At 28.2% G+C, this 72,089-nt stretch overlaps 1 protein-coding gene across 1 annotated transcript; it reads right to left on the bottom strand.

Moving 5' to 3' along the window:
- Positions 1 to 37,747: 37,747 nt before the first annotated feature.
- LOC107437639 (NK1 transcription factor-related protein 1) lies at positions 37,748 to 62,875 on the bottom strand. Its single transcript, XM_016049717.4, has 2 exons — positions 62,396 to 62,875; positions 37,748 to 40,741 (listed from the first exon to the last, which is right to left on the bottom strand). Exons 1-2 carry the CDS (start codon positions 62,661 to 62,663, stop codon positions 40,119 to 40,121), a joined length of 891 nt encoding a protein of 296 aa, XP_015905203.1. The 5' UTR covers positions 62,664 to 62,875; the 3' UTR covers positions 37,748 to 40,118.
- Positions 62,876 to 72,089: the final 9,214 nt, after the last annotated feature.

Genomic DNA, 72,089 nt, shown 5'->3' with positions numbered 1-72,089 from the left:
CAAGCAGTTTCAGGAGTGTCAGTATTTGTTTTTATATTGCCTGAGCACAAATTATTACCTGCAAAAGTTTGAACTTAGGAGAAAACTGTATAAAAAAGCAATATTTATTTATTTTTAATTTCGTTGATATGTGCGGAAAAGTAGGAATGATAAGTTCCATGCATTTTCCTGCAATATGGCATAAATACTGCCAAAAGTTTCTCAGGAGCTATTTGACCGATTTCACTCAAATTTTATATTTTGCCATTTAAAATTGCGTTAGATAAAATGATAAGAAAAAAACTGTATATCTCACAATTTATAACTTTTCGACTATTATTAAATAAATAAAACTAAAAAAAATAGTATATATTGACAAAAAGTTATATTATGCTTGTTATTATTATTGAACAAATGAATTTTATAATTAAGCGCAAAAATTTTTCAATTTTCATTAGTAATTCTACAAGACAAATTAGCATTAAGGGGCCAAACTTTGGATTGCTATCCTGACCAAACTATGGGGACCTTATTTCCCAGATCGTGGTTATCCCCCTTATTTCAGTGGTAAGAAATCCATCATAAAAAGGTATGTTTATTCAACGAAGGTATGTTGCTGTGTCTGATTTCGTTATTCAAAATATCGTCATCACAAATAAATATTTGTGATGACAAAAGTATATTTGAGATTGCCCCTTTGAACCATTGAGATTGAGTCCTAGAACGTGAAATTCTAATTAATAGGAAAAAAATTTATTCAGAGTGGTCCGTTTCTTATAATATTTTTTTTTTTTTTGCATTGTACATACAATTTTGCAGACGAAATCTCTGAATTATTTAATAGGATATTCTTTTTCACATTGGAAATAGATTAGCTTATTATATTTCTGTTTTTTGGTGGTGGTACCAGTTTTTAGTTTCGCTGTTCTGGAAGAGCTCCAATGTCCATTTAATTTCTATACGCATCTAATCCTTGCAAGTAGTTAATCTATATGCAAATTAACCCTTTGGTGCAAGTAGGACACCACTATCCTCTTTGTATATTTTTTCTGACACTCTAACTACAAGTAAAAATATATTTTGTTATTTTTAATTATAAAAAATAATCTCATATATAAGTTATAATAAGTTACTAGAAAACCAGAATAATTCTCTGAATTATGTTTGATTTAAAATAAAGAATCCAAAAAATAGTAGATGATGAATTAGTATTTCTTTTGGATCAAAATAGCTGCAAATGAGTGAAAATTTTGAAAAATTATTGTTTGGAAGTGAGCCATGTATGAGAATTTCATCTTTAACACAAAAAGGAACACCGGTGTTCGATGCTGTTTTTCGTAACCAAAAATTATAGAAAGTTGAATGTATTTCTCTTACTTTAACCGAAATTAATTCAAAATAATAAAGAAAGAATCAGAAATATGTTTCATGAAAATTTTGTGTCAAAAGGTGTGTACATATGTAAGAAGCATTAATTTATTTCGTTAATGAAAAAATTTTATTTTCAAATGTTAAAAAAATATAACATAGTAATGCATCTACAGTATTTATTAAATCTAAGTTTCATGATTCAAAAATATGTCAATAAATTTATTCCCCCTATAAAATTAAAATTTTATTAACCATAGTAATTTGATTATAATATTAAAATACAAATGTATTTGCAAAGACAAAAAACATATTTGAATTTTTAATTCTAAATTAATTTTATTTTCCATTAGAAAATGAATGACTTAATATTTATTTTGTATATTCAATTATATATTGAATAGGAAATTTCATTTTTCAAAATTGCAAATGTAAATTATTCCAAATCGATGACACGCGTAATGGCTTTACTACTGAATAGCATTGTATTAAATACATTTAACCGTTTGATATTACAATATTGATAAAAACTTACTTTATTTTCAAATAATGAGTGGGATTCGAAAAATATCAATGACCTTTAATGGATAATGAATGCAGAGCGTAAAGATTCATTATAACTAGTTTTGACAAAATTTTGCAAGGTTGATTTCAGTCTGTTGAGCTTGAGTTTTATCCGCATTTTGTCAGTAAGTCAGAATTTAAAATACGAAATTGGAGCTTGCTAATATACTTGAACAATCGTGCTGGTAACGACTGAGTAATATGGAGCTGCTTTCCGGAAGACAATTTAATTGGAAATATTATTCCGTACGTCGTTTTGGTTGTGCTGCTACAGTGATAATACTAGAATATTTTTTCTGTGTTAAACTTCTTAAAAAATTTTGATTGTCATGTCTAAATGGGTAAGAAAGAACGATGTTGAAAAGGTAAGTAATATTTCTTCTATATTTATTATTTCTTTTTAAATATTATTATTTCTTACATTTAGAGTTTTGTTATTATCTAGCATTTCTATTAATTAATTTGTTTATTTTGTTGCAATAAAGAAAAAACAATTTTAAATAATTTTTTTTATTGAATTATTGATGAATACGAATTTAATTTTGCTGAACCAGGATTTTATTTTAAGGAATCAAACGATAACGTATCCCTATTTTTACTTAAACTTTTTATTTATTAGTTTAATTATGTTTTAAAAATTTATTCAAACCATATATATATACACACACACAAAATGGTTTGAAATATTGCTTAAAAAACAATATTAGAGTATTGACGGCCGAATCACGTTAAATAATTTGATTACATTTACTTTTAAAAATATTTAAGTACACATTCTTTAGAATAATGTTTGGAAAAATTAAAGCACAACATTTACAATAATTCAATAGTTTCTATATTCTAGTATAAAAGTACCACAGTGGGCTGATCGTAAGGACACGGTTACCAGTGGAGAACCCAAGTCAAGCGTCACTGGCTGCAGTCAGAAAGCGAGTGGATGACCACTTTGATCAGCCTGCGTTGGGACTGAGGGTGCGCGGTATCGGTCCTTGTTAAACTGTTCTACCGTAAAGTGCTTGACTTCACGCGCAAGTCATCGGGCTACCAAAGCAGGGGAGCTATTCTCTCTCCAAAGGATTGAAAATTGTGTTGGCATGTCTTCGGATCATTCTCAAGGATGTTTCCCCGACAGTCGAAAATAGCGCATTGTGCAGCCATATAGTGCGACGTAAATATACCTACCTATATTTTATAAAAACTAAAGCTCTCTGCTAGTAGAGAGGACGCACCAGGATATATCCTGGTGGACAGTCAATCTCTGATTAGTATTTGAAACCACTATCATTTTATCAGTTCTCGAACTTACTCTCTTTTGTTTAATACTCGAACCCACTATCCTTATATCGGTTATCAAACCCACGATGGTTTGATTACACCTCGATTCCCTCCTCTCTTAACTAATACTCGAACCAACTAAAAATTGATCAATTTTCGAATCTACTCTCTTATGTTCAAAACTTGAACAGTCCCGCAGTGGACTGATCGTTAAGACACGGTTCCCAGCAGATCACCGAAGTCAAGCATCACTGGCTACGGTCAGTGTGCGGGTGGGTGACCACTTGGATCAGCCTGCGTAGGGACCGAGGGTGTGCGGTATTGGTCCTCGTTAAACTGTTCTACCGTAAAGTGCTCGACTTCGCGTGCAGGTCGTCGGGCTACCGACGCGGGGGTGCCATCCCCTCTGCAGAGGATCAAAATTGTGATGGCATGTCTTCGGATCATCTTCAGGGATGTTTCCCAAACCGTCGCCAATAGCCCATTGTGCAGCTCCAGTGCAACGTTAATGAACAACAACAACAACATCAAAACTTGAACAAACGATCTTTTTATTGGGGATCGAACCCACTAACATTTGATTATTTTTTCGAACAGACTCTGCTTCATGCGCAATTGTTTTTAAAAATAAGGTAATTAGTAGTACAAATCTATGACAAAACATAAAAAATCCTGCAATGGACTGATAGTTGAGATTCGGTTCCCAGTAGATCACCGAACTCAAGCATCACTGGCTGTGAGCAGTATGTGGGTGGGTATACTTTGATAGGCCTGTGAAGGGACTGAGTGTTGTGCGGTATGGGTCCACGCTAAACTGTTCTACCGTAAAATACATGACTTCGTGCGCAGGTCGTTGGGCTACCAAAGTGGGGGAGTTGTCCTCTCCGCAGAGGATCAAAATTGGGATGGCAGGTCGTCTGATCATCCTCAGGGATGTTTCTATGACCGTAACCAGTAGCCAATAGCCACCCTAATTTTATTCAAAACTTGATCCCACTATCTTTTTTTATCGGAAATCGCAAATAATGATTTAAAAGAATGAAATTTGACAAACTGACATTTTCTAAATTTTTCTCGGCCATTAAGGGTTTACTACACAAAACGTTTGTTTTACACAATTTATTTAATTAGTTTCAGTTTCTTTACAACAAAGCTCTTTTTATATAAAGAAAAAAATTATGCTCTCTGTTAAAGAATATTGCATTTATTTCTGATATTAAACACAACTTTCAAAATTTTATATTAATATATTTCTTAAATTTTCTCGTGCATCTCTAGAACGACGCAAAGCAAAATAGCTACCTACCAACTTAAATTTTCTCAAATGTTTACACTTATTCAATGAAAAATAAAAAGTTCAATTTTCCTTTCCCTCTCGCTTTATTTTATTTATTTATTTATGCATTTTTTTTTTCAATTTCCTTATTGTTCCGAATTTAATATTCTAGTGTTGTATGTTTTTTTTAGTTATTTCAACATATGTTGTTGTTGTTGTTAATTTACGTCGCACTAGAGCTGCACAATGGGCTATTGGCGACGGTCTGGGAAACATCTCGGAGGATGATCCGAAGACATGCCATCACAATTTTGATCCTCTACGGAGGGGATGGCACCCCCGCTTCGGTAGCCCGACAACCTGCGCGCGAAGTCAAGCACTTTACGGTAGCACAGTTTAACGAGGACCAATACCGCACACCCTCCGTCCCTACGCAGGTTGATCTAAGTGGTCACCCACCCGCACACTGACCGTAGCCAGTGATGCTTGACTTCGGTGATCTGCTGGGAACCGTGTCTTAACGATCAGTCCACTATTTCAGCATATGGTTTCAACATATGGATTCAATAAATAGAACGCCATTATTTTGAATATAGCGTCGAAATAATGAGAAGAACGGGTTATATATATATATACATAATTATTTCATATAAAAGCTCCCTCATCCCCTTTTGCCCCCTCCCTCTTAAGGCACCCTGCACGGGACTGGTGGGTACAGTCTGCTCCTACAACAACTTCGGCCGGTGTTCGAATCTTCGTGTTTATTTGATTTACATTTTCTTAGATCGCATGTTATGCCAACTGTGTTTTTAGACTTAACCCTTTGCGGTTGTATTAAGTTTATACATGGGTGTCATGATGGTCGGAATTAATTTACTTAAACACAATTTATGAAATATTACTTCGAATTCTATGAAACTTGTCACCTTAATGTAAAGTAAGAGCAGTATGGTTCTTTGCTGTTGTGACTTAGAGTAGATATACGACCGCAAAGGGTTAAAGAGTCAGGAAGTAATTTACAGAGTTAGTTACCTTGTTTTTGCAAAATAACTGAGTCTTCCGCGCGTATTTTCCTGTATTTACTGGAGTTTCCCATTTTTTGTTCTCTGTCTTACAGTGTATCTAAAATGACAGAAATACAAGGTGTCCTAAAATTCATAAGAATTAAATTTGATTGAAAACATAGATTTTCATATAAAAACTGTGAACTTTTTATAGGTTTTTAAAATACGCAATATAGGGATATGTATAGATTTATGAGTAAATGAGCTGACATATGAGCAATTCTACAAATAAACGCCAATTAGGCGGCCAAAAAAAATTTTTTTGGCGGGGGGGGGAGCACACTATTTCTACATGAATTTTCCTCTTTTTTACACCCTAAAAAGGCAATAAAAAATCGTGAACAGGAAATTTTTTATTTGTGACGTACTTTAAATGTGACATACTCTTTCTGACGTACTCAGATAAATTTGAGCCATTTATTCAGATAAAACGATTTTTTCCTACATATAATATTATTATAAGGTGTCTCTAAAATGTATTTATAGAGATTTCATACTATAAGATTACATTTTAGTATAAAAATTGGCGTTTATTTGTAGAATTGCTCATATCAGCAATTCTACAAATAAACGCAAATTAGGCGGCCTCACAAAAAAAAAATTTTTTTTTTGGGGGGGGGCACGCTATTTCTACATGAATTTTCTTCTTTTTGCACCCTAAAAAGACAAGAAAAAATATTGAACATGAAATTTTTTCTTTGTGACATACTTCAAATGACAAAATACCAATTTTAAATTTTTCCCAATTTTTTTAATTTAGAAACTTTGATTAAATTTTTTTATTTTTGTTTTTAGTACTAAAATATAATCTTATAGTATGAAATCTCTGCAAATACATTTTAGAGAGACATTATAATAATGTTATATTTATGTAAAAATCGTTTTATCTGAATAAATGGCTCAGATTTATCTGAGTATGTCACATTTTAAAGTATGTCACAAGGAAAAAATTATATGTTCACGATTTTTTCTTGCCTTTTTAGGTGCAAAAAAGAAGAAAATTCATGCAGAAATAATGTGCCCCCCCCCCCAAATTTTTTTTTTTTGGCCGCCTAATTGGCGTTTATTTGTAGAATTGCTCATATACGTCCTCTTTTGCAGAAATTTTCAAAGACAATTTTGTATAAATGTGGTTGGTTTTTTTTCAATATAGCACCTAATTTCCTTCTCTAATGATTATGGGCTTACTAGCATAAACAATTTTAAAAAGAAATATGAGATAATGGTCCTAATGTGTGAAATCATGTGATCTGGATGGCTAGTTTTGATCACTAATTGAGAAGTTATACAACCAGGGAATGAACCAACAATTCTTAAAATGTTTTTCAACAATAAAAACACGTTGTGCTTTCTCGTACAGGGCTCTATTTTTAATAGCCCAGATCTATCAACTGATCTACCACATCTATTTTATTCCACAAATGGAACAATATTCAAATCTTGCTCGAATTTTCGAACATTCTTTGCATTATAAAGAGAGAGGCATTACAGGGGGATTAAAACCTGCTCATTGGCTCCAAGATGTTTCATTTGTATCGAATGCTTAAAAGACTCCGTTTTCCCGGCTCAACTTAATCATCAAAAGAGAGTTGAGGGAGAAATCTAAATATGCTTTTAATTATCTTTATTTAATTTTCGCAATTAAACTGATGTTGGATATTTACTTTATCTACAGTATCTTTTCGAAAAATTCAAAAGGAAAGGTCGTTGCTAAATTAGAATGAAAGAAATATACTTGGCATCCTTTTGGAATTTTATATATTTTCTAATTACCTTTTAATAAAACATTTCTTTAACCAGCAGTTTTTAAAAGCTAGTTTAGTATTTTAAATGTCTTTTCTTTAGATATTCAATGACAATCGGCTATGCTTGCTTAGAAAAGGCTCTGCAATATTGCTAAAAGGGGGATGCGAGTTGCAATTGCCCTAACCAGAGCATTTTGGGCATCCTTTTTAGGGTCGAGATCTAGATGGCTGGCTTTTGTTTGATTTTGTTTTGTGTCATACTTTTTGATTTCAATGAGTATTACGCAAGATTAAGTATGTGTAGTTTAACTATTAATTAGTAATTATTATTATCTTTATTTGTAATATCAATATAAGCTCAAAGTAAATTTCAGTAACATTTGCTTAGTATTAGGTGAGCCAGAAAGTAATGTTTCTTCGCATTAAATATTCGTTAGTCTTAAAAACCAATTAAATTTTTTCGATCCATTTTAATTCATTTTCTATCCGGCATTGAAAGGTTGGTGCTAGTGAAGTTGAATACATTATTGATTAAAAATAAAATCTTGATAACAAATATCAAATGCACCGAAACGACATTACTTTCCGGTCCATCTAATATTTCTAACGATAGAAGAGAAAATCTGTAATATGCTATTTTAATAACTGCTGTGAGTTTGTAACTGTTATTCATGACTAGTTTCATGACTAGTTTTCCTCACCTTGTTTTTTTTCAGCTCCTTCGATGCAAATTTTGAAAAAGACATAAAACGCTTTAATGAAGATAAGCCATAGATTTGTGGAAATAAAAATGTTTATTAATATTTAAAAGGTTCCTCTAACTCTGCATTATCTGTGCTGATAAATGAGAAATATTCATTGATTTTGATAATTTTCATTTAGGTGGGAAAGAATTCTCACAAAATTGGGGATTTTTTAAAAAGTTTAATAATTTTTAAAATATTTAAGTTTTTATTCCGTCCTCAAAACGAGATGGCAATATAGTATACATTGCACTTGAAAATTTCAATTTTCAGTTAGTGGCCAGTAGACTCTACTAACTTCTTTCTTCCTCAAGAGTCTGGGACTGATATCGATTTTAAAAGCTACTTTTTTAAAAATTCCAGAGTCTTTCTGCATTGATGTACCTTTATTGTTAAACGAATTTTAGAAAAAACGATGGGAAAGCGTGTCCAACTGTTTACTTAATTTAAGTCACTCCCTTTTTAATTGATTAGCCACGTGGCGAGTGGTTATTTTCAGGTCTAGTATACAAAGGTTAAAATTATAGCTTCGCTTCGAGTTTAAGTCAGGGCTTTTTATTATTTTCCCGGGTGAAAGAGTTTCGAAAAAACTTTATTGTCAAGGCATATTTATAATATAAAATTAGAAGCTTTTTCTTCCATTTAAAAAAATGAAAAATAGTAATTTAGGAGGAAAATTTTATTTCGATTATTCATTATTGATTACTTGAATGTTTTATTTCAAGGAATGTTTAAAAATAAGATTAAAAAAAAGCGACAATTTAGTTTATTAACTAATAATATATTTCTTCAGAAACTCTTATATATTACTATTTTATTAAAAGTTGATGTCTGAAATCAAACTTTTCCTAGTGTTTCATTTGTGTGGATTGCTTAAGGTGATTTTCTCTAGAGTAGATCATCACTAATTACCTTTCAGGAATGTTTTATTCAGTTTTGAGTTCATTTAGAAGGGAAGTTTGAGTAAGTGACTTCTTCTTAAAAGATCCCAGAAGAGGGAAAAGATCCTTTGATCCTAGGGAATATTGAGTCGCTTTCGAGGCTTCGCTAATCTATATATAATAAGTGTGGAGTGGAGGGAAATCTCTTCGAATTAGGGAATTAACTTGTTATGCAGAAAGGCAAACGAAGAAACGGATCCACGCCAATCATTCGCCGCCCCTGGTTGCTATGGTTACGGGAAGTGGTTCCGTGCGCAGTGATGCGGATCTTGAGTGTATAAAGGGAGGACGGTATAAGCAGTATCATGAGAGAGAACTCGAATAATCTTGGTGATGAATAGACATTTGGAACAAATTGGCTATTGTATCGAGCGCCGGTGCTTTACGCGTGCAACCTGACGCAAAAGGTTTGGGGTGGGTGGGGGCTAAATGATTGGCTTTCCCGCATGGCAGAGCGGACGCTAGCGGTGAGTGGAAGCCTTTTATTCTGGCCGACGCAATGCCTCTATAACCCTAGTAATTTAACGCAATTTGTCACCAAAGCCTTGGCGCAGTCCGTCGGACCCTTTAATTGGCTCCCAGAGCGCGGTAATTTGAAAATAAAATGGCCTAGTGAAACGAGCCTTGTAATGGGCTTAAAACTGAGCATTAGCAGTCGCTCAAAGAGCGCAAAAGGAGTTTGAATCGGGAGGGGGGGGGGGGCACTCTCTCTATCGCAAGTGCCCGAAGGAGAAATGAAGGGTTGGGAGGGGGGGGCCTAGACAAAATCACGAGGAAAACCTCTTTCTAAGCCACTCGATCCTGAGTTCCGCTGAACTGAAAATTTTAATTTCCCTCAAGTAAAAGTAGGGAACTTAAAGATGATGCCTAGATCTTCGTCCTCTTTGGGGAAGAAGATGGGTTTTTAGGGGTGTGTGGGGGCGGTGGTAAATGAGCGAAAAATGTCTGAGTGGGTGTGGAAGAGGCTGGGACGAGAAAGAAGTTTCCGTAGCTTCCAAAACCTTCTATTATGGCTTAAAATTTCTGACATCATTTGCTACATATTGAGAATATTATGAACGACAAATATCTCTTTCCTCCGTTTAGAAGCTCTGTTAAAGACTGAGGGTTAATTAGTTAACCTAACGCAAACATTCATCAACAACCGTTTTGTTCGCCTTCTCGCTCTTAAGTTTATAATGGATATTTTAATTGGTTGAAACTCATTCTTTCCAATGACTAAATGGACTAATGTCTTATGATGATTATCTATTTAGAAAGCTTTTGAAACACAACACTCCTTCTTTGCTAAATTATTGAAGACAATCGTGATTTTAATCTTAATTTTTTAAAATGATAATTAATTTTTTTCAAAAAAAAAAAAGAACATTGTTTGTACAACCATGCACTCGTAAAATATGTTTGACTTTCAGAATTTAACCAAGAATTAATTAGTTAACCTAACAGAAACATTCTTCTAGAATATTTCTTTTTTTGTTCGCTTCCTAGCTCTAAAGTTAAGAATATATGTTATAATTGGTTGATACTCATAGGCTTTTATTCTTACCAATCTCTAAATAGACTAATATGTAATGATTGTGATCAATTTGGAAAGCGTTTAAAATAAAAAGCTTTTTTTTATTAAATTTTCGTCATGATTTTAGTTTTAATTTTTTAAACTAACTTTTTTTAAAACAGACATTGTCGTCGTAACTTCATGCTTTTACTTTATGTTTGATCTTCGAACTATGAATTGATTAATTAATAAAAAGTAAACATTCATCAACAACCTTTTTATTCTCCTCCTAACACCGAAGTTTAGAATACATGCTTTAGTTGGTTTAAGTGGCTGAAAATTATTGGCTTAGTTGGCTAAAAGGGTTAATGATGATTATTCATTTAGAAAGCTATTAAGAAACCAAAATTTTTTCTCTGTTAAATTTTTGTTAATAATTATGATTTTAGTCATAATTTTTAAAAACAAGTTTTTTTAAGGTCATTGTTTGCGCAACATTATGTTTTTACGATGCATTTAATCTTCAAAATTTTAACTGAAAGTGAATTATTTGTCTGTTACAAACATTTATCAACCTCCGTTTTACTAGCTTTGTAGCTTCGTAAATAGTTAAACCTCATTCTTTCCAATATGTACCTAAATTGACTAATGTCATATCAGAATTATCTGTTCTGCAATCTTTTAAAGCGCCTCACTCTTTGTTAAATTTACGATGACAATCAAAATTTTAGTTCTAATTTTTAAAAGTATTTTTTCAAAATAATTATATTGTTTCGCAGCATTTTACTTTACATTTTTGTTTCCAAAGTCTGAGAAATAAAAACTTTCTTATTTTTCAGAAAGGTCATACATTAAGAATTTTCTATGCTTTAGTACGAGGGTTTCCAAACTTCGGTGGCAAGCATTGATTATCTTTCATGCGTGACATCCTGAGAATCATCATTTAATTTTGATTTTATTTAAAATTTTTATAAAGAGTGAATAAATAATAATTAAAGGACATGGTGGCTCAGGGGATAGAGCTCTCACCTCCTAATGAGGTGACCCGGTTTCGAATCCCAGCGATGACCTGGTCGATACGAATTCCGCACCCTGCTGTAAAATATTCTCAGTGTTTGAAGGATCATAGGTTAGAGTCCCCTTGCCATCAGGCTAACCATGAGAGGTTTTCGTGATTTTCCTCTCCATGTAATGCAAAAGGTCCTTCACGAAGGTAAACTTCTCCCAATACGTGATCCAGGAGTCCCCTTGTCTTCTGGATTGGTTTCAAAGTTGCAAGGCTATGGAGTTGAACACTGGTAGACGTAAACTCAAAATTTGGTCAGTTGTTCAACTACTGTAATAATAATAAAATAGAATTAATTATAGTAAACACAATAACTGATGTATATGCTGGAAATGTAGTACATTTTAATCTTAATTAAGGACTTTTGCGCAAATAAATTAAATTACTATGAGTTAAGTTCTCACGCGCAACGCACCACACTCTCTCTTGCAACATTTTCTAGGTTGTTGCTTGAAGACCACCTTTAAATAGTATTTATAGAATCCTTATCAAAAATAAAAGCAAAACAGTATGCACAGAGGGGGACCTCAAATTAATATTTAAGCAAGGAAATCAAAACCATAATACAGGTGGTGTTATTAAGGGTGGTCCTTATGGAACATTTTTTATGGTTCCGTTCCGAAAGTCAGCGATCATTTCAAAGCTTCATCAGTTTGGTAGGATGAGATAACTAGTATTTAAGAGAGCCGATATGGTTAAAATGCCAGATAAGAGTAAAGACGAAAAAGCTAAACTGCTTAAAATTTTTTTAAATACTTACAAAGCCATGAAAAATGCGAAATTTTTGCTAAATTTATTAAGCCGAAAAAAGCATAGAGAAAGCAAGCAGACTTCTTCCTGATATAATGCCTTTGCTGGATAAGTCGGGGCCCCTGGAACCTATTGAATGAGTTAGTATGGCTTAGACTAAACATTTTTTGTGCGAGGCCCCTATTTTAATAAAGTTGCTTAGGTTGCTGATCCCCCTCTTGAAAAACATTTTTCTGCTCAGTTCATTCTAACCTCATGCATTTCACGTCGTCTTTGAGGCTTAATTTATTCAATGATCTCAAAGGCACTACGAATAGAAAGTGCAGATATTTATTTCTAGGATTGATCTAATAACAATACAATGTAAATTACATACCCATTTAATATGTTTCTGATCTGTCCATTCCTACCTCATGCATTTCACGTCGTTTTTGATGCTTCATTTCTTCCATAATCTCAAAGATACTACGTTATAATAGAGAGTGCTGATGTCTAGGATTGATGTAATAACTCCTGAATATACAATGTGAATTACATGCCCATTTAATATGTTTTGAAATATCCTTAGACGTCGGAAAGTCTTTCGGTACTTGGATGTAAATGTTTCAAAAACAACTTTTGAAATCATAAGTTAACATTGCCAAAAGCATATGGTTTAAAGAGAGCAGAAAAAGTGTTAGATCGAGAATTGAGGAATATCCTGAAGAATTTTTTCCGAAACTTTCGCAGTCGAGTACAAAAGTGTAACTGTGTACTTAAGGTAAAAGTTACTATTAAAAGTGACCACGTGGTAGTTTCAGGAGTTAACTCCTGAAAATTAAAAGCTGCACCGTGTAAACATTTCCAAAAATGCAACGCTGTTTTCATTAAATGTTCTCATACATGACATATTATTGTGAATAAGAACATTCATCATGTTCATCGTCGTTCTGATAATGATGAATATTAAATGAATAAAAGTAGTAAAAAATGGGTTAAAAAGAGCTTCAAAATTGCTATTATTATTTAGTAAATAATTTTTACTTAATGAGGAGCGTACTACATCAAGTTCGTTGCTTTACTTTAATTTTATATACCACAACACTAAGAAACATACTATAATATGCGTATAACAACATGCTGCGTCCCGCAGTGGACTGTTCGTTAAGACACGGTTCCCAGCAGATCACCGAAGTCAAGCATCACTGACTACGGTCAGTGTGCGGGTGGGTGACCACTTGGATCAGTCTGCGTAGGGACCGAAGGTGTGCGGTATTGGTCCTCGTTAAACTGTGCTACCGTAAAGTGCTCGACTTTGTGCGCAGGTCGTCGGGCTACCGAAGCGGGGGTGCCATCCCCTCCCCAGAGGATCAAAATTGTGATGGCATGTCTTCGGATCATCCTCCGGGATGCTTCCCAGACCGTCGCCAATAGCCCATTGTGCAGCTCTAGTGTGACGTAAATTAACAACAACAACAACATGTTGCTCAGAATAGAATCCTAAGCATGTTGTGCAGAACATAATCAAAAATACATAAATATGCCGTACAGTTTTCGAATTTTTTTCTTTAAATCTTTTTTTTTCATTATTATAATTTTCTTTATGAACTCTATAATGAAATGAATATATGGATTATTTAATTTTTTTTAGTTCTTTTGTTGCCAACGGAATATTTTTTTAAGCTATCATAACTCTAGCACATCAGGAAGCCCGTTGGAATAAATTTCATCCTTTTAAATGGGAAATACGACTTTTACATTTTTTGAAACTTTAAGAAATTCAACTTATGAATTTTATCGTCTTACGTTCTTTATCATATTCTTACGGCTTCTTTCATACATTTATGAATATTTCACACGGTTATAAAACTTTTGTTAATTAATATTTTAAAATTGTACAATAATGAATAATTTAAAATTTCCTACAGTGCGCTTTTCCGATTTAAGTATAATTTGATACCATTGAAGTACATAGAAATAAATAGCACAACCAATGACCTTATTTATTCGCATTTTAATTAAAAACAATCCTGTTTTCCCTAACAGATTTGATTTCCTTAATAAATAAATTAGATAAATATTTTTTTGAAAAAAATTTACGAATACAAACTTTGTAACGTAAATTCTTGAAAGCTACAAAAATACAATTCAAGAAAATAATCAATTACATACGTTAATTTGTGCTTTAAAAGAAGGCGTAAATTGAAAGTGAGAAAAAAAGTTAATGTCTTTAGAAGAAATTTTTAAAAGTAGAAATTGCTTAATCAAACACACAAGTATTTTGAGAAGTAATTAAACAATTTCTGAAATCTATTGGTACAAATTTATCTTCAGAGATTCATTTCATTTCCCACTGTGTTCTTTCGTGTTGAGATTTGTAATTTTGAAAAAAAAAACAGCTAACAAGGTTAGCAATGCTTCTGAGTATATATATATATATATATATATATATATATATATATATATATATATATATATATATATATATATATATATATATATATATATATATATATATATATATATATATATATATATATATATATATATATATATGTATATATATATATATATATATATATATATATATATATATATATATATATGTATATATATATATATATATATATATATATATATATATATATATATATATATATATATATATATATATATATATATATATATATATATATATATATATATATATTAAAAGTTGCATTGTAAAAGTTTTTATGTTTGTCAAACAGTTATGTAATACGTACCAATAACTTCTGATAAATTTTAAACAATTTTTAAAAGGCAAAAAATGATATTTTCAAGAATTTATTAGTTACAATATATGTTTCAAATTTTTGAATTTTTTTCGCTTGCTTTGTAAAATATACTGCAATATAACAATTCTGTGCACATTTATGTTCCAAGTTACTACGTATGATGATCCTAGGTAGGCACAACATATGATACTTCAAAGTATTATGTTGCACCTTCGACTAATTTTCCTTACTTACTTTTTTTAAAGTATGTGACAGAGTTCTTCTACAAAAATATTTTATTAATAGAAAAAAAAATATAGTGTAGATATTTCTCATAAGCCTTCTAAGTTATTTGGATTATCATATTCAGCAAAAAAGCAAATCAAATAGTGAAAAATTTTTCTTTAGCTCCTAAAATATGCATTTTAAGATTAATTAAATATTTAATTTCTGTTTTAATGTCAAATTTGATGATTTAATTTTTGCGTATTATGAAACTCACATTTTATAAAAGATTTAAATAATAATCTATTTTAATAAAAAAAAATACTGCACTTTTTTCCCAATGAAAAAAAAATTATTTAGCAAAAATATGATGCTTTAAATCCAGCAAAAAGTTTGAGCACTGCATTCAAATCTTTGATACAGCTTTGAGACAAAAAATTTTTACTTTTTGGTGCGCTAACCAAAATTTGCCAATATTTGCCAATATTGCCAATATTTCCCAATATTTGCCAATGATAGTTAAACCCAATAAACACTTATAAACAATTCTTTATCTTTCATAAAAAGTTTGCAACGAAGCTATTTGAAATTCTTAAAAATTAATATGGTATTATGTATTTTTAAAAGGAAATGAAGGGATTTTCTTAAAGCGTAAAATATAATGTAATGTTCTTTTCCTCTAATCGATGTAACATTTAAAATTGCGAAAATAGTAGCAAGTCTTGGTTCTTTTTCTTCCCAATATTTAGCAAGTCATTTTTATAAAGTAAAAGTCAGATTCTCTGAAAGAAGGAAAACAAATGCAAGTTTTAAGAGAAGAAATCGATAAAAGAACATTTTCGTTAATTAACATAGAACGACTATCGTCATTAACGGAGAAAAACGGAAAAAAAGGATAGGGAAATTTTCTCCCATACGTGAAACTTCCCCGCATTTCGAAACTAGTTAAGTTGACGAACACGTTTTCTAGAAATCGCACCCTTGCAATTAATATTTTACAACATAAAGATGTTTCATTGATCCACAGGAAATAACTCTCGAAAGGAAAAAATTCTAAAAGGTGACTTGAATAGAAATGAAGCTTTTCCAAATAACAACTTAGATAATTCGATAACAAAACAAAGATAGAAAAGAAATATTTTTTAAGGCAATTTTCACAGTTTATGTATTATAAATCAGATATAAGAGCTTATAATTAAGTGATTTTTGTTATCAAAGTTAGATGAATTAAAAATTGAAAAAAAAAACAAAACAAAGCATTTTACAAGTTAACTGATAAAAAATGTAGTTTTAATATTGAGGAAAACTCAATCTATAAATTTTATATCCATGTATATATATATATATATATATATATATATATATATATATATATATATATATATATATATATATATATATATATATATATATATATATATATATATATATATATATATATATATATATATATATATATATATATATATATATATATATATATATATATATATATATATATATATATATATATATATATATATATATATATATATATATATATATATATATATATATATGAGTGGTTAGAGTGCCTGACTGCGGAGCCGATGGTTGCGGGTTCGAATCCCGCTGAGGTCATGGATGTTTATTTCTCGCTCTGTGTTCTATGTCCTTTCTTCTGTGCGATTGTGTGAATGTAACCCGCCCTATAAACGAGTATGTGGTTGTATGGCGAGGGCGACCCTACTCCACGGCCGTGGCTTAGCCATAGGTGCTCACTGGGTAATGATAAGAGAGTAGCAATTCTGGCATTTCTGAGGCCAATGGGAAATAGACCCTAGCGCCAGTATAAATATATATATATATATATATATATATATATATATATATATATATATATATATATATATGTATATATATATATATATATAGTTCAAAATGAAGATAAAACAGAGGAAAATAACAGACATATGGGAAAGAAAAGGAGGGGGAGGAGAAAAATAACAACGGTAAAAAAGAAAAATACCTTTCTTTTCTTCGTTTTTTTCTTCTTATATTTCACTATCAACTTGCAGGCAGGACAAAAAACAGATTAAAAAATGATTTTAATTTTTTCAACCACACATACCTTTTTCATGCTACAGTAATAGTGAAAAAGAAGTGTTCTTGGTCCGCTTTATTAAATATTATCTCCTATTAAAGAATCTTTTTTTTTACATATATACTTAAAACTAGTACATATATAAAATTAAATATTTTTTATTAAAATCTAATAACTAGGATGCTTAACTTGGATTCAAACTTCCCACTTGACCTCATATTATTCGTTCCCCCTTTCCCTTACCCTAGAGGTTATGAGTCTGCTTTGGGTGTATATGAAAGTCATATAATCTTTATTCCGCTTAAAACAATTTAAAGGCGATAATTAGAGAAAAGGTGCATCGCTTTTTGCTTCCGCGATACAGCGCTAATTATATTTTTTAACACGCCATGCATAAACTAAGTATTTCCTTGTAAAATATTTTATTGAGGGTTAAGTCATCCAAAAAATGGAAATGCATACATAAAATAAGGGCATATTACTTAAGATATATTATAGAAACATACAATATTTAAAAAAAATAAAATAAATGACTTAATTTTATCTGTTAACACATTTCGTCATTACTCGACTAACTGCATGTTATAATGTAATGTTACGGATAATTTAAATAGTGATCCAATTTCTTATAAAAAAGTTTATGATCTTTTTCTAAGCGCCAATAATAAAGACTAAATTTAAATATATTAGTTTTATGTAATTTATATTATTACATTATGAATTTATGTAACATAATTTTTACTAATATTTTTATAAATTATGTATATTATTTAATATATTCAGATTTTTTTGAAATTAAACATATAATTTTTGCTTTTTTATTTTGAATTGTGCTCATTTTAATTTACATAAGATATCGATTTCATAATCGTCATAATTGTCAAACAAATATGAAAAATAACGTCAATGTAATTTACTTTTCAAGCAAATGTAAATTTTATAATATTCATATTAATTTTAATAAAAATCAAACACATTTTCTTTATTCTCAAACACACAATAATTATTTTCAGCTGAATAGTTTTCGTCAGTTTTTCATGAACAGAAATAAAGGATATGAAAGATAAAATTAATACATATAACTAGCATACATTTATAGTAAATCTAAGATATAAATTAAAGTTTAGTTATTTTTATTTTAAATCATTGTTCCACGTTTACTTCTTTTCAAAACAGTTATGAAATTACATTTCATCCGGTGATTCTTTAATAATTTTTAAAACAAATATTAATATCAATGTAAATTAATTTTAAACGTATCTAAATATTTTAAAAGATTCAAATACATTTTCAGAAAAATTAAATTCATTTTCTTAATACATTTTTATGTGGATTCTAATTTAAATTTCAATAATTTAGTGGTCGCCAAAAATTATAATCGTGTAACGCAGTTTCTAAAAAGCTTCTAGTTGATTAAAATATTTCAGTCAGCTAAATACTATCAGGTAAATGATCAACATTTTTGAGAATGAGTCTAACCTCAGTTCATTAAAAATTCATAAATTAAAGAAGAAAGCGCTACAAGAGAAACTCAAAATAATGAAGTATTTAAACCCTAGTCAACGTTCACAATTTTATTCTTAGTTCTAATATTTACGAAGCGCTTTTCCAATTCCGGTTTAGAAGCCAGGAAAAGAATCGTGCGACCCTATAAATATCTAACTACTATTTGCATTGGAAATTAAGAAAATACAATTATACACTTAAACGATATGAATCATTCATGTCGTAGATTGCCTTTTCGTTTAAAGGAGAAACCAGATATCTTTCAATTCGATGTTTCATTTCATCTAGCTCTATTATTTATTTTCTCTTTTCCTTTTTAAATATGAATACGTTTAATAGATTACTTTGTTTTGTCACAATGGAGTAAGGAAACATAGAATATATTTCGTTTCCTTATTTAAGGCTATCTTACTAGATAGTAATTATCTCTTTTAATAAAAAAGTCATTAAATAAAAAGTAATTAAAAAAGAGTTTATTAACATTTACGGTACTTTTTATCCTTTTTGTTTAAGATACATATACAATAATAATTAATCTTTCTAGGTGTCATTTTCTGATTTCACTTAAATTTAGCATGAGACTTTTTGTTTGACTCTATTTAATGTTATATTTATTATTGTTCTATTATTTATTTAATCTTTTATTTTAATATTAATGCGTTTAATAGATTAGCTTGTTTTGTCACAATGGAGTAGGGAAGGATATATAATATATTTCGGTTTCGTTATTTAAGGCTATCTTACTAGATATTAATTATCTCCTTTAATAAAAAAGTCATTATACCAAAGTCATCTTAAAAAGAGTTTATAACATTTACTGTACTTTTTATCCTTTTTAATTTAGATACATATACAATAATAATTAATTTTTCAAGGTGTCATTTTCTAATTTCACTTTCACTTTTGATTTCACTGAAACTTTTTGCTTGACTTTATTTAATGCTTTATTAAATTTATCATCGTTTTATTATGCATTTAATCATTTATTTTCATATTTATGCGTTTAATAAATGAGTTTGTTTTGTCAGAATGATTTAAGCAAGACATAAAAGGCATTTTGCTTCGTTATTTAAGGCTATCTGACTAAATGGTAGTTAACTCTTCAGAACTATATTATTTTTGATACATTATTTTTTATAAGTGCAAAAAGTCATAATAAAAAGAGTTTATTAACTTTAATATTTTTTTTAGTCTTTATATTTTAACCCTTTTGAGGGCAGAAAATTTTAATCAAAAAATTTAGTTTGGAAAATCCGTAAGCAATGTGGCTATCATATGCTTATCTATAGTTTGACAATTCGCTCCTTCTTTTAATGTTTCGAAATTTAAAACATATGATTAAAACTTGTAAAGTTTAAGAGGTAAAAACTTTTACAACTTTAGTGGCTTATATTATCATCCAAAATAAGTGAAAAGTTTTTATACTTCAACTTTTTGAGGATAGAAATAAAATAATAAATTAGTTTTCAGAATAAAATAATAAATTGAGTGCTATTTCTCTAATTTAGCTTTAACTGTTCAAGAGATATTTTGTTTGATTCTATTTAATGCTTATTAATTTGTAATTGTTTCATTATTTAGTGCATCTTTAATTCTTTAATGTTAATACATTTAGTGGACTTCTTTGTTTCATTACGATAATTTAAGCTAGACATATAAAATTGTATAGATTCGTTATTTGATTATAACTTAATCGATGATAATTGATGATAATTAACTATTTTGATATCTTTGAAAAACATGCATTTAATTTAATTAAGCTGAAAAAAAAGTCTTAATGTGAAAAGTAGATAGGGGATAAAAAAATAATAATTAAAAAATTTTCGAGGGGAAAATTTTTGACTTTACTTCATCATGAGTCATCATTGTTTGAATCCAATTAATACTCAATTTAATTTTTTATAGTTCTATTAATCTATTCTTCGAACGGGCTGAAAAAAAGACAATAAATCAATATTGAACATTACAAAATCATACACAAAACTGTAGGACAAAAAAAAAGAAAGAATAATAATAATAATAATAATACAAAGATTTTTTTAAAATTTATTATTATTTGTTTCCTTTCTCAGTGGCTTTACAATGTTTGCTTAAGACAAACTCGCATTTAGTCATTCCTCCCATCAAAATAAAGATTAACTTGATTCGGTATCATCTGCCATGAGTTGTCTGGTTGAGTATATCATGAGTTGTACTAAGCAACTCACGATATTTAAAATTTACTACAATTAAGCTACTTTCTCCTGTACTTATAACTTTGAGTGTCCGTAAAAACCTATTTTCTCAGTATATATTATTAAGACATACAATATTGATGCAGATATAATAGGCACCAAGTTTAGTCATAGTATACTTTGTACATGCATTAGAATATATTTAGTGCCTGTTAGAACTGCACTGACTACCATAATGCCAGTAGTGCTTACTACCGAAATTAAGCATCATTGGTGTCAATAATATTATTTCGACTTTTCATGGTTTTCCAAACAAATCAGTACATTTTCTCCATTAATTTTGCTCTTTGGTGCATTGCTTATTTTTTAAATTTCAATTAGAACCTATAACTATAATTAATTTCGCATCATAGACGTCAATAATAATATGTCTATTGTTTTCACGCTCTTAAACGATATAGTATCATTTCTCCATTATTTTGGATTTTCAGTGCAAAACTTTTTTTAAATTTCAATTACCGTTGATTTTAAATTATTTAGTTTCATAGTAATACGTTTTACAAGCATAACTATAAACATAATAACCTTAGTAATACTAATTTGGTCACGTAATACACCTATACTACAACTATCACGTTGGTCATTCAGATAACCTTGCATAACGAATAAAAAATAATTAAGCATTACAGAATGCACAATAAACAACATCTTTTTTTAATAGAGTTATAAGCTGGTAAACATCATTGATTTTATCTTTAAGATATTTGACAAAACTGAATCGTATATAGTTTACATTAAAACAATGACTTTCGCTTCACCAATGAGAAAATTTCATTTTTTAAATGTCTTTGAACTTAAAATATAATTAAAAAATTAAAAATCAGGCTTCGTAATTTGCTTACAATTGTATTCATTTACCTTCTTGTTGAATATCATATTTTTAGAATCTACGATTTACCTGCAATCCGGTCTACAGGTACACAGACGCGTGCACATTCGAATTCCTTATTTTATTATAGGTATAGATATTAATGCGCTTAAGCGAGACATATAAAATATAGTGGTTTCGTTAGTGAAAGCTATCTTAATTGTTGCTAATCAACTCTTTTGATATATTTAAATAAAAAAGAAGAATTCTTTATAAAAAGAATTGATTAACTTTTAATACTTTTTTTTAAATTTTCTAGTTTCAATTTGTTTCAATCAATTTAATGTTTTATTTAATGTGTTATTATTCTACTATTTAGCAGAGCTTTTTCTCTTAAATATTGATACTTTTAAAAAAGTACTTTGTTTTGTCAATAAATAATATGTAATAAACAATATGCTAGCGATGCAATTTTAATATGCTTCAATCATTTCAAACTATCGTAACTACCTCTCATTAGCATTTTTACTTATTAAGAGAAATTAAAAATGTCATAAATAAAATTATTTCCGCAATAACTTTTGTCTTTTAAATTTTAATGCATTTAATAGAGTTCATTGTTTAGTCAAAAGCAATGCGATGAATATTTTGCATTAGTTATTTAAAACTGTTTTAATTACTGCTCATTAACAATTTTATAAATCTAGTAATAAAAAGATTTATAATGATTAATATTTAACAATTTATTTTCTCTCTAGCTTCAGAGAGGTGTGAAAAAATTATTTTATACCTAAAGTGTAATGGTATCATTTTCTAATTGTGAAGTAGATACTTTTTTGTTGTTAAAAAAATCAGTTTGATGCTTAATTTCAACTGGCAGGAGTTGCATTATTAATTACAGTTTTTAATATTTAAATCTAAATACTTTTAGTAGATTTTATTTATTTTTTAAAGAGACTCATTAAATATACTTTAATTGCTGCTAATTAACTTTTTACATAAATGTATTAAAAAAGGCCATGAATGGTTTAGGAAGATTAGCAATCAAAAATACATATTTCTTTTTAGTGTCAATTAGTGGTTAACGATAAAATTAAATTATTATTAACTTTTACAATGCCAATTATTAGTTTTATGCAAGGAGTGTTTGATACATTTAGATAAAACAAAAATTACTGTTTTGTTTGATTAACTTTTTATAAAAAAAAAAGAAATTATTCGATTTAATTAGCATGTGAAGTTTTAATTGAATTTGCATGTTATCTTTCTCTAATGTTGCATTAGATGTTTAATTTTAATCAATTTGTTATTTTATTTGCTCTACAAGTGTTCTATTATTTATTTAAGTTTTTTTTTCAATAGATTTAACTTGTTACTCCGTTTTGTCAAATGAGATGTGATAAGCACTTCGCTCTCGTTAATTAAGACTCTCTTAAATGTTGCTAACTAAGTTTTTGATATATTTTGATAAACCAAAGAAATATTTAAAAATAAAAAGATTTAAATTGATTAACTCTTTTAGAATGCCTTAATTTAGATAGGATTTAGAATTAAAATTTTAATTAAACTTTCAAAGCGTCATTCTCTAATTTTACATTGGATGTTTCGCTAAAACGATTTGATTTAATTTTATCTTCCACTTCAACTATTGAAGTTGCATTATTTATTGTAACTTTAACTTCGTTTAAGATACAAATGTGTATTTATTTTCTCAAGCTGATAGAAAGTAGATGCTTTGATTATTTTGACTTCGTTATTGTAGTCTAAATTGCTACTAATTATTTTTTAGTATACAAACAACAAAAAGTAATTGAAAAAACTGATTGATTAATTTCAACTTTATTTTGCCTATTCTAACTAAGGGTTAGACAGAAAATAACTATATTTATATGTCGTTATCCATTAATTATATATTAATTAGTTATTTATTATTAAGTAATTAATTAATTATCACATAATAATTGATATATTGCTAAACTAGATAAATATTGTTATACTAGATTGATATATTGTTAAACTAGAAAAACTTGAAATTAAAAACTTGAGAGTTTTTGTCCAAATCATAGAGAGATGTGATTGTCAAAAATAATGAAATGCAGTTTTAGGATTTCTGAAATGTTAAAATAAGACTTTCACTATCAAAAGTTTTAAGATTGATTAATTAATGGTTAAAAAGACGTCCTAAAATTGCGAACTTGGTTAGTCTAAGAATCAAAAATCCATATTTTGTTTCATTATTTTTTATTGGAAAAATTTAATATTGCTACAAAACTCTTTAATTCTAATTTGAAAACCTCTTCATAATTCTTTATATCTGTTACCTTCAATCAACAAAAATTAAACAAGTTATATCCACATTTTTCATTTGAATTGATGTGGATGTATTCTCATCACTATTTTCTTTCATTTCGAAAAATGTTAAAATTGTTTAATCAGTAGTTAGAAATGCGATCATTTATTTCAAAACTAGGCGAGTCTAAAAAAATCTAAAATCTAGAATTTTGTGACTTTCTTGACTTGTACTCATTGAAAAAAAATTGTATATTGGGGCAAAACTCTATAAATGTGTGATAACAAGAATTGCATAATTCGTAATATCCATTAGCTTTGTCCAATCCACATTCTCATATGTATCCTCATTAATCTTTTCTTCCTTTTTTATTGAATTTGTGCGTAAGTAGTTCATTAATTATATAAAATATTTATGTTCTTAAATGTATGTATTAATTTGCGAGTCTATTTATTTTTAAAGATCAATGGTTTTGATTTTTCTTCTCAAATTAAAATGTTACATTATATTGTATTTAAAAAGTGAAAATACTTCTCGTCAGTTACGAAAAAAGTGTTGTTGAAATTGGATTAAATAGCATCAGTTTAACGTACTATATTTTTTTAAAAAAATAAATACCTTTTAAGAATTAACGATTTTTAAAAGAAGAAGTAGTTTTTGCAAGATACCTTCATTTTTATTATTTAAATTTCTTTTAAGCTTTGTATGTAAAAGCATTTTATGATAACTAGCTTTTTTTTTCTTCCTATTTAAGATAGTTTCATCTCATGAGACTGAAGAAAATAGCGTATAAGCTATTGAGTGGTTAAAATATCCCCCTTTTCTGCATTGATGGTATGATATAAGATAATTATATTCTAAAACAGAAGAATATATACTAATACAGTAGAATAAAAGAACATTAAAAAAATCAGTCACGTTTTTTTTTTGGTGCTTTTATATTATTCATTTCTAAAATATAAAAAAAATATTGATTTATAAAATAAAATAATGAAGTTAGGAGATATCGAAGCATCAACGTAATCAAAAAGTATAAATACGTTCAGTGCACGCGTGTACTTTTTATTTGATATTTTTTTTTAAACCTTCCCGTATTTTTCAAAAAAAATTTTTGTTCCTAATAGCACTTAAGAGTATATAGAACAAATTTTCGCCAAAAGACTTAATTGAAAGATTGTATTTGAGCAAATAAATAAACTAAAAGCAAAAACAAAATAATAATTACGAAAATGCACATTATGGTAAAAGTTTAAGCGACTTCAAGTTTAAGTACATCTTTTAACTACAATCTTAATTTCCATCTTTGGGCAATGCGGTAGGTCCAGTTTCTTGAAAAAGATATAAAAGATGTTTAATAGATTGTAGGAACTGATATGTCCTATCATCTGGTCCTGATTTGGAAACCCTAGGAAGCCAGATTTTCAATTGCTCTATAGACAACCGTGCAAAACCGCAATGACAAAACAGTGACATTATTTCCCGTGTTTCATTAACACGCTTGTCTCTGCGGTGAAGGGGTAAAAAAATGGCTATGCTATTAAGAAAAGCTATTATAAAGAGGGAATTTCTACTCGTAAGGAGTTAATTATGCCACAACACATGATATAGTTCTCTTTCAAATCTTTCCTTATGAGATTTGTCGCCAATGTCTTGTTACTATCGGGTAAAATTCGGAGAACGGAATGGGTGGTAGGGTGAGATGAATTGATAAAGTGAACAAAAAAAAATATGGAGCCCGTTTGTCAGAATGATTTGAGTGACTGTGGATGATGGGAATAATCATGTTTATGTTGCTTCTTTTTTCGTACTTAGTTTCACACTGTTGCTTTGTGAAAAAAGTTTAATAAAAAGTTATTTATAAGCTAAAATATCTAATTTTTTTCATCGCGCTATGGTTTATTAGTTTTTTTTTTTCATTTCTAATGAAATAAAGTGTTTTTGTAATACTGTTTTGGCTTCTGAGGATTTTTTTTTCAAGAATTGATCCTTTAAACGTTTTTTATAGCAGCAACTAAAATCAACCATTTGGATAACAATTTAAGTAAGATTCATATTTTTTAAAGTGTTACAATTTAGATTTATATCAAACTTTGGATTTTGACAATTAAAATGACGTTGTTAAAAAACTTCGTAACTTCACGCATTATTTTCAGCAACTCAGTTTCCAATAGATTCTTGTGAAACACAAGTTCATTCAGGAAAAGTTTCTTGTCAGTCAAGTTGTATTTTCTTGCTTAGTACCACGTCTTTATCCCTGCACAAAAGCTGGCTATGAAGAAACACAGTTTGAAATTGGACATACAAATTCGAAGCCGTTGATAGCTTCACCTATTAGGGGTCTAAGATTAGCAACAAAAACGACACTACACAAGAAATACACACGAGGATCACGATGGCCAATAAGTGTTTTTATGGTCTAAGAAAATATCTTAAGTCAAACCTAATAAAAAGAAAAACAAAAGTGTTACTCTATAATTGTCTTATACGATCAGTTCTTACATACGCATGTGAGACCTGGACAATGACCTGTGGAGATGAAAATATGATAGCTAGATTTGAGAGAAAAATACTACGAAGCATTTTTGGTGGAATAAGTAAAAACGGTACCTGGTTTAGAGGATCAAACACGAAACTTTACAAAGCATATAAAGAACCTGATGTCATTAAATTCATCAAAATTCAAAGGATTAAATGGGCAGGCCACATTATAAGAATGGAGGGTAGCAGGACAACCAAGAAAGTTTTCAGTGACAGGCCAACAGGTACAAGAAAAAGAGGACTGCCAAACCTAAGATTTTTAGACTGCCTTGAAAAGGACCTACAAGTTTTAAAGATAATAAACTGGAGAACCTTGGCTAAGGGAAGAATGTCTTGGCATAGGCTTGTTGAGAAGGTCGTGGGCCGTCGTGCCAATGAGAAGAGAAGGAGAAGAATAACCACGTCTTTATGCGACGTGAAGTGTGTATCAGCCTAATCTAGCTGCTAAAGTTACTGTCCAAGCAAGTTCTTGATCCGAGGTTCATTTCGCCCGAGAAGTCAGAAACTGTAAATGAGTGTATAATATATCTACATAACATGTTTAACAAGCGTTACACTATATTTTCTCAAAGTTTCTTGACGGATTTCTGAATTTTTTTTCCCGTAGGCATTTACAGTCATTAAATTTTATATTTCTTAATTATATATTTTACTTTTATACATCAATAAATTTTGACTATTTGTATCAAACGTGGGATTAATATGCAAGTGAAAATAGTCATATTATCTTTAAAAACATATTATTTATCATATGTTATCAAATTTGTTTTCATTTAAATTTTAAAAAAAAATTACTAAACTCAAATAATATGCGATAATTATTTCGATGTTTCATTAATTTAGTGGTAAACAAACCAATGGCAAAAATTTCCCAGCTTTTTCTACTGGCGATGTATTAAAAAACATGAGCTTTAAATATAAATAACGAAAGCAAAAGATGTGGACAGTTTTCTATTGCCGCTATATCAGATATTGAACATTCTAAACATAAATTACTGCCGTAAAATATCCTCTCTACGGATACAATAAAAAATTAAAAATCAAAAGAAAGAATTTGCTCCGTGTTTTTATTTAATTTAATACAAAATTATTAAACACGAGTAATAGTTAATTTTTAATTCGATATTATTTAAATTACCGCAAAATTACCAACGCAAGAACAGTAACTAACTTTTAGTAGGATATTTTCGAATAATACTTAGTAATTGACGAAACGGTGGCAAATATTTCCCGGAGCTTTCTACTGGTGATATATCGGAAATCGAGCTTTTTAAGAATAAATAACGCACGTAAAATATGCGGACATTGCACGGATGAGAAAACCTGAAAAGAGAAAATCTTTCCATAGGGAGGTGGTTTTTCTATCTCACCTATGGAATGGGACATCCCCCATGCAGCACTTGTTGGAAAGGAACAATGGAGTAAGAGAAATAGCGTCAGCCCCAAATTGCAGGGAGAATCAGAGTCAAGGCTTCATTACAAGTAATTGTAGGGGGCATCTGTCCAATTACGAACTCGGGTGGCATGCTTCTCTGGGGACAACGCCGTTTACGATAATCGCCACCATTTGTCACCTTCCCTGCTGCGGTCACTGTCCAAATGATGTCCCACGACACCAGTCGGGCATCCAAGCGTAGCACCCAACTCTATTCTCCTATAGTACTCCTACAAGCGTCAAATAAAAACTACGCCTTTCTACAATAGAATAGAATTTTTAAATGGTGGCTCCGGCATACGGCACCCAGCTGAGAATGACAATGAGACAATAGGGAGACCCTGGGATGCGTGGGTGTTAGAAAAGGAGGGATGGGTGAAAGCCGCTTTCTTATGTTTATTTTAAATAGTTTTTTTTTTAAAAAAGAGAAAAAAAATTTGATGAGCAGGAGAAAAATAAAAGATTTTCTTTACTATGCTTGAATTTCCATGGTATTAACCGGAGCGCTTAAAATGAAAAAATGATTAATCCAAACGTTTTTGCATTACAATTAGTTTTTCATGAAGGAAAAAAAGTTGAAGCTCATAGTTATGTGAAAGACCCTTTTTCTCAGGTTTAAAAGGCTTTATTACTAAAATATGGAGGGTAAGATGCACGGAATCAGCTTTCGACTATTTAATGGTTCAAAAATATTTCGAAGGAAAAATTGTCAAAATTGCTTAGCGCTTAAAAGTATGACAATTAACTTTTAAAAGAAAGCCATTCACTCAAACCTGCAATATATATTATACATTAGGAATCAACTTTTTGAAAGATACAGAATGTTTACGCAGTAATAAATAATAAGATGTATATATGAAATGATTGAATGCAATTCTGAAGTGTTTGATTTTACGTATAAGTTTAGATATACAACTAAATAAATAGAAAAAGCGATAGCAATACTTCATAAACAGACATGCTATCATTTCAGTTCTTTAATGAAAACCTTCATCAGTGTATAAAAGAGGTAATGTGTTTGGACGTTTATATACAGTTTTTAGAAAAAGAAATGTATGTCTTGCTTCTTCAGTATTGTATAAGATATTTTGCTCTTTTTATACACTGTAAACAAATTTTATGTCTCTTAACACCAAAAATGGTAACAACTGCATTATACCTAAGTCGAACTCCACTACACTAAGAATGTTCTATTACACCACTTGGTGTCAAGAAGCTCCCACAATTTTTTTGCATTCTGCAGCACTTAAATTTCTAACTATAATAAAGTGAGGTGCACATAAGAGTTAGTAAATGTACTATTACAATAAAATATAAAGTAGGAATCATAGATTTAAAATGATATACAATCTACTTTTAAAAATAAAATTCAATCTAAATCATTAATCATTAATTCTAAAATCATTAATATTGTATAATTAAATATCACTTTCATTAATTGTAAACTTGTTTAAATTATGCTGTATAATATTGCGTTGCGCACATCCTTTTTCAGGTTCATCCTTGGTAACTAACAAATCAAACTCGCTTTAAAACGAAATCCCTCCATTTACGCTTTTACCTCAATTTGCTCTTCTGTTTTCATGTTTTGTCACATGGCAATCTTATTACGAAATTATTTTAAATCATTTTTGAAAACTTTCCCGCTCATGTAACTTATTTTGAATTCAATACTCGTTTTATAGATTTCATTTTATGTTTTATTCTATTTTTTTCTTTACAATTTTTCCCCTCTAATTTTTACGTGATATTTATTATTTAATGTGTTCTATTCTACTTTTTTTTCCAAAATTTTTTTTGAGTGCCCCTCACACTATTGTATTGATATATTTTGCTTTGGCAATACAATATTAGAAAGCACTCCTTTCTGTGGATATAATCGTGTGAGCTTATGAAGAGACTATATTTTTTTCGGATTTTATTAATTTTTTTTAAAATTATTTTCTTTTTCTCTTTTTTCATTATTCTGCAATTTTTTCCATGTTTTCTCGCTCTCTCTCTGTATATATATATATACATATATATATATATATATATATATATATATATATATATATATATATATATATATATATATATATATATATATATATATATATATATATATATATATATATATATATATATATATATATATATATATATATATATATATATATATATATATATATATATATATATATATATATATATATATATATATATATATATATATATATATATATATATATATATATATATATATATATATATATATATATATAAATGAGAATTTGAGATTATTTTTGAACTAGATAATAATGTATATTACTTAATATCGAATTAAGTAATATAACTATAATTAAGATTATAACTATACTGGATAAGGTAATAATATATTATACTGTATATTATCCAGTATTATATAGTATATTATCTAGTATCATATATAATTATCTTGAGCAGATACAGTTTTCGAGCCAATGCAAGGAAACAGACAATCCGGTTTAGTACTTAAGTAAGAACATGCCATAAAAATAAATACCAGTACCTTCGTATTTATGCTTCAATTTCAAATTTTTTTATCTGGCAACTTGAAACTATTTTTTTATTATTTTTGAGAGATGTTCGTAAGTACATGACGTCCGTTCTCACTTCTCGCCTTTTATGTTTCTATTTGTGTTTTAATTTGTATTTTTCTTGAACTTTTGAGATTTTTGCTTGATAATGTTTTATTTTCGCTTCTCTCTCACTTCCTCTCTTGGTGCTTCTCATACTATTGTATTGATATATTTTCTTTTTCTAAATTTATACAATATTAGAAAGCACTATTTTTAAGGATATAATCGTGTGAGCTGATGACGAAATTACATTTATTCGTTGTTAAATTATCTAGCTTTAATTAGTTTTCAACTTTTTTTTTAAATATTTAATTTGTTTCTAAATTTTAAATAATTTTTATAATATTTTTCCTCGTCTCATTTTAATTTTTTCCTTTTTAATTTTTTTCCTTTTTTATTTATTTCCTTGTTCTGTTTTTCCAGTCAAAAATTGATCAAATGAATATTATCCTGAAGTATATGTTTGCGAAAAGGGTTACGCTTCATGTATAAATTTTAATGTTAGCTTTAGTTATTATTTTTTCAGTAAAATTATTGATTTTTTTTTAGTTCTTTATTTATTTATTTGCTATTTTTTGATAAAATAATTTATGCTTACAAAGGCTTACAAAGGGATGATTTAAAGAAGTAAAGCAGAATCACGCCATTCTAACAATGTTTCAATTTCAAGATAATTATAAATTAAGCTAGTGTTCTAAATAAATTTCTTCTCTTTCATGAGGCAATATGTTAGGCAAAAAGTTCGTAGAAGAAATGTTCCCTTCTTCTTTTGGAAAATCCATACAATAATCACTAAGTCTTCAACAAAATACGTCTTCGCATTATTTTCATTAAGAAAAGTCATTCGATTCTATTCTAATAGATCCACGGTAAAAGTTATGCAAATAAAAGAAAAAGCTTGTTTTCATATGCTTGCATTTAAAAAAACATTGTTCGAGGTGAAAATAAATTAAAAACTGTTTGATAACAGATTGACAAATCAATGATTGAATCCCCAGGAAAATTGCATCTCATTATTTATTAAAAGCTTAATCAGCCATTAATTACTGGAACAAAAATTTAATTCGACGAGCTTCTTTCTCGTGACATATTCCTATTTACAAAAGTTTTCCTTAACGATTTTCTTTCTCCTTTTTACAGTTCATGACAAAAATACGTAAATAAAATAATAACCATTTAGTCTTCACCTGTTTGCAATTCATAAAAATTTTATTTTTGGAAAGAAATATAACTGAAAATCCTTCAAAACCTGAATAATTGACCTGCATATTAAACCAAGGATAATTATTTCTCATTAATTATAAGATAGTTAATTAGATTCCTAAAACAATATAATTAAAACTACATTATTTTTCATTCCTACTTTCTTGAAAAAGTCCTATTTACGTATATTTTCTTTAATATTTCTCTTTTTCCCGCTGTATTCCAAGGTTTATGGTAAAAATTATGTAATAAAATATGTCTTAAACATGTCCGTAATAAAATATGTTTATGTCTATAAATATATAATATAATTTATAAAATAAAAGTCCATTTGGTCTGTATGTGAAACTGAAAACTGTTCAAAAACGGGTTGAATGATCAATAGTTCAAGCCACAGGAAAATTATTTCTCATTAATTATCAAATGCTTAATCTGCTATTAATTACTCTTATAAAGCAATTAAACAACCTTATTTCTCATTCTCTCCAAGTTCTATTTTCATAAGTTGCCCTTTCTCCCCCTACACTCCATTGTTCAAGATAAAAAAGTAAGTCAGTAAAATAAAAGATATTTGATCTATGTATCTTTGTAATTTAAAAAAATTGGTTTGAGAAGAAAATGAGGCTAAAAACGTGTTGATTGATCAATGGTTCAAGCCACAAGATAATTATTTCTCATTAATTATCAGATGCTTAATCGGCTATTAATTACTCGAATAAAAATATAATTAGACAAACTTATTTCTCATTCCTATTCTCATGGCAAATCCCTACTTACATAAGTTCTCTTTAACGTTGCTCTTTCTCCCACTAAAAGCAAAGGAAAAAAAAAATAAAAGCATTCCAAGAAAATAATCAGACGCTGGCGTAATAGTTACAGAGTGGAGCAGGGGATCGTTCACGAATAACCGTAAGCCGTGGCTTCTTTTTTCCTTTAACTCAGCGTATATGTGTATGTATTTTTTTCTTTTAGCGAAAAGAGGTTCTTTTCTTTAATGAAAAGCTTAGAAGGGAAGGAGAGCAGAGCGCGCTTGCTCATTTAGCAATCCTTGTCAGAGGAATGTGTGAGGCTTGACAAATGGGCGCATGTAATCCGAAGCTTCCTTTTCCCCAAGATGCGATGAGGCAACTTGATAAGGTATAGGGGAGGGGTAGCGCTTTTTGGCCAATTGGGGCGCTTCATTTTTCTGAGGCGTTTGAAAAGGGAATGGTGGGGTAAGATGGCGTTCTTAGCAACGGAAATTATCAGCAATTTTTTAAGATTCTCTTTCTATATCCTCCTATCTCATTCTAACGTCTTTACCACCTCCCTTGATGGTATAAGACCACACCCAGAGCATCTGTAACCGCTACTGCTACTTTAGTAGATCAGCCGTCTTGAATATAAAATGAAAAAATACCCTTACTGGCATTTAAGGATAATTAGAGGTTTGCGTTTCGGGAGTTTAAGTCTGATTATTTTTAGACGATGCTGCGTAGATTATTAGCATAGAAAAGAATTTAAAGTTACGGTGTAAATAAAATAAGGATTACTGATATAGAGCGGAATTAAAATCTGTGGGTGCAATTTAGTTGGTTGATAATTATTTGAAATTTATTATTCATCCATCAAGAAGAACGTAATTAAAGAACTCTAATTTCATTTGTGTATTTATATTGAAACTGTTTTTTCAAAATTTTAATGTAATATTCCATTTTATTATTTCAATTAAATAAAGGGATATTTTTATGAATGGACAACTGTTTGCGAAAATTTCATTTTCAAAAACATGATTAAAAACATACATTGAAATAAAAAGATATCTACTTGCTATAAGCAGCAAATTGCACAAAAAATATTTTTGATTTATTGTTGTGTGATATAATGGATAATTGTTAGATTAACAAAGATAAAAAGAGCGAAAAATGCATACATTATTGTTGTGTGATATAATGAGCAATTGTTGGATTGTAAAAGATAAAAAGAAAGAAAAAGTACAGATATCTAAGATTTGTTCTTTAAGGTTATTAAGAAAATGTCTTTTTCTTAAAAACACTTTCAACAATTACCAAATATTTTTATACAATGCGGATGAAAATAGATAAATTTAATTGGCTGACTACAGTTAAGAGGCAGACTATAGTTAAAGTTTGAATTTATCAGAGCAATTGAATTTATTTTTATTATTGCATTATATTTTTACGTCTTTTATTATTTAAAATGGACAAATTTTTTTATGTCTAAAATTTAAAAATAAAGTTAATGACACAAAACTGTAATAGTATATTACAGTACAAGACAAAAAAAAAAAAAAAAAAAAAAAAAAAACTAATACTAAATAAATAGTTCATAAATATTTTTTCCCATTTTAATCTCTTTGATATTTTTCTCATGCAATTACCTAACCACGCTTTGAAATCATTGAAAAAGTGTCTAATGAACAACGATTTTATAAATAGTGTAAAAAAATGTTTCTACTAATTTCGATGAATTTAGTTTTTTTTATAGAGCATTTTGCTCAAAAATAAGTGTTTGCTTAAAAATAAATTTTTAATTAAATATTATTTTTCTTTCATATTATAAAATATGCGCAATAAGCGATGTCTTTTATGAATGTTATCAAGTCGAAGTTCTAGTACAGATAATATTAAGCAAAATATATTTCGAAATCAAATCAGAGAATTATACTTCATAAGTTAATAATTGGTTATCCAAAGTTAATTTTGTATTGAGAATACCCTTTTACAGTATTAAACACTGGAGATAACTTACAAATACATAACAAATAATTAACTATAAAATGAACTCAAAACTTCTTTATAAAACGAGTTTAAAGTAAGATAAATTAAAATGTTATGAAGTTCTTAATGCTAAATTAAGTGAAAGAATATGTATGGGCTTTCTGGGTGAGTATAAAGAAAGTCGCATGGATACACAAGTTTTAAATTTGTAGATAATGGTGCCGTAACAAATATTACACGCCGAGTTAAAAAGGCAAATAATTCCTCTATACCAAACCAAAAGTGTCAAGCATTTTACTGAATATTCAATGCTAATTTTATCTGCAGTTTTCTAACGACTTTCTAAAATTCCTAAACACCTCCTTTAAATGTCCAAAAGTGTTACGAGGGCCCCCCTAGAAGCATTCATCACCATTTTTGGAAGTGATAGTGCCCACGCCGGAAATCTATAATCTAATATGACTGATAGGCATTTCCCTGTTTACTATGAAACGCTTCATAGTTGAATAAATTGTTTTTCATCTTTTTATTTTCCTACCATATACACTTTTAAACATGTTTCTACGTAATCCGTAATTTAGGAAATGGACTCCTACGATCTTGCAAATAAACTCGTACGTAAGGACGGACGTACTCTTTTTACGGAGGACGGATAATATTCGCTGCCACAATCGTTACAACGTCAAGTTTTCATCATAGTAGCTCTCTCTCTCTTTTTTTCTTTCATGAAATTGTCAAACAGTCCTAATCTAAATAGCTTTTCTTCATCAAATAGAAAATAATTTAAACATATGCAGCCTTTAGTGTCATTTCTTAATGACTTAAAACTTAATTTTCTATCATAATAGAATTTAATCATTATTACTTTCTATTTTTAATAACATGGAGTCTAAAGGATCTGGAAATTTCATATAAGAAAAAGAATCAAGTAAAAAAATATTGTGGAAGTAAGTTCCTTTAAGGTATACTTTCACAAAAATTTTCAACACTGAACTATAATACGGGTACATTAAATTTTAAGAGCGATGCAAATTTTCCTTAACTTTAATAAGGTGCTGAATTCAACTATGTTTCCTTTCAAGTTAAACCACAGTATCAAGTAATTTAAGTTTGAAAAATCTAACATCGTTCAACATGGCATGATATTAACGTTACAGATAGTTTGAACGATAATATACTTCAATACGTTTCAAAATTTTTAACAGCGTAGCTTAACTATTGCTTTTATTATCCAGTAATAATATATTAGAGTGCTTAACAATATTTTTGGGATTTAATTTATCTGAAAAATAAGATTTCTTTTAAGCATTAGATGAAATTAATTTGATTTTGAACTTTTTTTTTAATCTTTGAAACATACTTTTTACTGCTCATTTAGTAGAATAATAATACAATATTTTATGCTGCGTACTTTTTTTGTTGTATTGCAATGCACGTAGCTCGTATAGAATATATTTTTTAAATACTAACAAAAGAAATTAAAAGCCTTATGTAAATTGGTTTTAAATTCAATTGTGTGTAAATTTCGATCAGAAATAGCTCTAATGATTGTGGTTTACGTCAATTGCATTTTAAATCAAATCATTATATTCAGATAGGTGTTACTTTAAGCTGTTGTTTCAAAATGTTAAATTATGAGTAAATTCTGGAAATATAGATTAATTCGCTTTCAAATTTTGCGAAACTTGTAATATTTCATTATAAACCACGTCTACACTTGAACAGACTACAGTTAAGGAGTCAAGAATTCAAATCCGTAAGAAAGGTATGTATTTTCGATAGAGTATGCTTATATGTCTGATTTCGTCACTTAAAACATCGGCTGCACAAATTAATCAGCCTATTTGAGTTGACTCAATGACGGCATACAGCGGAAGGAACATTTCACTGCATATTCTGGTTCACCCTCATAGGTAATACAAAATTTAAATTTTTTAGAAAAGTAGGTTCAGAATAAACCATGAAGTTTTAAATGCTTAAAAAATATTTTCAAATATCATAATGCAAACAAATGTATTATAACTTCCCTACAGCGTAATCCTAAATAATCTTGCCATAATTCGTTTGAATTTTGGTATTTTTAAATTTTTTTCTTCAGAATTTGAAATATCTTAGTTTATTTTTGGTTTATTTGAATTCACTTTTTCTATACTTTAAATTTTTAATTACTTATGTACATGTATATGCTATGAAAGGTTTCTTACGCTTCTTCCTCTGCACTGTTAGAATTTTCATTCCGAAATTATAGTCAAATAACCAGCAGCAATCTGCCTATCCGATAAACCATAAAGTTTATAGTTTGAAACGTTTCTCACATTTACGGTTTTGAATCCGTTTTCAACTGGTACGGTTAAAAAATCGTGAATACAGAACTATACAGTTTTGTAACCATTTACAATTTGCATAGTTTCTAAACCATATGAATAGAACTTAAACGCACATCGGAGCTCTGTAAATGTAACGACTTTTATACGTGAATGATGGTTTCGTATTCTAATAGTGGAGGCTCACAAACTGGGGAGAGCAAGACACTGGAAACTCGTCATGTATTGAAGAAATGTAAGAAATATTGTAGTTTCAACGCTGGGATTCATACCTCTGTTCAGCTGATCATGAGATTGGCCGATTAGCCCTCTCAGCCATCGTGTGTACCCAGCTGCACAGAACTAAATTGCTCGATAAGGTGGGCCTAGTTGGCGTGAATTGTTAAACCGTATTAAGTAGAAACAATCAATGAACGTTTCTTTTCACATTTAACAGTTTATATATCATTTTTTTAAAAGTTATTTGACAGTTTTGGTAAAATAAAAATTAAATAATTTTCTTCTTAACGATTTTTACCGAGAAATTTCTAATCGGGTGGCAATACAATCCATGCTGGACCCTGGACTTTCTGAGGTACAGAAGTGTTCCTTTTTTTACCATTAACCTGCAAAATTTATCAGAAATAAAGCAGAATAAATTACTTTGTAGAATTCTTTTGCTGTCATTTTTTAAGGATCTTGGAAAAGAAAACAGGAGAGAAAAAAATTTGACACTGTAAATACGTGGATATTTTTTCTAATATGTATCTTGTATTAATGAAACAATTATAAAACATAACATAAAATTGTGAATACTTATTTTAATACTCATTCTGATTTATACAAAAACTTTAATTGATCACTTTCAAGTTCATTTCACATTATAACAACTTAAATGTTGTTTTGTCTCTTCCTTCACTTGAATCTCAACTGCGTAGACGAAATTTAAAATCTACTGCATAGACAGTGTTTCACGAATAAGCTCGAAGTCACAGAAATTTTCTCGTAAAATGTTCAATTTACAAATCAATCGATATTTTGATATATCGACTTACAATGTTTTTTGTCGTTGGGAACTTTATCATCTGATGTTTCGTTCGCTTGAAGTTCATAAAGTAGAAAATAATTTAAGGAACTACACTTTAGCCGAATATGTTTTGTTTTCCTTTATATCCACATTTTAAGGCATAATACGTCATAAAGTGTGAATTGAATATTGATTGCCAAATAATTCTTTTAGTTCTTCTGTAAACTCTTGCAGTTATAATTTATACATTGATGAGGTATCATCGATTAAAACTGTGTTTTAGGAAAGCAAGAATATCATGACATTTTCCCACGCGAATATTATCCCCATTTCCATATAATGGGTTTTAAGGATACAATATTCAAATTATGAAAATAAAATTTTAGAAATTATATTCCTTAAAAAGGCATAATTAAAATATAAGGAAGATGATACGTATGTATTGCACAATATATATTCGAAATATCAAAAAAAGTTATATATATTTTGTACATTTTTTAATTCATGAGTGTATTTTAAGACAGCAGCAGCAATTATGTTTAAAATTTATATTTTTCAACTCCATAAAATGATGCTATAGAAGTAATATCTAGAAGTCAACATTTTGGAATTCAGAAAAATATAAATTTTTTCAAAAAATCTCTACTTTCTCAATGAAAGGGGATTAAAAGTCGTGAAATTTCCGTATAAGTTTTAGTTAGTTACAGAAATTGTTGTCCGTAAGTGTTTTAAATTTAAATATATAAACTTGATAATAGTAATGTACGGTTAAAGCAGGTGGCGAACAAGGGCGGTAGAGGCCTGGTCAAAACTACTTTCCATTAGATGCCCTTGAAAAGAGAAATTCAACTGCTAGAGGGTTCTTATTTAAAACAAATCTTGTTCAAAAAAAAAGAAGAAAAAAAGGTAGAAAAATATATGTTTTTAAAAATTGAAATTAATATTTAAAGTTCATTTCTTCCCAAAAATATTAGCTGAAGTTATTCTACTGAATAAAAATCATTATTCCCAACTTAATTTTCGTAATTTTTTTTTTCTCGAATTTATTTTTTTTTCCCTTTAAAATTTCAACGCCCTGGAACTTCCTTATCAACTTTGTTTCGAAAAATATATTTTTCCGTTATAAATTCATAAATCATAAAAGTATTAGTTTTAGTGTCGTTTAATTTCGTCGAATTAGGTGCTCCTTTATTGGCTGGATGACTAGAGCGGTAACCTCCCTGATCTCTCTGGCATTAGCTATGAATGAATTGTTAAATTGAAAACAAATAAAATGAATTTCTATCATTTTTTACTTTTTAGTGTATGTTCGATCACTGTTAGGCATTTTTAAATGACAAGTTTCGAAATTAATTTTTCCATAGGTTAATCAAAATCAATTAATTTAAACGTATTGTAATCTTAAATCGAGAAAGTATAAACCCCAGTACTGATAATTAACAATGATTATTTTTAGCCCTCAGTCTCGAATATTTATCTCTAGTATTTTATTTTATTTATACTTTTATTTTGAAGCTATACCCGAGCTTTAAAGATCACGAGATAGTTATAGAAATGGTATAGCCTAGTACATAAATAAGCAGTTCATTGGGACATTTGTAACCTAAAAGTTTTGATATCAATTTCAACAAGTTTGAAATTGTTCATTAACTGCTTATTTAAAGTCAATTAATTTTGACGCCTTGGGATTTTAGATTAAGAGAACATTAACCATAGAACTCATAAATTAATTATAATTATTCTCTTTTGTACTCAAACTTGAATCAACAAAACATTTCTTTGTAGTTATTACCAGTCTATTAAGATCAAGAAGGTAACTATAAATATGAAAGTCTACTAGATAGAAAAGCAGTTCTTTGAGATATTTGCAACCGGAAAGTTTTGAAATAAATTTTAGAAAGTTTTTAAAAACTTATATTTTAAGCACTAAGTAACGCTAAGCTGTCTTAAAATATACTTAATTTCGCACAATTCAAAGTCAACATAGAGCAGACAGAATTCAACAAATAATTGGCACATAAAAATTGTTCTCGCTTTGCCACAAAATAGATAAAATTAAACTTCCAAGTTTTCAAAATAGTTTTACATTGAAGCGTTTTTGTTATTTAAATTTTGCTCAACTCATAACAACTCGCGTTATTTGCGTTACGAATGACTTAGATGCGTTAGGTAAGGATGCATGGATGTATGTCCAAAATGTTGTGCAGGAGAAATCACCGGATACGGTAACGTGCTAGTAGCCGGAAGGTAAGGCAATTGGTTGCCAAAAAGCAATCCTGCTGCATATGACGGAGATGCAGCATAAGAATTGGGAAGGCTGGAGACTTGAGATGGAGGCAAAGTAGGACTGTTTGCATCCATTCCCGGATTTTGTTTTTTCCACTTTGTTCTTCGGTTCTGGAACCAAATCTTGACTTGTGTTTCAGTTAATCGTAAGGATAGTGCCAAGTTCAAACGCTCACATACTGATAAGTACCGTGTGGTTTTGAATTTGTTCTCAAGAGCTACTAATTGCTCGTAAGTAAAAGCTGTTCGAGCTCTTCTTGGTTTTCCAGCTTTACTGTCCGAATTAGACGATTTTTTCTTTTTATAAGAGCCACCGAGTCCTTTGCTCGATTCTTTGTCCGTAGATTCGTCATCGGTTGCCGATGAACGAATGCCATTAGATCGTGGCATGTGACCACTGTGACTTGCAGATGAACCATCTCTGTTTTCATTGTCAGCTTCGGCCACTTCAATGACATCTGGTAGAGGAGACATAGAGTCTTCTGTAAAAAGAAAGCATGTTTCAATATATTGGTAGATATACTTGAAGAATTTATTTCGCAAGCTGATAATGAGGTTGAATAATTATGGTACAAGAAAAATATTGAGAAAATGTCAATTTTCAAATTATAGCTGATCAGACTAACTAAACATAAACTAATTTTACTTTTTTCAAAAAATTAAATGCTTGCAGAATGCACGGGTTTTTTTGACCTAAGCCTTTGAGTGTCAAGAACCTTACTGCTTCACGTGAATTACCCATGCTGAAAAAAAATTTTTTTTCTTCGTATAATTACTTAATATACTTACCGTGGAAACCTTCCTGTTATTATATGCGATAGCGCATATGCGTACGGCATGTTCTTCAGAATCTCATAACCAAAATTAATATTTTCGGGTGGAAAAACAGTTTATCTGATAGTGCACTGAAAAAGTTCAACCAATAATTTGATTTGTATGCAACAGACTGAACTTCTTTTAAATGAGAATTTGCAGTTTTAATAAAAGTAAGCAGCAACATATTTACAACGGATTGACGAAAATTAATTTATTCGCATGAAATTTCCTTAAGAAAATAAGTTTGTAGATGAAGTACATTTTACTTTGAAATCTTATAAATCCTTAATTGCTTTGACAAAAAGAAAGTAATAAGTTCGTTTGTGATTAGAAAAAAATGCAAATCTTACGACCCTGGAAATTAATTCATGACACTAAAAAAAACATTTTACTCCGAAAAGTCGATCTAAAAATAAACAATTAATTTAATGAGAAATGAAAACTAAACGTCGACAAAAATTATTAAAATATAATTTTAATTTTACCCTAATTATAGTAGAAGTACATTAAATATATTTATATATTTAAAAACGGTGAAACATGAAATACCTAGAGTATTTTGTTTAAAAATTGCTATATGCTTGTTGGAAAAATTTACGATAGCTTAATAATTATTCAGTAAAAATAATTCGTAACTAATTTCTTCAATAAAAGGCCACATTCCTGATGTTTTGGTTTTATATTAGTGATCGATACTTGTGAAGAGGTTTGAATAAATTTTTGAATTATTTTTTTACTTTTGATGTCGCACATAAATATGAAGAAAAAAAATTATTTTTTTCGCTGCTCTCATCAGGAAATTTCCCCGTTAAACCATAATATTGGTATTTTAAATCACATTCGCAAATGCGGGTGCAAGTTTAGTGCAACTTTAACGAAGTGTTAAAATTGAACCACTACATGTTAAGAATGCACCATGCACCAAGCACCATGTTAAGAATGCAGGAAATTTGAACTACATTTAAAGCGACGATAACGACGATCCAAAATTTTTTACAGTGAGTGAAGTACTAAAAAAAGGTTAATACTATTTTAAATTCGTTGATTCTTTTTCCTTATAACAATGATGATGATGATGATAATGATAAACAATTGTTTCATTAAAACAAAATTCAAATTTTAAAAATATTTCAATTATACAAAAAATATATTAAATCAAACAAATTCAAGTATTTAAAAAATTAATACCACTTTCATGAAGCTCTGCTGTTCTTTGTATAAAAATAATAATAGATAAAAATTGCTTAATTAAAACGTGTTTGCTAAGTTAAAAGCATTTCATCCATGCAGAAGTTATTCATCCAATACTAATTTGAAGAAGCTGTTTAATTTTTAAATCTTATTAAAAATATTTGAAATATAATTATTTTAAATCTGATACACATTGTAAGAAAAATGTTTCTTTTTACTGTGGTGTGTAAGCGCCTCCGATCAGAGGATGAAATAAAACGCAATACATTTTATCAGATCTTTAGAGAGGAAGTCCTAATTGAAAAACATCTGAACTAATTTAATTGCTGATGAAGTATTGCTTATAATCGATTTTCTCCTCCTGTCTGTTTCCTACGGTGAGCAAATAGGTTTTAATGTTTTCAGTCAACTTTCTAAAGTAGAGATTTGTTAGAATTAGATAGTGTGCATGCTTCCTCCTTGCTTATACATTAATTTACAGCAAATGTTTAGTGCACATTTTTAATGCTTCATTTTTGACAAAATTCTAAAAAAATATATGTTAATAGTGGTGATTACAGAACACTATGTTGTATTTTAAACATATTTGAAAAAGTTGACGCGACATTTAAATAAATTTTGTTTTGTATGCCGAGGATACGTTACTTCTGAGAAGTACTGCTGTGTTCTGCTTATGTTTATTAAATTACACGCAATCCATGGAAATGTAGGCAGCAGTTTAATATAACCGAATTGTAACAGCTTTAATAACTAAATAAATGAATAAATAAAAACAACTGAAGTATTTTAGAAATATTACTCAGTTCATATTTCCTTTTCTTTAGGCAAATTATCTAAAATTGACAGCATTTTTTCAAGCACCAAGAAAAAAAACCCCTCTATTTACTTAATATACACTTAAAAGCATGCAATGCACTCGATATGCTAAGATGCTCCGTAACTACCGCTCTTTACTTCTGCATATTAGAATTCTTGTCAAAAAAGAAGTAGAAAGAAATACACGTTTGGTGTTGAAAATTAATATTCAAGCAAGAAACGAAGAAAAACATTATTGAAACTAAACTAATCATTAATGAGGATCGAAAAAGTTAAAAAAATCTAGATCTCCTTGGTTGAACGAGGAAGTTCGAAGAAGGTTAGACTGCCATAAAATTTTAGCTGGCAATCAAACTTCCTCAATAGAAATTCGTTAGATTTTGATAATGTGCAGATTAATGACCTTGATTACAGAATGTTGGAGAGAAAGTACAATTTTTTTTTCTAAGCAAGTTTATTTTTAGTCTTTTTCAGCTATAAATTGACTTATCGTACTTATAGTTATTTATTGACTGAATATTTAATAATTCGAGGTTCACTTTAAATATATAAAAGTGGCTCAGCTTTAATTCATTAATAGTAATTTTAAATTAAAATTCTGAATATACTGAATTATTAATAGTAATCTAATACTTCCTTTTCTCCCAAATATTAATGTAAAGAAAGAATAATAAAAAATCAACTACTAATACCCTTTTTGAATTACTAATATGAGCTAATGTAAAGTATTTTTTAGCCCCCTCCCCATTGATTGGAGTTTGAAAGAGTTAAAAAAAAAAAGAAGAAGAAAAAAGAAAAACCCTAGAAAATAAGGCTCCTGGGGTAAGGTACTGCAAGAAATTAAGATTATTTTTTTACATGGCGAGTGATGTATCAGTTTCAGACGTGATAATACCCATAATTATTTAGCACGGGTGTTAAGTGAGCAATTTAACTACAAAAGCACTGTGATTAAAGAAGATCTTTCTATAGAGAAATGCAGACATTTTCTTATAATTAACGCAAAACTTGTGAAGATGATTGCACTATATTACCTAGGATATTTAATAGGCCCCAGACAATTATTTGAAGTGACTTACATTAATCTAGAGATTTAATTTCAAGAATAATAATTACTGCATTAAAAATGATCTACAAGGAGTTGAGTACTGCAGAAAAAATGTTTCGTTGAAAAAAATGGTAGGAAAAAAAATTAAACCCCTATATTATGTACTTTTTTAAAAAAAAATATTAATATTTAATGCTCAAAAGAAATTTTGTTACGAGTACATTCATTAATAAATAGTAAGTAGCGGAAAAGTTGCTTCTATATATTTAAAAAAAGAGAGAGAAAGCGTCTGTATTCTCTAAAATAAAAATTCACTCTTGCACTGAGAAAAAAAGTTTGTTCAAAGCTACCAGAATATGGTTAAATTTACCGTTTTTCTGGCTGTATGGGAACACCAAAAAGCTCCGTATTTTTCAATGAAGTAATTTGGTAATGATTTTTGCAAAATTAGCAGTAAATTATCGTTTTATAATATGTGTTAAAATTTGGTAAATGCGGTACATTTTGGTAATTTCATTATGATACCTTAGAGCATGGCATAAAAACCATTCATTCGGTTAAATTCTTTGGTTCGATAAAAAATTCGGTTTTTCGCTTTGGTTTTTTTGTTAAGTGCGTGGTAAAAAGAACAATCATTTTAGAAGCCAGAATTTCTGGTAAACCGTTACCATATATGAACGGAAAAGTTATCAAACGAATGGTTTTAATAACGTATATTTTGGTTTCAGCACCAGAATTAATTATTTATTTTTCGGTTTTACAAAAAATGTCATAATCATACAGCTCAGAATACAGTTACCAGAATTATTTTTTTCGCACAGCAAATGAAAATATTTTTTAAAAATAGTTAAAATATAATTCCTTGCAAGGGTCATAAACTAAGGTCATACCATGGGATAGATTAAAGCCTCTTTCTAAGCATTCCTCTTCCCTAAAAACTTATTTATTAATGCCAAAATTTTTATTGTACTCTTAGAAATTTTGAAGTGATCGATATTACCTAAATTTGTTGATCAGTCTATATATAGTGTAAATTTGAATTATATTTTCGTTAAACTTGAAGGCACGATACTATGGTTCAATTTAACACCTTTATAAGATTGTTGTAAATTTTCACCGTATTATGATTCAATGAACCAATTTGACTGAGACTGTATCCAGCACGAAACCAGTAAGTAAAACTCAAATGCACAGTGAATAAATTGAAATTATAATTGAATCAGAACTGAAATCTTTTTGTGGTGCACGGAGAAAAAATTCCGGTAAAAATACCATACCAAATGGTAATGGCATTTCTGGTTTTAAAAACCAAACATAATTCTGGTTATAAAAGCCTAAATATGTACTATTTATTTAGGTTTTTATATCCAGAATTATTCATTTGGTAACTTTTCCTTTCATATAGTAACGGTTTACCGGATATTCTGGTTTTTAAAATTATAGTTCTTATTACCACCCATTTAATAAAAAGTACAAAGCTAAAAAGTAAATTTAATGGAATAACTGGCTTTTATTTTATTAACCTTTTGCCATGCTAATGTATCATGATAAAATTTTCAAATTTTGCAACATTTAAGCAAATTTTATCAATTATTCTAAAATCATATTTTTTTGTTAATTTTACCAAAAATAGTACCAAAGTGCTTCAAAAAAATTACCTTGTGTTTCGGTATTCTCGAAGAGCAAGAAACGCGGTAAATTTTTCCGTATTCTTGTAGTTTTGACCATAATTTTTTTCTCAGTGTTTGATGTTTGTATGTGGTTTGTATTACTCATGTTTGTAATACTTCAGAATTTTTTCAATTCTTGAATAGCAAAATTCTTGGAGGCAAGACGTAAAACCAATTAATAACGAAAAAAGAAACATTTTTTTTAATGAAAATGTATAGACAAAGATAAAATTTAAGAACACGCAAAGACAAATCAAATTAATAAAGCATATAACCAAAAAAAAAATCAGTAGAAAATTTATAAACGATTAATTGTCAATACTTTACAGATGCAATCGAATTTCAATTTACAAAAATGATTAAAATCCAGAGGTAAAAGTGTTAATTAAATTTCTGTGGATATTTAAATTTATGAACCCTAATATTTAAAATACTACATTTATACGAGAAGGTTGTTATCTTTGAACCACTTTTTTACAGCAATTAATTTTGATGTCAAATTTGGCAATTTTATAGTTTTGCGCATGTTTATGTAATTATTACCATCCTTGCTAAGCAATCATTGGCGTTATAATTATAAAAAGTTAAGTAAATGTGGGAAAAATAGAAATAAGTACCATCAGCCCAATAACAAAAACCGGTCACCTTTAACTGAACTACTGACATTGCTTCAATGACGGCAACTAGCAATCTGTATGTAATTTGCTCGTGAATTCTGTCATTAAAAAGTAAACAATTATTACTAATGTGGCTAAATAACATTGATTAAAAGCATTTTTAATCATTACAAGCAACAATTAAAACACCATTAACGTCTCACTCATATTCATAGATTTTTTTTTTCATTTTTTTTCATTGATAAATTAGAAAAAAAGTACAAATTTAATATTTTTTTGAAAAAAAAATTTTTTTGAGCGTGAACTATTCAACGATAAAAATTTTTAAGCTTCATAAAGTTCACTAAACAGTCAAATTGGTGCGTTTACTCACAATAAGAAAAAAAAATATGTGGCCCATTATAGTAGCCTGCCCATTGATAATAACCTTTCCCCAATAAATTATACTTAAAATTTTATCAGAATAATCAATTAAATGCAGAAACTTCATAATATGAGAAATTAGTATTTTATAAGTTTCATTATTTATTTCATTGTTTTGGTAACAGTAAAGTAGCGCATATTACATAAATTAAAAATGGTGTGATTATATCTGAAACAAATCTGTTTTGGTAACAGTAAAGTAACACATATTACATAAATAAAAAATGGTGTGATTATATCTGAAACAAAACGACATAAATAGTTTTATAGTTATTTTAACTAACTATTACATAGCATATCGATTTATCGTAAAAATGTTTCTGGAAATTAAGCATACATGCATGAGTAAGAAACTAATTATGATTCTACTATTTCGAAGTTGAATCGAAATCTTTTAGCATTGCAAAATAAAATGTATGCAATCCCCAAGTATTTACTTTTCTTTTAAAATTCTTAAATTCTTGAAAAGCGAAATTTTTACTATCAAATATGTTACTAGTATTTTTAATATTTTACAAAATGAGACTTATTTAGCACATATTTTTGATTTTAAAATAATTATAAATTCACTTCTTATTTTGATCATTTAGGAAAAATTTTAATCTATCCTACTCACCATACATTTGCGGAATAATTTTAAAAGAAATATTCAATCAATCTTTTAATAGTAGTTTTGTTATTAGACATTTGATTGTTAGAATTTAGTATCAAAATATAACATATTCTAGTGCAAAACAAAATATTTCGCTTACAAAAATATTACGCTGATTGTGCGTTCACATATGAAGAAATTCTTTACCCTTTGTCAGTAAATGTTCTCGAATAAAACATTTATAAATAATTAAATTTTTATAAATTAGAATGTTTCATACATTGTACATAATTGTAGTTTCATTTAATCATTTTTCTTAAATATATAGATAGCTACATGCTCTATTTGAACTTTACTAACTGTATATGCCATTTTTTATTTAAAAAAAAAACATAATTAAAGATTTTATTATGAATAATGATTGGGTTAAATATGAAACTTTTTATCAGCAATACATTTTTAATCGAATATAAAATTCATATTAAAAATATTTAATAATAATCTAAATGATGTATAGAATTCAACTAAATATCTTGCCAATGAAAATAGAAAAATACGTCTTTATTAAAAGTGTGAAGAAAAAAAAAATGACGTACTAAATAAAGTAAAGCAAACAAACTCGGATTCTTACAATTATACTATGGCCATTTAAAGAACAAAAGAATCATGTAGTTAAATGATATACAAATATTTCTTAACTAAAATAATAAATAATGAGAAAATACAGTTATAGGTAACATTAATTTCAATTTCTATGTATCAAAAGAGAAATAATTTTTTGTTGGTAATTTTACCCACTTTTCAATTCATTCGTGCGAGACTTATTTCATATTCGTGTATAAAGCAAAATATAAAACTTTTCTTCCTTTCCATAATCCGTTTTTTCATATGTCATGCGGAAAACCAACAATTTGAGAATATAAAACTTAACTTATATGCTTAATAAACTATTCTTAATTTCCATATCTTCAAAATCTTTTTGTATCATTTAGAAAATAAATTAACACTGAACGCAAAAGTTTTAAATTCCCTAAAACCCCTTACATTCTTAGAAGAATCAACAGTTTCAAGAATTAAATGTAAGGCAAAAGAATGTTATTATTTCAAAAGTAAATAAAATGATAAAATCAAAGGAAAAAAATATTTATATATATAGTTATATGTGTAATAAAATATTTTTACTTGTCATATTTTCACCATATCTGTTTGCGTCGCCTAGAAAATAAGCGAATACCAAAAAAAAAGAAAAAAGAAAGACTTCTTTTGGTTTTTGGTATTCATTTCCCTTGACATCATGCAAAGATCAACAGTTTCATGAATTAAATGCAATGCAAATGAGTAATATTTTTTCAAAAGGTAATAAAAGAAAAAGAAAAACGGAATAAAAATAAATTAAAGTCATAAGCTTAATAAACTATTTTTTCTTTCCATGTCTTGGATATTGGATTCCTTCTAATTTTTCAAATCATTGGAAAAATCAACAGTTTAAAGAACTAAATGTAATGTAAAAGAACATTATTTTTTTTCTTCAAAAAGTTAATAAAATAATAAAATCAATAAAAAAAATAAATGCATATTTTATAAACCATTTTTTTCTCACTATTTTTACTTGCCATATTTTGCCATGTCTTTTTACATCATTTAGAAAAACAAAAAAGAAAAAAAAAGGATAATAAAGAACAAAAACTCTCTTTCTCCATAATCCCTAATATCATGGGAAAAATCATCAGTTTCAAAAATCAAATGGAACTCAATAAGATATTATTCTTTCAAGAAATAAGTCATCGTAAAAAAAAATAATAACTCTGAAGTCTCTCCAAATATTTCGCTTGAGCAGGAAATGTCGATATTGTTCTTGCAACTTAATGCTAACGACGAACCAAATGGATTCTTCTTTTCCAACCTTTTACTCTTTGTTTGTAGTACCCATACTTTTTTAAATTTCTTTTGCTCTCTAATCTCTATCAAATTGTTTTGTCAGGATTGCAAAGTGGCGGCGGAAGTCTTGTACAACCATCTTAGACGATATAGAAAAATCGAAATAGCTGCTTCTTTACCCCCATAGGGATTCTAGAAGCGATAGATTGGATTGAACAAAGCCCCAATAGTAGAGAAACAGTGAATTCTAAGATGTTGAGTTGAAAAGTGAAGTAGAAAAGTTTAGATAAAGCTTCCGGCCACAAAGAAAAACGTTGTGTTTTAAAAAATTTATCTAGATATTTTTCTAAATCCAAGAGTTTTATCTCTTATTTGCGGATTAATATATAAAAGAATTTGTTGTATTAAGTATTACAAATGGATACCCATTTGTTATTCTTAATATCATAAGAATTAAGTAGTTCAAACCTATTATCGTGGCAACACTACAAGTTTACGAATACTAAATGAGAGTTTCATTAATTATTAAGTAAGCAGCAAATTTGTTTCGTTAAAATAAAATACTTAAAAATGTTGATATCTTGTTTTAGATGCTAATTAATAAGCTATGTTAATTATTATAAGTTAATTTTTCGTTTATAACAGCAAACATGAAAATTTTAATGTATATATTTTATTAAACATTATGCTATGTGTCGAAATGCAAAATTAGTTAAAAAAAAAGCTTATATTAGTAGCAGAGTTAAGCCTTTTTTTTGATGCTTTTGATTTATTTATGTTCATCTGATTTTTTAAAAAAAAGTGTCTTAACTGAAAACAAATGTGATTTTTCCTCCAAAAAAGTCTTTTTGCGCAAAAAAAGAGGTGGTGTGAATATGTAGATTCCACAAATGACTCAGTATGTTTTTGTTGTTCTTGCGTTTTTTATATTGTAAATTATTTTTCTTTTTCTTTCATGTATAATATCAAACTTCACAAAACCCAAACATAAAGTTTAAAAGTATACCCTAAGTTTATACGACATTGTTTTATGGTCTATTACTTAGTTTTGAATGAGTATAATCAATTAAACACGACGATTATAGTATCACTTGATTTAAGCAATAATTTTTTTAAAAATAACAAATTTAACTTGCATTGATTTATAAATTAAAAATAAATGTTTATAGCTTCAAAGAAAACCTTTTTACATCCTGGGATTAATTTTTTGAAGTTTTTAAATGGTAAATAAACAAATTAACAGAAAAGAACAGGATAAAATTGAATTTACCTGTAAGCCTAGTTCTGATACAAATTCGTAAATGCAGATATATAATTAAAATGTGTAATTCGTCGACTTTCATTCGTAAATACAAATAAAATAAAACGTCATAGTATCTCATTTTAATATACAAAGGCCCATGATACATAGCACAGAATGTCTTGAATTTGTTATGTTGTTGTACACTGTAATAAGTAAAAAAAAAAAATTGGTAAATAAAAGGTAAATAATTTAGACAAAAGAAACTCTAAGTTAGGAATGTTTTGAAATTTTGATAGAGCAAGAAATATGCTTTAATACAATAACTTTTGGTTTATTTTTTATAAACACTATCCAAACTTAATTTGTTGCGAGCCTTTTTTTTTCAATAAGAATTTTAAAAAAAAATATGTAAAACTTTCTGAATTAGAAATTGCTTTTTTTTTAAAAAATATTTTTAAGAAAATTATAAATGAAAATCGCAAAAAGGAAATGCAATACTTATTTGAAACACTTAGGTTGTGTTAAATATTTCAATTGAAATATAATTCAGACACTAGCATTTATTACTAATATTTTTTCAAAAGTGTCAGAAACATTGATTTTTATATTTTTAATATTTCCTAAATTTTAAATTTTCGTGTGCCTCACTGTGCTGAAAAAAATTATCGAACATAGAATTTGAATTGAATAAAAAGAATGGAATAAGACAAATGGAAGATTTTTAATTTAGAATATATTATATAGATCACGATTAATGTCAGTTTTATATCTAGTGCGATTTAACTAATTTTATTAAAAAAATTAACTTAAGAACATAAAATGCGAATATGAACAAAACCGTTTAAAATATATAAGAAAATTGCTTATATTAATTATCAACACAATTGATTATAATAAATTGTTATTCACATAAATGGAGTAATATATTTTTATCAGGATCTGATTCGTTTAAATAATTATGCAAAATTAAGAAAATCTCGGAAATATTATTAAATACTTTGAACAAAAATATACTCAAGTAAGTATGTATTTGCCAATTAATAAACGGAAACTTATATCATTCTAACCATCAGACTCAGTCATAAATTAAAATTCTTGCTTTTTCTTCTTCCATTTCTGTATTTTAAGTCTAATTTAATAAGTTTTTTTAACCAGGTAATTTCAAAAATTGATAATTTTTGAGGGAATAAAAACGTAATAACTTTTATAAGAAATTAGATTATGAGAAACCAATGCTTTTTTTATAGAAATCTACTGAAATCATAACACTGTTTTCAGAAAAAAATAATAATTATTCAAGCATTAAAGGCATACTAAATTGAGGCAATATTCTTTTATTTATATAATTTAATACAAATCACTTTTCGATCATTCAAATTACTTTAAAAGCATTTCAGTCAATTTAGTGAATCAGCATATTTAACATAATACATATTATTAACATGTTTAATTTTTTAAAAATTAACTTTTACTTGTTTTAATATACAATCTTTATGAACTGAAGAGGCACTCATCAACGCTGTTATAGCACTCACATGCTGTTATGGCACTCATTATACAAACTTTAAGCACATTTTATATAGCATTTCGATTGTTAAGGAGAAACACTGCACTTAGAAAAATGTATTGAGCTCGCGCTTGACCAGAATTTGGTAAAATTAATAAGAAAATATGTTTTTTTTATCATTCTATTTGGTAATAAATGTGGTAAAGCTTGATAATTTTATCATGACACATTGTGACTCGACATAAAGCCATTAATTCGGCTAAATTTATTTTTAAGTTTTGTATTTTTACTAAATGTTGGTTAATAAGAACTATAATTTTGAAAACTAGAGTTTCCCGTTTACCGATACCATACAAACGGAAAAATTGTCAAATGAAAAGTTTAAATTTGGTTTTATTTCCAGATTATTATATATATTTTTTTTACCAGAAATGTCCTTACCGTACAAGTACCGTAATTTTACCAGAATTTTTGCTTCGTGTAATGTTATACTTTTTAAAAATCTACGTTTGTTAAATTTTTAAAATTTTTTTAATTGAAGTGAAATACATAAGTTAAAGTTTCATTGCTTTTTATTGCATTTTGCGCTTAAGAATCTTAATTTAAATAAATGATAAACTCAAATTTGAAGATGTTTCAAATGTATGAGTGTTTTTACTGTGTTAAAAAAGTATAACTGATAACTATTACTATAACTCAATAAAAGACTTTTTGTGCACTTCGTGAATTACATTTGTAATATTCATGCTTCTTAATGTTCGAGTAGTTTCATGATATCTCATTAAGAATCCAATCGGTTAAAATTTTAAGAAGTTATTGGATCGGCAAGTATGAAAAGACTGTTTCGCAAAACTATCATATAATATTGACTACGCGAATCACGTCAATGGGAGGCGGGTGGGGGCTCTGCATTCTTCTCATTAGTATAGTCTTCAGCATATACTTTTTGAAAATTATTCTTTCCATACTTTCGTATTATGCCATAAATAAATTATGTAATTTAATCTTTGTCAATATATCATAGTAGCATTCTCCTAAGGAATTTCAGTTTTTTAATGAAGTTCAGAGCTAACTAATTAACAATCGAGCTTATGTTATTTTTTATATAAAATTATATATGTTATATAACGTACATATTGTTATGTTGTATTACATATGCTACATATGTTATATAATTATATATGTTATATAAGTTAACACCCCGTTACAGGGTAATTGGAGAAGAGAGAATCGCGTGGTTTCTGAAATCAGTGACTTATTTAAGTACAGACTGCATTTAAATATCTATGAATATTATTATGAAATCGCATTTAATTTTAGTTTAGCCAAAGGCTGAAATTAGATTAAATCACACACATAAATGGAAAATTAAGGAAAGTTAAATAACAAAATTATGCACTCAATATAATTTTGTTTTAAGAAAGCTTAGAATTCCTCTTTCTTGTCAGAACTATTACATTTACATATTAATTCGTAGTAGAAATAAAAAAGGATAAATAGATGAATAAAAAGAGCAATACTGCAGAAGTAAGAAGAATTATGAAGATATAAGAGTTAGATTTATTTACATAACAGAACTTACCTTTATTCGTTCCAAACATGAAGTGATACTTTGACTCTTTATACTTATAAGCATACTGGAAAAGCAACTTTTTTTAAACATTTAATACGTTGATGCCGGATATATTAAATGCGTTGAAACTGTCTTAAATGAAATTAAAGCGTCATTACCATCAGAAGGAAATAAACACTCATTTTCTCCCATTTCCTTTTTGTTTACTTTTCTTTAAAATAATATTAAAATACTAGTTTCAGGAATAAGCAAACAGCAAAATTAATCCTGGTTAAGATGTCTTAAAATTTATACTCCCGAATTCTAAACATTCGAGAACGGTAATTAAATAATATGTTGACATTGCGACAGATGTTTGTGATTATAATTAAACCACTAATGAATATGAAAGAGATTATGTTAATTAGATACGGGAGTTTTCAACTCCATTTAGGATCTCAATGTATGAATTTGAAATTCATGCAAAAGGAAGTTAAATGTTTTCAAACATGCTTTGGGGTGAAACCTATCAAAATTGGTTCGATTTATCAATAGTTACAATTGTTTGATAATCGAAAAACTTACTAAATAACGAAACTTTCACTCTTACTTCGATTGGAGTTTGGAAATATGCTTTCCAAATTATAGGACTGACTAATATTTACAATCAACATACCCGATTATTGATATCTGCGAGGAATTTCGCCCATTTCTATTGTTCTCTCCTGAACCAGTTATATTCTGTAATTTATCTTGGGCTCCTAAATTAGAATAATTTTATCAGTATGTATCAATTAAAATTTAATTCAGTTTTCAATGCATAATAGTTTTATCAATAAGCAAAATTAAAATTTTATTAAGTGTTTAATACACAGTTTTATCAATGTGTGTAATTTAAAATTAAATTAAGATTTCAATGCATAGTATTTGTATTAACGTGGAACAATAAAATACAATTAAGTACTTAATGATTTATCAATAGGCAAAATTAAATTTAGTTAAAAATTTTATGTATAATTAATTGTTTTAGCAATGTGCAAAAATTAAAATTTGGTTCAGATTTTAATGTATACTATTGCTATCAATATGTAGCAATAAAGTTTAGCTAAACTTTTAATGCAATATAGTGTTATCAATATGTATAAATTAAAATTTACCTAAGTCTTATGCATAGTAGTTTTTCCATGTGTATCAATTAAAATTAAAGTATTATGCAATTTTTTTCATCGATTAAATTCAAATTTAATATGCTTAAAAATATTTTATGTACCAATTAAAGTTTAATCAATTGTTCATACTTAATCGTCATATATATATATATATATATATATATATATATATATATATATATATATATATATATATATATATATATATATATATATATATATATATATATATATATATATATATATATATATATATATATATATATATATATATATATATATATATATATATATATATATATATATATATATATATAGTTTAGGAAATAGACCAACTTCATTTTTATGCATTAAATTAGCTATTTTAATTAATTTTTCAATGCATCTCTAACCAAAAATCAGAAATATACGTTCACATGTTTAATTTTTTAGAATACTTGTTTACAACGCAAATTATCTTAGATAAAATGAGAGCCGAGACTTAATGTTCAACGTTATTCTATAGTTGAAATTAAAATGCGAAATTTGAACACTGAAAATGTTTTCAAAGTTATGTAAACTAAAATATAAATTCTTCTTATATTTAAATTTTGATCATTTTTATTTATAAAGAGTCACAGCGGACAATAAGTTATCCTTTCTGATAAATGCGTATAAGTATACTGAGTATTAAAGTGGCTGTTTAAATTTATTAAATAAAAACTTATTAGTTGTGTTTAGTTGATTAAACCTAAAAATTCTATTTACCTTAAAAAGTATCTCCTTTATTGTTTACTTTTTTTTTATTCCTTGCTACAAATGACATCACTATGACCTACTTCTTTATATGATTTATTTTATTTAAAAAAAAAGATATTTGATGAACCAAGATGAATTATTTTAAAAGTATAATTAAAATGGCCACTTTGATTATTAGATGACATCGAAAGACGGCTCTATTAATCTGAATTTATCGAAATTACCATGGAGGAATAATTCCATACAGATTGTCTCTATTAAGTTTGAGGTTTTCGTTTCTTTTTTTTAATTGTTTCCAATGAAACTTCAACTTGAGAATTCCTTAGTTAATCATAAGAAATATTTTTTTCTATTATTTTTATATTTCCGATTATTAGGAATATTCATCACGCATAATATTGTGGTAATAATTACAAATAAATAGCGATTAATTAATTGATCACATTAAATATGTTTGATTTTAGTTACACATTTTTGATTATCAGCATTGCTAATCCTAAATAGTATTGGCGTTGTATTAGTAATATATAATTTGCGAATAATACATCTATTATACAGGAAGGAAATATCTTGAAGTTTTCTAATTAATTTTCGAAAAGAATTTCAAAAATATATGATGAAAAAGGTTTTTGGAGAAAATAATGTATTTTCTGCTCTTCCAAAGAACTCTAAAAATATTAACTACGTAAGTTGTTTTCCGATTATTGAATCTGTTGATAAAATAATTTATTTATTTAAATTGCAATAGTTTATAGTTACGTATTACTTCGATAGTAGTATGTTCCGCACTTAAATTTCCTGATACATCACTCATGTTGAAAAAATAAAATGAGAATTTTTTCCCGACTAATAAACTTTAAAATTAAGTTTAAATTTTGTAATTAATAATACTAATTAAAATTGTATTGATATTTCAGATTATTTTTGTCTCCTTAGCCGTATATATATATATGTATGAATTATTTCTTTTAATACAAGATTCAATGATTTTTTAAAGCTTTTTAATTCTCCACTGCATTAGAAAGCATGCTGTTATAAACAAACAAAATTTAGAACATGCTGGATAAAAAGAAAAATAATATTTTTTTTTAAATTTTTTTGCAAGCAATTCCTGTCTTTTTATCTAAAGGATGCAAGTCTAAATAAATTAAACTATTTCGGCATGCGAGAAATAAATTGTGTTGTAAGTAATTAAGAGGTAAGAAAATGTTTCAAATAATATGAGTAAAACTATTTTTTATATTATATCTTTGTGTGATCATACCTTAGGTAGTATTATGTTAAAGAAGTTTCAGGATCTTACCGTAATTTTGGTTACATGAAAAGGAAAATTACAGAAATCTCCCATAGTTAGCCCGACGTCAAAGGGACTCTAAATTAGGGTCTGTCTACAACTGGAGATGATATAGTTAAGTAACGGCGTATTTATCAATAGTCTTAAATAGTGCTAAATATTGCTTTATTTACAAGCATTACATTTTAAAACGCTATCAAATGAATAACAACATATTTTTTTTAATCAGTATGAATCATTTGAACGAGATATTTATCAGAAAAATGAAGTTTATCAGATGAAAAGTTATGTATTACTTGAACGGTGTATGTATTAGGGTACGATGTTTGTATCAGTTAATAAAGCACTTCAGATTATAAAACAATTATTAAGAATATTGGTAAAAAATCTTTGATTTTTCAAAACAAAAAGCAGCTAAGATCTTTTGAAAAATATCCATACAAAGCAATATTTAAAAACACACATTAAAAGTAGCTCTACCTTTATCCTCTATGGTGAATACAGAGGTATATGGTATATTTTGTGGGCTTCAGGAGTATCTACGTATAGCATTAGTAACATTAACCTTGATGACTCAGTCGTTAAAGGCACTGTCTTTGTGAAGGACCGGGGTTCTATCCTCAGTGGTGGCTTGAAGGCCACCCAGCTTTAGATCCATATGTACAAACTTCCTTGTATTGAACCATGGCATGGATAAGTAAAGGCGGCATTATGCGCAATGTGACCCATCATAGCGTTGAGGACTTAACCTTCAAAACACCCCTGGCGCACAACGGGAATGCTTTACTATATATAATAATATATATAATATTATACACTCTCAGATAAACCTGTTTAATGGGTAGCCATAATATCGCCACCTTGAATCATAATGCCACAGCAAACTTGTTACAACTTTAATAAGGCGCTAAATTGAATCATGATTCATTTCAAGCTGAAACATTGTATCGAATAATGGAGTTTATAAAGTAAGATTTTAAGATTCACCTCTGTTCTGTACCAAGGTTGCAGTAAAAAAGATATTATGTTTAAACATGATCCTTAATTTCTAACAATGTACTTTTTGCTCTTTCGATAAGCGTTTTAGTGTTTTAACTAATGTATGAACTTCCTATATCCAAGTTTTGCAATTATAGAAGTTTCCATGCATTTGAAAAAATGGATGTCAATGTGCCTGATATTATTTTCGATGTTTTGCAAGCTTTTTGAGAGGTATCCGGATAACATATTAATAGCATATATGCTTAATGTAGGGAGAGAATTATGCGCACTCAATTTTTTTCGATTCAAATTGAGGTTTCTATCATTCCTTTATTGTGCTCATTGCAAAGTTTTAATCAAAAATTTGCTTGAGTTTTCAGATCTGTTCGAAAGTACAGAAAGTCATTTTGATAGGATTTAGACATACGCTCTCTAGTAACTACATGGAATAAATTTGACTGAGTTTTCATTTCTATGTACTGGTAAAACTTTTATAGGTAACGTAAATAAATTTAAAATATCATATACCGATACGTTACTAATATAAGATTCAGTTGTTTATAAACAGTAATAAAACGGGTGCCCCTTAATTTAATGCCTCAATATTTGATGCATCGAATATAATCTTCTGGAAAATATGAAAAATATTCCTTAGCTCATTTAAAACCAGCAAAACTAGCAAACCTTCTCTATAACGAGCTCAACTCTATTACACTATAAAAAATTTCAGGAACTAATTTTGACACGACAAAAATGTTTCCAAAAATCTCGGACAACTTCATTTAATATCATGTTTCCCATCAATTGAGTAGGAAATTGAATCGCATTGATGCCGATTCAGTTTCAGAGTGTAGCCTAGCTACCACTGCAATTTATAAATTCCAATTCACTTGTATATAAGACATGTTAACTCGATTTTTATCTTGCGGTACCTTTCGATACATGATGGTTGACATTGTTGGTTGACTAACTCCATGAGGTTACTGAAATATTAAAAAACGCTTACAGAAAACACTTCAAAATACGTTTTTTTTTTTTTAAAAAAAAGACAAGAAAAAAAAACCGAAACTGCAAGAAATGATAGAAAATATTTCTGAATTACTGCCCTATGTTTCTGAATATTACAGAAAGAGGTTTCCGAAATATTCAGAGACGTTTTTGAAAACTACATGCACCGTAGCCTGCCCGTGTTTTCTGAAATGTTTCGGGATTTTTTCTTACAGTGTACAAACCTGCTGATATAATAGCAACCTGTAGCCAACTTTAAGAGAATTATTGTAAGATATTTCGTTGATTATCGAAAAAATTGTGAAATATCTAGTCAAGTAATGCAAAATAAAGTAATAATTGTAACTCATTCAGTTAGCCATTGTAAAACAATTAGTTAATCATCAAACAATATTCAGCTAAATTTGATATCATTATTGTAATGTTATGTTAACATTGTTATTATATTATTAGCAACTGATTGCTGTTGCTGTCTTTTCCCAAATGATTAACCAATGAGACTTTAAATGCCAGGCAGTTTCTAACAAATCAATATTTTAATAAATAAATAATAATAATAATAAAAATGAAAAATTTTTTAAATCTCATATTTTAAAGCACTTTTCTTCGATTTTTTAAAATTGACTTTTAATGTGAATTTTAAATCAATATTCAACCACGAATATATATTTATTAAAATTTACGTAGACAATTTTTTTTAAAATAAAAGATGTCCTAAACGATAAAGTTTCATTAAAAAAAAGAACTGGCTTTTAAAAAATTACCGTAACGGAACTAAAAACTATCTTAACAAATAAAGCAATCAATAAAGGTTTCATTTTGGGTATGTTCAAGTATGATTGAGGTATGCTCATTTTTACATTGGAAATCATTGCGACAAGTTTTTTTTTTCAAGTTTAAATACTTAAGAAAATAATGTACTCAAGTAAAAAGTAATGCACTTTGTATTTCAAGGTCATTGTTTTTAAAATAAAATGTATATAATCAGGTTATTAATGCTGCTCACTAATTCAGCAAGAAGTCCATTAATAGCCTTACAAAAGTTTAGATGGGCCTAAAATCACTTTTATACTTCACCTAAAATAATTTTTAAAACGCGATTTTTACATAGTTTGGTAGTAACGCTGTAGCTTTTATAGGCTTAAATTTTATGATATTAATGCATGTATATTACCATGCTGATTACCTATTTACTTTATACGATAAATTAACTTTTAAATTATTTTAAAATCATTGCAACTAAATATAATTATACTAACGACTTGGCGTTAATAATATTAACAAATTGCTTAATTGTTTATATGAGTTACTTAATTACTAACAAGAAACTTCAAATGCAGTTTTGTATCTTCTAATATATTTCAATGAATTCATGTTTTTTTTATATATTTGAGTTTTATATTCGATATATATTCGTTATAAATTCGAGTTTTACATTTATTTATTCATTTAGATTTTTCTGTTTTTTAAGTTCCAATTATTGAGATTTGTTTTTTTGCTTTAAATTTATTTATATTTGTATTTTTTAATTACTCGTTTGAATTTTTTCACATAACGTTCACTAATTTTATTTTAATTAATATATTTATTATTTTAAACATGATTTCACGTTTCAAACAAATTAAACGCAGTCAATCGAATCAAATTTATCATTTAATAAACATTTTACAATAAAAGTTAAAGATTTTATTTGATTTAATAGCATAACTTTAAACTTAAAGATATTTTGTCCATTGGTATTAACACTTAGGTAGAAATTATTAAATAAAAATGTATTTCTTTTTACGATTCAATCGTTTAAAACTTAAACTTTGCTTTTTTTATTAATTTCTGAAATATTTCAGGACTCTTAGAGAAAAATATTAATTTTTAAATCATGCTGATCATTAAAGTTTTAAACCATAATGTTAAAATTAATTTTAATAATGATTTGTTAATTATTTTAATAATGATTTAAATTTATATTAATGAATACGCTGCAGAATTATAAATCAAATGCATCTTTAACGATCATTAAAAATAATTAGTAAGATTAATTATTGTATTTGACATATCGAAAAATATGAGTAAGGGTTTGGCAAAAATGACGTCCGTTTTTTAAACTTGAAGTTCGAAGCTTATTTAATCCTTAACTTACGTTTTAACACCAATTTTGAAAGCTGAAGAAATAAAGAAAAAAAACATATTTTATGAAGTATTTTGAAATTTGTATTCTAGCTATGCATTACGTTTAAAGAAAAATTAAAAAGAATTTTTATTTATTTTACAGATCAAAGTGAAATGATTTGCAAAATTTAGTGTTAAAGTATTAACTAATTAAAAGTATTAAGTAAAGTATTAAGAAATTAACTAATAACTTTACCATCTTGCAAATAATTTTTTCAGTTTTCTAATTTTATTGTGTTTTTCATTCTTAGATTTTACAGCAAATTTTAAATCATTAATTAAAAACTCTTCTTAGTCCTATTTACTTTATCTGCATAACTTGATTAAAATTCTTCTAGTTTAGTATTAAAATATATGTCATAAATTTCTTTTTATTGCTTAGCAGCAAAATTCATAAGAGTCTTGCAGCTAATATAATTTTCAGTGCATTTAATTATCATTTTTACTCTAAATGAAGAAATAAGCTAAATTTCAAAGGAAATGCTTTACTATTGTTGAATGTAATTAAAAAAATATCGGAGAAACCAATAGCAAGATGTATAGATTGCAATATGAGTTTATAAAATCGCTTATGATTTTTCCCAACCGGCTTTTCCAAATTTCATGCCTTTACAGTGATGTGCTAAATCACTGGCCATTTTTTTAAAATAACTTTTTTCAGCTTTCAGCTGCTTAAAGTTTAAAAAGATACACAAATCTTTTTAACGATGCTTAAAAGAAACTGAGTAATACTTGGCACAAATAAGTTTTATTTTATTTTTATAGTCATCAAATTAAAGTAACAATATACAAATTAAAGTAACAATAAACTGTCCGGAAACTTTCGCACGCCACTGTATAAGTTCAAATAAACAGTGCAAGCGATAAAAAAGAGAAGTAACCTTTTTGAAGAAAAATGCTTTCTAGTTTCAAAAATAGAAGTAATGGATTAATCAAACTTTTACTGTAGTAAAACTGCAATTTCCAACTAAACTTCCGATAAAATTGATCAACGTCAGAAAAGAAGAAGAAAAAATAACTAATGAAGGTTCGATTCCAAAACTTCATAAAATTTGTTTTGAATTTAAAAAAACGTCAAAGAAAGAACTAAGCGCTAAACACTAAAAAAATTAAGCACAAAATAAATTAAGCTTTTAATTATGAATATATTTTCTTTAGTTTTTGTAATATTTTTTTTCCATATAATTTCTTCCGCTGATTTGCATGTTTTAAATCTGAATGTAATTAACACTTTAGAGAAGATATTTTCCTGTTACTACTCAAAAAACGCAAAAGAACCATCTTTCAATAAGAATCATCAATTTAGGTATTAAAAGAATGATTTAAAAATAATTTAATAAATTTCAGAATAACATTTTCCCTGATGTTTTTGATTTAACGATTCAAAGTCAAGACAAGTTAATCAAAATAAGTAATTTATGTCTCACCTCGAAGAGAGTCCTGGTCATTTTCGGAATCACTTCCGGATAATTCTGCTTTCTGCCAAGGATGCCACGTGCTTTCCCGCAGTCTGCTGGCACGGGCACCCGTAAACTTCGTTGGATCCAGGATATCATCCACGGAGAAAGGTGTGTGGGACATGGGGGTTTGTGCTTGCAAAACTGGCAACATCCCACCCTTGCCTTTCCCCAAAGCATCGAAATTACCAAGATTTATTTCAGAATTCGATCTTTCAGGAGGAGAGCCGCCATCCATGTCCAAAGGGTCAGTCCGACCAGAAATAATTTTTTTCCGTTTATTAGCACCCCAGAATACTTTATCAGAAGATCATCTTCAAGTGAAGTCAAAATCGAAGTTTCGTTTTCGATTCTTTTTTCGTCGACAACTTTACAAGATAAGGGGCATCTAGATAATACTAGATAAACACTAGGGACTCGCCTTTTGGAAGTACTCCATGTGGACTAGTCGCGTGTAGGACTTCACAAACACAACCGATGGCAATCTAAGACCCGCCTCTTTTCACCATTGGTTGGTATCAGTGTTCCCCCACCCTTTCTGAGTGGCAGTCGTGACGTCAAAAGTAGGCGGAGCTTAACAAGTCTAGCTGTGGGCAGCAAATCCTATCTGTTGAGCTGGTAATCAGTGAGGCTTTGCTATGTGCAAAGAGTGAGAATGGTCAGTGGGGCTATGGCTACTCATTTGGACCATTATCGGAATCAGTAGAAAATTGGTAAGGAGGGTGAGGGATGGTTTGGACAACGTCTTTCACGGACCGTCTCTCCTCTTCTATTAGTTGATTATCCTCATCAGATTCAATGTTTGATCTGAAAATAGGGGGGTCCCCGTCAACCATCTGGTGCGTTATTAGTTCATTCAAAAGACTCCCTTCGCCTGCTTTCATTTTTTTAAAAAAAAAACTTATACAATTAATTAGTTTAAAAAGGAGTTGAATTGACGAGAAATTTGGTCACGTGGCTCTAGACGGGAAAGATTTTTTTTTTTTAAATGGAAGGTTTTCGAAGATTTCGTAATTAAAGTTTTAGATGATAAACAGATAGTGCTTTTACTTGGTGATCTAGCTAAGTAGATTTTTTTTCTTTTGTAGTTAAGCTGCAGTAAAGATGTTTGTTTATTGATTGAACAAAGACATGCATTTTTTGAAATTGATGAATCGGTTCTAACTTATAGGTGAATCTTATGAAAAATTTATTTTTATAGATTTTTTTATTTTAACTAACTTTATAGATTTATCATTTTGTAATTTTTTTTTAAATGTAAGTTTTTAATTTAAGTTAATTGTAAGTTAAAAACAGCTTTAGCGATCTCACTTTATGGTTGAGCAATGTCACTCACAGAAAAAGTGAGAAAAAACTCTATAAATTTATTTTGCTTTTTTTGAATTTTGAGGAAAATGAAAATATTTCAAAATTTATTAACTTTCAAAAAAATTAAAACTGTTATTAATTAAATTAGAACTCTTAAAGCTTAATAAGCTTATGGTTCGATAATTTTATTTAAGTAACCAAAGTTCACTTTTTATGCACAAATATAAAACAATTTAGCAACGTTGTCAAAATATTAGGAGCAAATAGAAATCAAGCGGCAGTTATCAGTTTGAAAAACGGTAGTTTCATTTTATTCATTGAAATATGCTCTATTGAACTTAATTGCCAAATTTTAAGTTTTTAGATTGTAAGCATTTTTAGAACGTTAGCATTGAAAAACATTCATTTTTTCAGAAGTTTTAAAGATACTTATAACCTTAAAATTTCAATTTCTATAAATAAATTCAATAAAATATATTTCAGTAAACAAAATAAAGCAAAAGTTGGTGAAATATATTAATTAGTTATTAAGTAAATAAGGGAATTTCGGACATAAATTCTCCTTAAGACGAAAGTAAAAAAAAATTTTCCAGAAAGGGAATATTCTTCTCTTTTTCTTAAATGTTGCGTAAATGCTATAGGAAAAATATACTTAGAGTACTTAACTCATATAAGTGAAATTTTATTTGTTTATTTATTTATTTGTACTTCTTTCAATGAGTTATTCATTTTAATAATTTCTGATACGCACGCATTAAAGTGAAATATATTCTTTAAAATTTGAAAAGAGAATGACAATTCGTGAAAAAGTTTTTTCCTAATTTTCCAATTGAACTCAACATGAATTTTGAAAATAAAAGAGAACTCTTTCACTCTTACTCTGTTACAACTTTCATTTATTTATTTATTTATTTTTATCTAAAAGGATGGTGAAATGACCAGCAACAGTCTGCCCATCCAATTAACCGTAAAGTTTACGGTAAAGAGCATTCTTTACCTTTAGTACTCGCATCGCTTCAAAACCGCAAAAAAGAAATTTAACTGTTTAACTGAATATTGAACCTGTGCTTTTTGTAAGATAATGGGCATTGAAGTTAGGTTGTGGTTGAGTTGTGTTTATCAAATGAACCGTTGAATGTAGTTTAATTGGTTTATCAGGTCGTTTCACCTATCGTAAGAGATGGGAAATACTAGGTATTTTTGTGTTTGGCAGCATTATGGTAAAGAAATCTGTGCGGGAATGAGAGTATCGTATTTTAATAGTCCAGGGTCACAAATTGGGGAGTGCAGGAAACTGGAAATTCTTCACTTGTTGAAGGGAGAGGATGAAATATTGTGGTTTTAGCCCTGGGACTTGAATCCTCCTCCCGTTTTGTTTGTCATGAGACTGACTGATTTCCCTTTTCACCCATAATAGGTACCCAGCAGCAAGGAACTAAGTGGCTTTATTAGGTGGGCCTAATTGGTGCGATAAAATTCTGATTGTTTAAGAGTATTATGTGAAAGTAGATAATAAACGTTTTTTTTTCATAGTGAGCAGTTTGAATACCACCTTATTTATGGTTATTTGGCTGTTTTGTTTGAATCTGGTAAAATAACAATTAAATAAATTGTTACTTAACCATTTTTCCAAGAAATTTCTATCAGTGTATCGATACATGAAGATCACTTGATTAGTCGGGCATTTCAATAAATATTTTGTCACGAGGAGTATAAGAGATAAATAATTGCAAACGAAAAGGAGTGTTTCTTTTAACACTGTTGATGTTTCTTTTAGAATCTGCTTTGTTTTCTCCTGATTTCGTCGAATTATGATTTTATTATTCTTATTTTTATGGTTATAGAATTATGGATTAATTTGCAGAGATCATGGTGTGCCGTTCCTTTACAGCGTTCGCAGTATAGCTTTCAATTTTCTCTAAGCTAACAGACAAAAACTTTAATTTAATTTAAAGCTAACATAATATTTATTATGTAAACGTTCAAATATTGCGTAAGCATCTAAGGGAAAAGGGTGTTGGTGTCTTACTTATATTTATTAACATGGGGTCCGAAGTGTATGATACAAAAATCTCCTTATTTGCGTAAGACATTAAAATCCTTTATTTTCAATTTTCTTTTTAAAATGCAAAATATGTATAAAAAAATTGCAGAAATATTAAACTTTAGAAAATTTTATATTTGAAATAAAAGGGGAATATTTTATATTTGAAATTTAAGGAAAGAAAACGTATGAAAATTTTTTTCAGAGTTTTACGGGTCAAGACTTTTGAACACAGAAGAAAACGCTCAAAATTTTATGAAATAAATTTAAACTGAAACTTTGTTTATGCAGAGTTACAGATTTTATTTGTATTTAATTCGAGAATAAGATTGTTAAAAAAGTCAATATCAAATTGAAAGAAATATAAAAGAAGTGTTGTGACTTTCTTACGTAAGCATGTGAAGGATTTATGTTTTGCTTATTTTTACTGAAAGGGATTTCGCTGAAAGGGGTGCGTAGAAGGAGTTTAGAATTGACAAAAACATGCTTACATGTTATTCGGACGGTCCCTTTTAGACCCTTTTAATTTGAAAATCACGCTACTTGTATCGCTAACATTCCATAGGGGAATATTTAAATTTTACGTAAGCATGTTTTTGAAAATTTTGGATCCCCCAACCCCTTTGTCAGAAACATTAAGTAATTCGTAAATCCCTCCCATGCTTACGTAACAAAATTGCAACATCCCCCTTCCCTAGTTTTTGCTTTAATTTTGACTTTTTTGATCTTTAAGATTCTTTGAAGAAATGTTTTTTTTTTTTGGTTTTCTCTTCCCCCGAAATTAACTCTTATTCCAAATATGAAATTCTTCAATGTGTAATTTTTTGTTTTAATTTTTTATATTTTCTTTCTACGAGAATTTTGAAAATAACAAGATTTTAATGATTCACGTAAGAGCTGCTCATACTCGTCCCCCCTTATCAACAAGAATAAACAAATTAAGAAACTCCTCTAACCCTATTGGGTGCTTACGTAATATTTGAACGACTTTCAGTAGTTCTTTAGGAATCTTTTGAGTTAACATATATATATAGCAAAAAGATTCTAGTTGCATCCAAAATTCGGCAATAAATTTCATAATTTTTCTACTACTACTTAATTTTTAATATGACTCAGCGTTCACTGGATTTAGGAAATTTAATGAGCATTAAGAAATAGTTTATAATAAAACATAGTAAACATTGAGTTAAATTCTGAAAATAAAAAGAAATGTTGAAAATTTAGTATTTAAGTATAGTTATTTTATACCGCGCAGAGGTGTGCATAATAACATATTCTCCACAAGTTATGAAAAAGTTCAAATTGAGTATGGCCAAAATTTAAAAAAGTTATTAGTAATTAGAAAAGCATTTTTCTGAACTTCTCAAAAGAAAGTAAAAAAAGCTGTGTTAAAAGTTGCTAATCAAAAATTTGCTTGGCTTTCATGTTAAAAATGTTTAAATGAATATTGAATTAAATAATTATATAAAATTACTTAAAAAAATTCTTTTTTTATTCCCATCAAATATTTTTTGAATCACTTAAATAGTTCTAGATATATGGCAAAATATGCAAAAAGTAAAATTAACTAAAAGAGGCACGAACGCTCTCATAAACTATTTGTACCATAATTTCTAAAGTGTGGCTATTTCTTAGAATTTAAACCAAAAATCTGAATGCTTCGTAAAAAAGATGTGTTTCTCTTGATAAAGTATGTTTTTCATAACTTGCCTATTATCTTCAGCTCTTAATCATCATATTTAACGTCTGCCAATTGAATCATTAAAATTGCACTGTAGCGCGTGAAATCCGATTTTTAAACCTAAAGTTACTTAAGGTATTCTGTTTTTTATTTCGTTTAAAAATGTTTTTGACTGGTATTTTTACTGGTCTCATAACCTGAAAAGTTCCAGTTTCCACTATAAATGGACTAGATCTGTTATGAAAGTTTTTTCTTTTATATTTGTGATAACTTAAACAACTTTTTCAGTCTAATTTCTTTCTTTTTTTTTTAATTTTAAAAATAACGAAGGACACTGAGAAAAAAGTAATATCAAAACCAACGGAATATGCAAGAATTTACCTTATTTTCCGGCTCAATCGGAACACCAAAAAGTAGAGCAATTTTAACCGGTTACAACTTTTAATAAAATTACATATAAAATATGGTTTTATTATCACGCTGTTTGATAACATATTTGGTAAAATTAGGCAATTTTAACCAGAAGAATCAGTAATTTTTAGAGTATTACTATATTTGATATAAGGCAAAAATGTTCAGTTTTATAAAATTTATTTTATTTAGTAAATGCTTGTTAACTTAGTAGTTAATCTAGAAGTTAAAAACTTGATAGTTAATAGTTAAAAATAATTAAGTTAATAATTAGCTTAACAGTTAAAAACTCGTCACCTGTAAGTCACTTGCTGTCACCAAAATATTTGTTTAAAAGTGAAAAGCTTATATTATATCATACGTTATTACTTCATCGTAATCGCTCTTAGGGTGATTAATATTAGCACAGTGAACAAATACTAATGAAATATATTAATTGTTCACAAAAGGGCATTGAATATGTACGAGTAATTAAAAAAAAAAAACTAATGTATAAATTTTTATCCAATAAGCATCTAAGGTGCTTAAATTACACAGAACAAATCTATACCAAAACACCATATTGCAAAACTAACAAGATTAAAAAAAGCAGAAATATTCCCCCCCCCCTTTTTTTTTTGAAGAGGGAAAAAATTGGAGTACATAGCAATTACTCGCCTCCCAGCGTTGTAGAAACAGATCATCTTCTACATTATAATGAATCTTTTGGACCCACAACGAACGACACGGACAACTAATTGCATAGTTAGGAAGTAAAGCATCCCTAACTTTAGAAATCCGACTAGATCGTTAGACTAATGTCAAGTCGAAAATTACGCTGTCAAGCTTCTCTAAGTGAAACCAAATTCCTTTATCTCTTTTGGCTTTACAATCTTCCCTTCATATGACTGTCACATTTTGGTATCTTTACCTTTTACTCCCAACCATTCACTTTGGCCCCAATCCAGATGAGAGGATACAAGAAGTGTATGTGTATTATTTTGAAAGAGTGGATGATCTGAAAAGAGCTCCTGGTTTGGTTGATATTTCCCAAGTGTTTTACCCTCTCAGCTTATATTCGTATAAGTATTAAAATAAACCGTCTTCTTGCGTCATGAAGTTCACTCAAATAATATCAGGAGATGCTTTTCTTTCAGTATGTTTTTTTAGTTAACGATGAAATATTACTGAAGTACTGAAACGAAACTTTTATGGCAATCATATTTAAGTGTCAGGAAAATTCTTCTAGTTTTAGGTGAAAAAATTCCTGAATTCAAAGAGATGATTTAAGTTTACCAATAAGTTAGTATATTTATTTTCAAAACATCCATAGGTTGTTATATTACACATTTATATTACAGTTTTAAAGAAATCTCTGAAAATAAAGTTTAAGTTCTAGATAACAGAATTTTAGCAAAAAATTATAAGCTGACCAAAAACTAAGCAAATTGAGCATTAGAACGGCTCATCCCGTTCTAAAATTTCCAACAGTGTTTGAAATTTTAACAGTCTTTAATATTTAACAGTTTTTAAATTTTAAGCTACGTTTAAAATAGTGTTAGTCTATAAAGAGCTACTGGCTTGTTTGATGCTTCTCAAATGTTTTATCCTCTCAGCTTATGTTCGTATAAGAATAAATTTAAACCCCCTTTTTACGTCATGGAGTTCTGTTAAATAATATCCTAAGGTGCTTTTCTTGCGATATGTTTATTTAGTTTGCATTGAAATTATATTGGAGTATTGAAACGAAAATTTTATTTCGATCGTATTTAAAAGTCAAAAAAAAAAATCTTTAGTTTATTACTTAAATTCAATTTTATTTATAAAAATTAAAAAAGAAGTTGTAGAGGGGATTTATGTTTTTAATTTCACAAAAAATTAGTAATTATGTACACTGAGAAAAAAAAAGTATGGGAAAGCTAATAGAATATGGTGAAACTTTCTGATCTCTAAGGAAACACGAAAAAGCTCGGTAACAATATAAAATGGTTTTATAATGTGTGATAAAATTTGGATAAATATTGAAAAATTTGGTATTTTTATCATGATACCTTAGAGCAGGGATGGCGAACCAATGGCACGCGTGCCACTTATGGCACGAGACACAATATTTTGTGCACGCCACCGATCACAAAGTTCACTATGAAGCATATTAACAATTCAATTAAAATTCACACAAAAAGAACAATTAATGCCAAAAAGTAATTAATAACCATAAATTACAAGCGAACAATAAATAATTAGCATAAATATTAACAGTTCTGCTTAAACTAACATTTTATAACCCTGATATATGCTATTTGTCAGCTAATCTGCAACAACAGAAGTCACACTTATGTTACTTTAAGTTGAATTACGCGTATAACTGAGACATCGCAAAAAAAAATTTTTTCGTAGTAAATAAAGAGTTTTGAGTTGATAGTTTTTAGTATTATTATTTACCCAATAATCACGAAGAACTATTTGTCGGCACGTCTATGACCTCATTAAAATACATTTTAGAAAAAATGGCACGTTGGTGTATGAAGGTTCGCCCCCCCCCTGCCTTAGAGCATAGCTTGGAAACCATTTATTCAGTTAAATTTGTTTTTTCAGTGTTGTATTACCATATGAAACGTCAAACCTTTACCATATGAACGGAAAAATTTATCAATTGAATAATTTAAATTCCGTTGGTTTTTAATAACAAAATTATGTTTTTACTTATTTATTTATTTTATTTATTTATTTTATTTATTTATTTACTAATTTTATTTATTTATTTATTTTATTTATTTATTTATTTTATTTATTTATTTATTAATTTTTTCAAGAATTGAAATGTCATTAACATACACTTAATAGTAAACTTACCGGAATTTTTTTTTCCGTGTACATCTTCTAACCAACATACAAAAAGTGCATGTAACAATATTGCGGACAATGTGTATTGTGTATGTAGAACATTATTGTGATACAATTTTATTCCTAATCCAGCTTAAAAATTTTATTCCATTTCTTTATGCATGTGAATTACTTCAAAGAAGAGGATGATCTGAAATCTGGTTTGGTTAATATTTTCCAAGTGCTTCACCCTCTCATCTCATTTTCGGATAAGCACTAAATTAAATAGTCCGTTTGTGGTCAGGAAAATACTGACCTCAGCAGTTTTTCCAGCAATATGTTTATTAAGTAAACAATAAAATATAGCTGGAGCATTGATACGAAATATTTATTTCAATAGTGCTTAACTATCGAGAAATATCTTTTATGTTTTTTAAAAAAATACTTCGATTAAAGACGGTGATTTATATTTTTAGTTTAACGATAAATTAGCAGCATGTATATTGTGGGTATACTGCCAAAACTTACCAAACGACAACTAGTCTAGACAGTAGAGAAATTTGAATTGGAAAATTGGTGTTAGTTTTTATTTTTTGTACATGCACTTATGTTTTTTGGGGTGGTGAACACGAATCCGCATTTTACGACTAAAAATGTTTTTCCGGAAAATATATGTTTCTTTTCCAGAAAAGTCTAGAAAAATCCAGTTTTTTGACGATAATTTTCTATAGTTTAAGATAGAAAATTTTCCAATTTAAAAACATGAAGAAATTTCCTACCGGCTCTAAGCCCATACTATTTATGAAGTAGTAAATGAATTCCGAGCTCGTTGCTTGAAACTGATAGTTTTTTGTATTTATTTTAAAGCACAAAAATTAAATAAAAATTCTGCGTATTTTCTCACTAAATATCAATGTATTTATTTCCTTTTAAACTATCTTTAATTTGGGCTAAAACATTTTATATCTTTCCAAAATAATATATTTAACTTCTTATATTATGTGTCAACTTTGGAATCACGCAATGTTTAAAAGCGAACGAAAAAAAAAGCTAACGAACAATGCAAATATTTATTAAAGGAAAAAAAAAAAAGAAATATCAGAAATAAAAATTATAAATGAATTTGCGTAAAATATTTATGTTAATTTTTTCACAAAAACACTTAAACTTTTTTTTTTTAAATTGAACATGTTATCAAGCACGTAAAAAGGTAAATAAAAATAAATAAATCAACAATTCACCAATTGATGCTGTTTTACGTCAAATTTTTTAGTGTTTTAAAGCAGATAAAAATCCCCAATTTTATTCTTAACATACACTTTCTCTTCATGTGTTTCCCCTTTTACGAAAGGACAAGATTATTTTCTAAGCTTTTGACTGCCACACCTGCTCGAACCTACCCTTCCTTTTTTTTTCAT

Source organism: Parasteatoda tepidariorum, chromosome 11 (genome assembly GCF_982258835.1).
Source record: "Parasteatoda tepidariorum strain Cologne lab strain chromosome 11, Ptep-v5.0, whole genome shotgun sequence".
In the NCBI taxonomy this organism is placed as follows: Eukaryota; Metazoa; Arthropoda; class Arachnida; order Araneae; family Theridiidae; genus Parasteatoda; species Parasteatoda tepidariorum.
Note: the sequence above shows the minus strand (reverse complement) of the source record. Positions and strands in the feature narration are given on the sequence as shown.

Bases quoted from the DNA above. Each gene is read 5' to 3' on its own strand.
- LOC107437639 (XM_016049717.4), bottom strand. From the start codon at position 62,663: ATGGATGGCGGCTCTCCTCCTGAAAGATCGAATTCTGAAATAAATCTT. The intron at 40,742-62,395 runs GTGAGACATAAA...TTCTTTTTACAG, and splicing joins TGACCAGGACTCTCTTCGAG to AAGACTCTATGTCTCCTCTA.